Source organism: Manis javanica, chromosome 4, assembly GCF_040802235.1.
Source record: "Manis javanica isolate MJ-LG chromosome 4, MJ_LKY, whole genome shotgun sequence".
In the NCBI taxonomy this organism is placed as follows: domain Eukaryota; kingdom Metazoa; phylum Chordata; class Mammalia; order Pholidota; family Manidae; genus Manis; species Manis javanica.
This window is the reverse complement of record NC_133159.1, coordinates 44,275,299-44,338,811: the sequence shown is the minus strand read 5'-3', so window position 1 is coordinate 44,338,811 and position 63,513 is coordinate 44,275,299. Positions and strand designations below refer to the sequence as shown.

The window sequence follows — 63,513 nt, the reverse complement described above, 5'->3', positions numbered from 1 at the left end:
GGGCCTCTGCCCTTTCTGGCATCCCACTGGAAGCCTAAGGATTTATCTGCAGGTGCCTTTGGCTTATGCCTCGCTCAAACCATGCAAGGAGTGGTGGGAGCCATGTGTGGACTCTCCATGCCGGGAGCCTTTCACCCAGCAGCATCTAATGCAGACCACCTGCTCCCATTGGCCATGCTTACAACCTCCTGTCCCCATAGCAGCAGGACAGCAGGCTTGGGTGGGCTGGAAAGGCACCACTATTCTCCAGTCTGTTAGGAGGGTAGGAGCTACCTGTCCGAGCCTCAAGCTTCTGCTAGGGCACACCTCAGGCTCTTGCCAAGCTCAACTCAGATGTGACCTCACAGTGGTCACATCACCTCTCAGTCACCCAGAAACAGCTCCTGGAGCAGACAGTGGTCCTGGGTGCGGGTGGGCTGAGGAAGGACTCTCACCTGGGTTGACATGACAGCTTTCTGAGCTTTCTGCTCACCCACCTTGAGAAGCAGGACTGACGCTTGCCTGGCATGCTCTCGTGTAGATGCGTGTTCTGTATAAGAACACATCTATAGGGAGGAACAGCTCCCCTGCCATCGCCCTCTTGCATAGCTTTTATCCCACTGGCTGCCCATCTCCTTCCAGCCTGGAAATTCTGAGGGCAGACTTCAGGCCAATTCCGAGCATCTGTGACCCCAGCCCTGGGCCTCTGCTCAGAGCACAGTGGCCAGCATCCTTTGGCTTCTGGGTATCCTCAGGTCTGAGCTCGAGCCCTCCTAGCCCCATCACTTCCCAGCATGGCACCTGGCACATGGTAGGTGTCCACTGATGAATGATGACTACTAACACACTCAGAGGAGGGGTCTGAGCAACCAGACTCCTCCCATGTCCTGGGTATCTACCCAGCTTGATGGAGAAGTGATCGGAGTATTCATGGTACTGACCAGTGGAGGCTGCTGCCGAGACTGGAGGCCCTGGGGCAGGTGAGCATGACACAGAGCCAGGGGGCTGACGGCCTGGGTCAGACCCTGCTTTGGCTCTTTACCCGAGGTGGTGTGGTGCCGCGGGAAGACGGGCTAGGGCTGACCTGGCCTGATCTCTGAGCAGCCACTGAACTGCTCTGTGGGTGGCTGAGAGGTGGCCGCCACAGATGTCACCCAGAATCTGTACGTGTGTTGTCATTTGGTAAAAAGGCATCCCAGGTGTAATTAAGGATCCTGAGACAAGGGTCATCCTGGAATATCTGGTGGACTCCAAATCCAGTGGCAGCGTCCTTGTAAGCGAAAGGCAGAGGGAGGTTGAAGACACACACAGGGGAAGGCCGTGTTAAGACAGAGGCAGCTACATGCCCAGGATGCTGTGAGCTGCCAGAAGAGGAAGGAAGAATTCTCCCCCAGCGTCTTTGCACAGAGTGTGGCCCCCCTGACATCTGGATTTTAGACCCTGGGCCTCCAGAACTGCAAGGATGCATTTCTGTTGTTTTAAGCTACTTTGCACATGTGTGAGTAGATCTGTTTCATAAATTCCTAGAAGCAGAATTCTACATAAAAAGAATGGTAATGCCTTATATGGATAGAGTTCCACCAGCAAGGCTTGGGGAATCAGAACAGGCTAGGTTCTGCCTCAGTGCCACACAACCCTCAAATCTTAAAATGACAGAGGCTTATTCTCTCTTGTATGACACACGTCCACCATAGGCTGTGCTCCGCTGTGTGACCGCCTCACCCCAGAACCAGTCAGGAGAAGTAACTGCCACTGGGCACATTGCTGCGTACCTCGGCAGAAGGAAAGTGGAGGTGGGGAATCACTGGGGCTCCCACATAGAAGAGACCCACACCCTTTCCACTCCCATTTCAATCCCCAAAGAAAGTCACGTGGTCCCCCTAGGCCCCAGGGTGGGGATGTGTAATCACACCAGTGCCCAGAAGGAGGAAAATGGGAATGTCTGTGCGTACCACAAGCAGCTGCCACTCATAGTCACGCCCAGGCCAACACAGACAGTCATCAAACATTTTGATCTGTCCCATATTAAAACATTGTCTACATTTGTCTTGAACTGTATCTTCATGTCCTTTGACTAATTTTTCAATTTGGCTGTTGGCCTTTTGTTTAACGACTCATAGTCATTTTTTTAATGTGTTAATCAAAATTAGCCTGCTGTCTGTCATATATGTTGCAGATCCATTTTCCCTATTTGTCGATTGACTTTTGACCTTATGGTATTTTATTCCATAGAAAATTTTAATTTCTATGGAGTCAAATTTATCAGTCTTTTCTTTAATGACCTCTGGATTTTGTGCAGTGCTTTTGGAGGTCCTCCCCTTAGCACATCCATATAAAAATTCTCCTTTTTTAACATTTAAATCCTGACTTCAGCTAGAATTTGCATTTGTTTAAAGAGTGAGGCTGTCTTTTTCAGAATGCAAGCCCTTTGCTCCAGTACCATGTATTCAATAACCCACCATCTTTTGCCACTGTTGGAAATGACATCAACTAAATTCCCATATGGTTTTGCATCTATTTCCAGTCCTGTTTGGCTCCTTTATTACCAGCTCCTTTTAGCTGGTACCAAACTGTCAACATGTGCATGCATTCCAACCTAGCACGTTTATTTCTGGGAATTCATCCTAAGGAAGTAGGCAAGTGGCCAAGAGGTACTCTTGGTTCAAAAATACGAGTATAAAGTAGGAGTGGGGCCTGAGAGAAAGTGGAGACAAGGTCTTTGGAGGTGGAGGAGCCGAGAGCCCAGAGCACTCATTGGGCCATCTGTGTGCATGTTGGAACCGCCCCAGCAGGAGTGACCATGAGCCAGGTCTTAGGGACAAAGGGGTGTAATGTGATGACAGGAGCTTCCACACTGAGTATTATGGAGACAGGACAGTGATCTGGAAGAGTCAGTGAGGAGGCAGGAGGACCCCTACACACCTAATGCCCCAGGTTAAGGGCTGTGGGAGAAGAACATGAGGAAGCAGTGTCTTGGGGAGCAGGGGGACTTTAGGCAGAGCAAGAAGGAGAAGGATTGTTCTGAGAGGCATTTGAGGACGAGGGGGTTGTAGATGGTGGACCAGGATTTCAAGGGCACAGTGAAGGATTTCAGGAAGGGACGGAGGAAGGAAGGAAGAGGGAAGGGAAGGGATGGGCCCCGTGAACAAGGCCTCTGCCAGAAGTTCCTGGCTGATTTGGAACAGTGGCTGTGCCCATCTTGGCCAGCAGATGGCGCCCAGTACACAATATGAAACCTAGGTCCTTCTGCCACCATCACTGAGGGTCCACTCTGGCCCCTAAGATGATCAGACCCTGCCCTACCCTTCCTTGTCTCCCCTTTCAGGGAAGCAGGAAGGGTACAAGCCTCTGTAATGAGTGGCAAGGGGATACAGCCATACAAGGAAGGGATAGGCTAGGTGCTACAGGAGCCTAGTCGACAGGCATTGGATCAAGGCAGGCTTCCTGGAGGAGGCAACTTGGGGTTTGTGGTCCAGCTGTAATGGATGACACATCCAGGAAGCAGTGCATGGCACAGCTGTGGACACTGGGACACAAGGCCGGGTTTTATGAGGGTGGGGGGAGAGTATCCTGGGAGATTCTGAACAAAAGGTGGTGACCAGAGCACCAGTCTCAGTAATGCTTTAACCTCTTGCAAAGGCCCTCCTCTGGAGCTACTCCAGACCCACCACGCTCCAGCCACCCACCCCTCTCTTCCCGGGGCTCCCTTGCCGGCCACTTCATAGAGAAAGTGGAGGCCATGCACCCACCTCACACATCACCTCTCCCTGCCGCTTAGAGGGAGGTGTCTAGCTGGTTGAGGGCCCCATCCTTTTCCCCAGCCTCATCCAAACTGTTCTCTGACTTCTGTCTCCATCTGGTACACACCCAGGCTTGCTGTCCCCTTTTCCTGCCAGCCTCCAAGCATACTCAGGTCTCTTCACCCTAAAAATAAAAATAAGCAAATTGGAACAAAAGCCCCCACTGTTATCTTACACATGCCAGGTACTGTTCTAGATGCTGGGTTACTTCAGTGAACAAGACGGAGCTCCTGCCTCAAGCGGTTCTCACTCTTGTAGAGAAAAACATAATAAAGTCAAGTGTGTACATTGTGAGGTAGAGATAAGAGCTGTACAGGAAAAGAAAAGGGAAGGAGGAATGTCAATAGGGGGACGGATGGGAGCATTGGAAATGGGCTGGTCCAAACGGGTGGGCTCCTGCAGCCACCCGCCCTGGCTCTCTCCACGCCTGCCTCGCCCTCCACCCGGGCACACTGCTGCCCTCCTTCTCTCAGTCCTGCTGTTTCCCAGCCTTACATCAAACCGCAGGGTGGGGTCAGGAATCCAGCCATGGAGAAGTGCAGATTCCTCTGACTGACTTGGAATCTCAGAGCTGGGCCCAGGAATCTGCATTTCATGAGCCCTCTTGAGGGTTCTGAGTGAACCACAAATCCATTCCTTGAAAAATGAAAATGTGGCACTGCTTGGAGGGGCCCAAATTGCCCAAGGCCACTCTGCAACCCCCAGGCAGGTCCATGCCTTGGCACATGCTGCCCCCTACTAGGGTGCCCTTCCCAGCATTCTTCATCTGATAACTCTTACACATCCTTTGAGATCCACCTCAGAGTTGCCTCCTCCAGGCAGTACTCCTGGAACAGATAGGCCTGGGCAGCAGAAAAGATAAGACCCCAGGGTGGGTTCTAGGATACAGTTCTAATCCCAGCTCTGCCACTGAATCCATGGTGTGACCCTGGCCATGTCACTGCCTGTCTCCAAGCCTCCATTTACTCATTAATAAAATAAGCGACAATAATTCTGACCTCATTAAGGCCAAATGAGATGTCAGTTCTGAAAATGCTTTATGTTCTCATAGCACAAACAAAGGGGAGGGATTCATCATGTTAGACCCTCACTGGAGGGAGAGGAAGGACCACAGGGACTATAAAAGGTCGGCTGGGGGCTCTACCCCTCCACACAAGCACCCAACTGCATCACCAGGGACTAGCAACTGGCATCCAAAGACTCCAAGGGCATGCACCCAATTTGCATCAAGTGCCCTGAGGTCTAGGGTGAGAGGAAAGAATCCCTGGCAGCTCCAGGGCCCCAGGGCAAGTGAAGGCAGGGACCAAGAGGAATATGCCATTGCAGCTTCCGGCCACTAGCCCTCACCCCCAAGCGAAATATTTTCATCACCTCCCCTCCCGGTCAGGGTGTTAATGGTGCAGGAAAGGCAGCCATGGGAGCCTGGGCAGCCAAGCCTGAAATGCACTCTGCAATAACCACCTTTACCTCCCAGCCAGACCATGCATGGGCCCTGGGAGGCAGGTGGGCCACACTGCTACCCCATTAAGGGGTCAGGAGACTGAGGCTGGGGAAGATCCCACAGGCAATAAGGGGTGCAGTCTGGATCCTACACCCCAAGCAGGGAAGATCAAAGATCCTCCTTAGGAAGAGGTGGGGTGGCATTGACTGTTATTTCCATGGGAAAACTGAGGCTCAAGCAGATGGTTTGAGCATCATAATTCAGATGGTCAAGGAGCAGAAGGGAGGAGGAGGCAGGAAACGAGTCATTACTGACATCAAGCTGTTTCACGCTGTTTCAGGTCTACCCCATTCTAAAGGAAAAGGGGGCAGTCATAGCTAATATCTGCTAGGCAGGAAAATAGATATGAGCAGGGCGGAAAGAGAATAAGGCCAGTAAGCCCACTAGAAGGGACTCAAACTTTTTATTTTTAACCAGTTAAAAATAAAAAGCTCGAAGGCCAGGAGCAACTTGGCTTAGAAATTGGAATACTCCCCAGATAAAGAAAAGAATCTCAGCATAGCCTGTGTCTTCACTGTGTCAATTAGAACACACCAATGTAAGATTTACATTAGCCTGCTCAAAGGCCCAGCTTTAAGATAGAAAAAAAATCCATCTTAAAGCTAAGATTGCATTTTAATCAAAAGGACAGTGGCTCAGCCCACCTTGGAGGCAGGGCAGACAGTCTTGATCAATATGCTTCCTGGAAAGGCATCAAAGAAGTGTATTTCTTGTGCTAAGTTTAAAAAAAAAGAAAATATCTTATCAAAAATGAACATTTTAGGGCAATTTGGCTGGTCTGCACCTGGCCCTTTGTTGTTTTCTTGAAAATCTTCAACTGCCTATAAAACGCCAGACCCTAAACTTTTCAGTGTACTCCTCTCTCTGAGGTCACCCACACTTTCCAAGTGCGTAGACTTTCTCTCTTTCAATAAAACTTAAACCTTTCAAGGTGCCTCTCTTCCCTGAGATCACCCGCTGCACTTTTTCTCTCTTTAAGTACCTTTAAATAAAACTGCTACTCTGCTTCATTACTGTCTCTGCCCTTCAATTCTTTGTTGTGGTGGGGACAAGAACTGAGGGTAATACACAATGCTCCCCCAACAAATCCAGGCTCCTCGCAGGAATGAATGCTGGTAAAAACCATACTGATGGCCCAATCTTCCCTGACCCCAGGAAAAAACCTGCTGCCCTTAAGGGATCTTTCTCCCTTGTGCTGTATCTTCTGCTGCTAGGCAATTCCCTGATTCCTCTCTGGTGACACCACCTTCCGGGGAGAAGCCTAGGTTAGCTGAACTGTGCACCTGGCTAAGAACAGCACACAGGAGAATGCTGGCTGTTGTCAGCCCAGCTGTGTCCCCCTGCGGAACGGCGATGCCCCTGGAGGTGTTTGCTGAGGAGAGAACACCACTCCCTAAATGTGTTCTCCCTTCCTTCTCTGCTGGTGAGTTTTTTCCTCTTTCCTCTGCTTTCCCAGGGTCACTTTCACAGAGATAATCCCTGGCTTGTTGTGGGAAGAGACGGCAGTACTGCTTGGTATAAACCTGTGTTTATAGCCAATACAGATGCTGCTGACTCTCAGCCCCCCTGCAGATCCCACAGCCACGCCGTCCCCGAGGGGCCTCAGGCCTAGGTCCTGGCGTGGCCCTTCCTGCTGGTCATCCAGTCATAACCCCGCCCTTGCTGAGAACGGGCTTGGCAGATGGGCCAGCAGAGAAGGCCTGGGGGCCTAATCTCAGAGTGAGGGTGACACATCCTGTGGGGGCCAAGAGATGTGCTCAAAGCCCAGTAGGAGGGGGGCCCTCTGATCTGCAGATGGGGCAGGAGTGGGAGAGGACAGGAAGGAGCTGGAGAGTAACTCCCAGCCCCTCGCAGCCACACTGGGGCCCCTGCTCAGTTCACCCTTCCTCACAGAGCCTCAGGTTTCCTGCTTCCCTGGGACCATGACATCGACCTTCATCCCTCATAAGGCTGCTTTGGATGGGACCTTTGTAGGTCAAGTTCCGCCTCCCTCCACCTCCCACCCCACCGTGGGTGCCTGAATCCCTTCTCCAGCATGCCCACAGCAGGCGGCCACTGGGCTTCCCTCAACTTCACTGATCAGGTGCAAGTGAACTACTTTCTGAAAACTCAAATGTGTTTATTTTTTTTTATTAAAAATATTTTTTTTAATTATTGTGTATTTTCCGAATGTAGAAAAGTTATTTTCTGATCATTATTTACATGCTTATTATAAAACTTTCATAAAGGATCCCATCACCCAGAAATGTCTTTAATTTTTTTCTATTCATATTTGTGCAAAGATATACATGGGATCATAGCCTGTATCCGCTGGGAGCGAGTTCAGCTGCAAGCTCAGCAGCTTACACAAATAGGGGTCACGTTATCTCACATAGCTAGGAGACCAGTTGGGCATGTGATCCCTCCAAACAGTACCAAGGAAGCAGGGTTTTCTGCATTCTACTTTTTAATCTCTCTTTTATTAATTTTATATCATGAGCATCTTTCCACATCAAGAAATACAGACTCAGTGGGGAAGAGAGGGAGATTTAAAAAAAGATAGTAGAACAGTGGTTTCCAGGTGTGGAGGTGAGGGAGGAATGGGGAATTAGCATTAAGTCAGAGTTTCAGTTTGGGCAGATGAAAACGGTAATGGATGCACAAGACGTGAGTGTATTTAATGCTACTGAACTATGCACTTCGAATGGCTGAGATAGTTTAATGTGATGTGTATTTTACCACAATAAAAAAATAAATATACTCAGATTCAAAAAAACTTATGCACCCCTTTGTTTATCACAGCACTTTTTACAATAGCCAAGATATGGAAGCAACCTAAGTGTCCATCAGTAGATGAATGGATAAAGAAGATGTGGTACATATACACAATGGAATACTATTCAGGAGTAAGAAAGAAACAGATTCTACCATTTGCAACCACATGGAGGGAGGTGGAGGACATTATGCTCTGTGAAATAAACCAGGCGGAGAAAGACAAATGCCAAATGATTTCCCTCATTTGTGGAGTATAACAGTGAAGCAAAACTGAAGGAACAAAATAGCAGCAGAATCGGAGACTCCAAGAATGAACTATTGGTTAGCAAAGGGGAGGGGTGTGGGAGGGTGGGTGGGGAGGGAGGGAGAAGGGGACTGAGGGGTATTGTGTTTAGTACACATGGTGTGGGGGATCATGGGGAGAACAGTGTAGCACAGCGAAGGCACATAGTGGGTCTGTGGCTTCTTACTACACTGATGGACAGAGACTGCATTGGGGTATGGGTGGGGACTTGATAATATGGGTAAATGTAGTAACCACATTGTTTTTCATGTGAAACCTTCATAAGAGTGTATTTCAATCATACCTTAATAAAAATAAGTTGAAAAAAAAGAAAGAAATATAGACTCGGTCATTCATTTAACAGTTATTTATTGAAGGCCTACTGTGCTGCAGGAAGTTAGCTAGGCACCAAGGACGTGATAATGAACACAGTTGGGTCCTTGAGTCCTTGCCTTACTGGAGCTTAGAATTGAATGGGGAAGACAGAAAGTCTATCAAAGAGCTTCACAAAGTGAAGTATTGTGAAATTACAGCTATCCTGCTGCACTGTGAGAGCAGGTGGATGGAAGGAGATTTGATTCCATCAGAATGGTCACCATTTTTAATAGCCACATAACTATTCCCTTGCACAGTGTAGCATAATTACTAGCCATTCTCCTATTGCTCGATGTTTAGGTTCTTTCCACATTTGAACTGTGATGAACAATGCCACAATAAACACCCTTCTTTAAGTCCCTCTTGGTGTACCTGTGTAATTAGTGCCTTAGGATAAGTTCCTACTAGGGGAACCGTGGAATCAGGGGCAGCCCACCTGTGGAGGCATTTACCATGTGTTTGCCATTTGCCCTCTGCCAAAAGCTTGTGTCATTTCTACTCCCATTGGCAAAGTAAACAGCCCTGTCCTTCACAGTCAGCCAACACCCCCTGTTATTATCTTTCCAAAATACACCCATGTTATGGGCGAAACACGGTTTCTAGTGGTTTTAGTTGGCATCCCTTTGATTATTCCTGAGCTTGACCGAGTCTTCATTTCTTTCTTTCACACAGTCGCTGATGCTCCCTCTGGGTGAACGCCTCTCCTTCCCCTGTCTCATTTTTAGCACTTCTCTCCCCCTCTGTCTCTCTCTGTTAAGAATTATAACCTCTGTCTGCTTGATGTTGCCACCCATTCTTTGGGCAGCTCTGAGTGCTACAAAGTCCCCCTGTGGACGCTCTAGCCATGTCCTTGTCATTCAAATAGGCTGAGGCTTCCCCTGAGTGCTAGGGCAGGACCCACAGCCCATCCTGGATAGGACCCCACCCATCACCCTGTCCTGTGCAGCCACCATAGATAGCTACCCTAAGCCCTGCTCACACCTACCCCTGGGCCAATCCTTGAACATGGCAGGGTGACTCTGGGGTCCCAGCCTTTGTCCAAGCTGCCATTCCTCCATTTCTTCCCAAATGAGCCCTTCAGCACATAGCTCTGTGCAAGTCACCTCTGAGAGGCTCTTGACTCCCACTGTGCTTCCCTCTGCACTGACCGCCCTGGCCTGGCACTGTTCATTCTGCAGTTACCCCAAGGGAGCGGGGGTCTCCAAAGTCAGCTGCCCTCAGACAATGCCTGACATGGGGGGTGGCACCAAGCAGGTGCTTAGAGAGTACACATAGCCAGAATAAATGAATGGATTAATAAAGGAGTGACGGAATGAAATCTTCCCCTCCCTCTCCCTGCCCCAGGCTGGCTGAATCGGCACCCAGAGCTTGCTGTTGCCCACCAACCAGCCGCCCCAAGCTGCTCTTGTCTGGGTTCAACCCAAAGGATGTACAGGTGGCTTGGGAACATTCACCATCTGAAAATCACCTGTGGTGTCTGTTATCTGACCTGGGCATCTGTGGGTCACTCAGGCCCTGCCCCCCGGACTCTCTCTGAAAGGGGCAAGGCCTTGGCCGGGGCTCCAGTCTCTGCCACGGGGTCCGCTGCTCTGCTCAGTGGGGCTTGTGGCCAGCAATGAGGAATGTGGGACACTGGCTCCACCAAGCTTCAGTGCTGACCTGCCATCCACTCAGTGCCACCCTCACAGGTGGAGAAAACCTCTTACAGGCCAGACTGGGAACTGAATCCCTGCCACAAGCCACAAGCCAGCCTTCTTGCCACCAGTTTGTTCCCCTTCATTCCCTTTTACACCTGTTAACCAGAATATGCCCTAAACATTCTTCTCTTTGTGTCACTCCTCTGCTCAAGAGCCATCAGTGTCCCCACTTGCCCATTAGATGAAGTCTGAGCTCTGCAGCAGGAATTCAAGGAGCCCCACAACCAAGCTGCAACCCCAGTCTCCTGCTCTGACTCCGTCCTCCGTCTCTCCGGCTGGGTGAGTGCCTTCCAGCTTCCCAGGGCCGCCTCTTCCTCTCTCCTTCCTCTGGGGCTGTGCCTGAGATTCCCTTGTCCCTTCATTCCCTCTGGTTAAATCCTGACTTGCAAACCCCATCCTCTCTGGGTCACCTTCCAACTATTCCAATTCTTGGTAACCCCTTAAAAACAAGACTAAGCCTTTATGCACTCTAGAATAACCTAGTTCACTTATTCAAAATCCAGACCATCCCAGGCCTCTCTGGAAGTGGTTCTAGAACACTGGACTTTTAACGCTTCCCAGGAGAGTCTGATGCTACCAGCTCAGCCTGGTCTACTGACCTACATTTGGGAAGTGCTGGTAATACAGTGCTTGAATGCCAACAATTCCAAGTCTAAACTGGCTCCTGATGACTACACATTGTACACATTCCCCTCATCTCTGCAAATGATAGTAATAACGGCAACTACCACTTCCTGAGGGCTTGTCAGGCACCAGGCACACACTGAGCACACAATATACACAAAGTCATCTAATCTTCCCAACATGCTGTCAGGTAGATAATATTAGCCTCATTTCACTGATAATTAAAGACCAGAGAGGGTAAGTGTCTTGGTCAAAGTCACAGAGCTTGCCAGGAGGAAGCTCAGTCTCAAACACGGCTCCTTATGCCAAGGCCAGCACCCCTCATTCCTGTGTTGCTATGTAGTTTGTGTGCCTGGCCAGTGAGCCTTAAAAGTGGGCACCTGGTTCAGTTCAGTTCTGGTCAATTACATGCTGTTCCACCAACTCTACTGCCATTTGCTTTTGCCAAGTCCTGACACAGAAATACAGCTAGGAAGAGGCCCTGTCCTCTGAGGACCTCTCAGTCAAGGTGGCAAGACAGGCATGCACATAAAGAGGGCTGCACCTAGAGTGGGAAGGGCTCAGAGGAGAGAGTGGGATGGGAGGCAAGAGATGGCCAGTTCAGATGCCAGGGAACAGGTGGAATTTGGGCTGGGCCTTGAAGGACGATAGGAAAGGAGATGAAGGTTATCTGGGGGAGGGCACAGCCTGAGCAAAGGCAGGATAGCTTGAAGGGTCAGGTTTCTAGGGGCTGATGCACTGGGGGAAGGATGGACAAAGTGGCCTGAGAGGACAGTCCAGGCTTCTCAGATCATGAAGGGCCTCAAACCCCAGGCTGAGGAATCTGGCCTTATCCTGTGGGCAGTGGGGAGTCGTAGAAGGTATTGGAGCAGGGAGCGTCTGCCCCCAGCACTAACACAGGGAAAGGCACAGACAGCTGCTCAGGGAGCCCTGCTGCCTGGTCTGTTAATGTATGTCTCACTAGGGACAGAATGACCTGGGCTGCTGGATGATTCCTACCCTCCTCTCCTCCCTTTATCCCTTCTCTGGAAGGACAGGCAAATTATATAACCTTTCTGGGCCTCAGTTTCCTCATTTGTAAGATGGGAACAACACGGCAACCTCACAGGTTTGAGGATTAAATGAGATCAGGTGAACAGAGCAGAGTAGCTGCATTATTCAGTCATATTGTATGTGTGAACCAGGTGGCACGGCATAAAGAGCACGGGCTCAGAGGACCTGTCTGAATTCCAGCTCTGCCTCCAGGAATGCCTGTCTCTCTGGGACGGTAGCAGGATTAAATTCAGGGAGCTAACACACATGGGGCACCTGACAGCCAGCAGGTGCTCAGGAGCCTGTTGCTGCCTGGTCTGACCAGACATGAGCAGTCCTGTGCCTCCCACTTGCTCTCAGCACACTGTCCCCTCCTCCCCTCCTGCAGGAGGTATTTTATCTGTGCCTTAGCTCCAAGCTGCTTGCTGTCAGCTTTCGTGCCACTTAACACCTGGCACCCCATAGATGTTCTTTGCCCTTTGCAAAGAGCTTTCACACGCATCTTCTCCTGGGTGAATCCACTCACTTACTATCAATTTATAAGCAAGACAGAGTGGATCCCACTGTGCAGATGAGGAAACCAAGACCTGGAGAGGGAAGGAAGGCCACCAACACGGTCTGAACACCTATGATGTGCCAGAAACATTAAATCCATTAGTATTCCTTCACAACAGCCTAAGAGGTAGGTATTATCTTCCCCACTGCAAAAATGTGGACACTGAGGCTCAGAGAAGGGAAGTGACTTGCCCAAGGTCACACAGCAAAGACCTGTCAGAAGCTGAGTGCAAACTGAGGTCTTTCTGATTCCAGAGTCTGGGATTTAGAACAAATATTTATCATGTGGGGTTGACAGAACTGTCCCTAGGGCTGTTTTGAGGCAGATGGAGTAACAGGTGTGAGGGTGCCTAGTACAGTGGGTAAGGACTCAGAGCATGAGTGAACTCTTGTCCCCCTCCACCCAATCTGGAGAACAGGGACAGAAGTCCACGGAGGCTGTCATGTGCCCAAGGTCATGGTGAGCAGTGTGGAGTCCCAGCTCGCTGTCCCCAGGCCCACTCTCTTTCCCAGTTCAGGGCAGGGGCATTTTTCCTCTAAGGCTTTTTCCTCCCCAGAGAGTGGAAACTTCCAAAGTCTCTCTGACCTGACAGGAGTATGAGAAGACCAGGAATTCCTGCCATGGTCCATGAATCCAGAGCCTCAGGCTGAGAGCTGGGGGCCCAGGGTTTGCCAAGGCTGTGCCTGCAGACCCTTTTAACATCCCAGCTGCCCCCAGGACCTGCTTGAAGACCCTGTGCTGCTCTCAGTTAATTAGCCCAGAGGCCTGTACTCTTCGTGGGGACTCAGAGTTGACAAGGCCAAAGGAATGGAGCGCATGGTAGGACTTCAGTTGTAAAAAGCTGGTGAGGAAATCAGAGAGCTGGGGAAGGTCAGAGCCCACCAGGACAAGGGTCCTGCCCAGCCCTTCAAAGTTCTTCCTTTAAAGAACATCCACAGCACCTTCTACTCCCACCCTACATTGCTCTCCCACCCTCACCAGCGGCCCCAGAGGAGGACCCCTGGGCACTGAGACCCGAGGAGCGGCAGCCTGTGGCCAGGAGCCAGCCTGGCCTCACAGCTCAGCTAGGTGTTCTGCCGAACGATTTCCCAGAGCACCAGCATTCTGAGAGGCCACTCTGCGACCGTGATGGGCTAAGCCAAATAGAAACCACTAAGCAGCCATGGCTGAACACAGACAAAACAGGAACATTGTCTTAGCCACAGGAATAAGCAGACACCTACCCTCCTGGCTGGGGGTGCCTGCTCTTCTGCCAAGACAGCTTTAGCTTGGCTCTCATCTCCCCTCTACTAGACCAGATTGATGAAGACGCCCAGCCATAGAATTAGCCCTGCTTCCCAGCAGTAGCCAATTGGGAGCACAGCCCTACTTCCCTAGATGCTCCCCTAAATCACCCAACACCAGCCCAAACCCCATAGTAAGTCTGTACTCACCCTCTTACAGAGAGACCTCAGAGTTCCCATGCATCCATTCCCCTCAATATAATGAGTAATAAACCCAACTATTAACTACAGGGGATCTGCTGGTGTCTCCTCCTTCAGGGCACCAGCAGGTGGCTTCTATCGAATACCTACCCCGACCCCTGCAGAAGTTGAAGACGGAGGTCTATCATCTATCTCCCTCTTGCACATGAGGAAAGTGAGGTCCACAGAGGCAAATGAACTTACCCAAGGTCACAGAGTAGGTAAATGCATAATTTATTGTCCAAATGGAATATCTTTGAGAGTGGAAGGGTACTAATAACTAAGTGGGGACTGTGGCCATACCCAGGACTGTCCTGGGCAGACCAGGTGCAGGGGCTCCCTATCACGCAGCAGGGAGGGCGGTTGGGTGGGGCCGGAGCTGGAACCAAAACCCAAGTCTCACCACCTCTTCCCACTGCCCCGAGCCCCCTAGGCAGTCCTTGGAGCTCAGCGTCTGTTCACTGGCGGGCCTGGCAGCCAGAGGCTCTTGGTTCTCCCGTGAGGTCTGGGGCATGCGTGCAGCTGTGATTCAGGGACGGGGGCCCCTCCTGAGATTCCATGCCACCTGCTATCCCACTGTACTTGGTGGTCACTTTCCAGAGAGTGCCCAGAGGACTAGCCAGATGTGACGCCTCATTCCCCCTGCCTAGAGGGGGAATGAGTGCTTCCCATAAAAGAATTTGCACTTAAATGAAGGTGACCCCTTTAAACATTGAAACCTTTTTTATTTTAGCCATTTGTGCTGGTGCTCTTTCTGATACAGGTCACCTGCTCCTCCGCCTTAGTAGGCAGGACACAGGGCCATGTCTGGGGATCATGAGTGAGAACATGTGACAGCAGCAGGGATGTGCCCAGTGGAGGCTTTCCTGATGGAGGTAGCAATGGCCCAGAAAAAAGTGGAGGGGTGCTTTTCCAAGGGTATGCCCTTCTGGCTCAGACCTGGGGCATCTCATTCCAATCCTGACCTCCAACCCGGACCCAGAGGCCCAGCTCAGGTAAGTCTCCCACTCCCAGGTGGACCAGGATACAAGCCCTGTGTGTGGACCTGGTCTGAGGTGGTGCCACTGTCCCTTTCTCGGAACCTGCCTCCTGAGGCACAGAGGGGCTGTGCAAAGATTAGCCTAATAAAAGCATCACTCGGTGATGCCACAACACAGGGATATTTTCAGAGAATGCCCAGGCAGCCTGAGCTATTTGTCCCTGCAGTCCACAGCCCCAGGTGGATGTGCGGTTATCACTCTGTCAATTTTTAACTTCTCTGCTCCCACCTCAGCTTCTGCTCTGCTTTCTGCCCTTAACTTACAAGACCAAGCTCACTAGCTTGTGAGCTGTTTGAGGGCAAGAACAGTTATCAGTTCATGTCCCTTCCCCCTAAAGATCCGATACAGTGTCTGGCACACAGTAGATGCTCAGTAAATGCTATCTGAACCAAACTGGATGAAGCCAGGAAGCTTAATTTCACCTACAATCCTAAACCATTACAGATGTATTCTGCAGGAAGAGGGCAACCCCCAGGCACATTTGGGCTGGTTCTGTGACTCCTATGCAGGCAATATGGAGGTCTGAATGCCAGAGAGTAAAGGGGCTGAAGCCTAAGGCTTAGGGAAGTGAGGGAGAGCAGCATTATCCACAAAAGGTGCCTGGGTCCTGGCCAGTTCTGTACATCCTCAGTGACCACTGACTCTGGGCATGGGAGATGCTGAGGTGAGAAAAGCAAGGTAGAAGCCTTGAGCAGCTGTCATGCTCCAGCGATAAATGTGCAAGGCCCAAAGGTGGCCCAGAGGAGCCAGGACTGACTCATTTCAAGAGGCTATGACATCAGGAAAAGCTTTCAGAGGAGGGACGTCTGCACAGGAGTTTGAAGGATGAGCCCGAATTTGCCAGGCAGACAAGTTCAGCTGAGGTCAGTTGCAGATGGTTTTGGATCCTGAGGCACTGGGAACCCCAGGGGAGATGTGGGTGCTATCGATGTGGTTAACTCTGAGTAGAGATGGATCATAACATTTACCATGCGGACTAAAAGACTCAGCAGGAACAGGAGCCCTGAGAGGCCTTCACAGAGGATCAGGGACCCAGGGGTAGCACCAAGGCCAGCTTGGGGAAGCAGAAAAGGTTCCTGGGGGCCCCAGCTGCTGCATATCTTCTCAATGAATCGTAGTTTCCCTTCAAAGCTTCACCAGAGAAAATGGACAGTTGGAACAACCACGTCCCATTGATAGTAACCGCCCCTCCCTGTGTATTTCCCTGCATCGCTCATGCTCTCAGATCTGCTGGTGCATATGAACCTCCAAATAACCCCATTCTGCAGATAAGAAAATTGAGGCCTTGTGAGGTCACCTGTGGGTTAGTAGTGGTGCCAGGCTAGAACCCAGGGAGCAGCTCCATCTCAGCCCTGGGTGTCCGGCTCAAAGCCCAGTTCCTTGTCCGGAAGGGGGTCCCCGGGGCTGTCTGGCAGCCCATAGTACAAGTCTTCCTCTTCCTGCTCTGGCTCCTCCACACCTGTGTCCAAAGCTGCCTCCTCTCCCTCCTTTGCCCTGGGGGACTGCTTCCAGTAGCTGGACAGGGCTGCAGCCTGCTGTTGCCCCTCTGGAGGCACATCCTCCGACATGGGGGCGTCAATCATGGCAAAGTCATGGAAGCGGTCCAGCTGGCACGTGGAGGCCCAGGGCTCCCGTGGCATGGGGTGGGGCTCCTCCCCCTCAGGTGGCGATAGACGGGGGCTGCCATCTCCACTGGAGTACACGTCCAGGTCATCTTGGAAGGAAGCCAAGGGTGCAGGGCCCTGGGGACCGGCCAGGGGGCTGCAGGGGCAAAGGCTGAGAGAGCGAGGGTGGCCCTGAGTCAGACTGCCTGGGTCCACATCCAAGCCATTTGCTGCGAGGCCCCAGGTAGGTGAGTTCACCTATCTGGGCCTCAGTTTCCTCCCCTGGGAAGTGGGGGAATTAACAGTACAGTCGTACCCCCTTACCCACGGTTTCACTTTCAGCAGGTTCAGGTACCCGCAGTCAGCCACAGTCTGGAAGCAGACAATCCTCCTGACGTTAGTCAGAAGGTCAGCAGGAGCCTAAGGCTACATCACAGTGCCTGTGTCATTCACTTCCCTTCAGCTCATCACATAGGCATCACATCATCTCACAGCATCACAATGGTGTGTACAGAACCATAAGATATTTTGAGAGAGCCACATTCATGTAACTTTTATGACAATAAACTGTTGGAATCATTCCATTTTATCATTCATTATTGTTGTTCATCTCTTACTGTGTCTGAGATCTAAATTAAGCTTTATCATAGGTTTGTGTGGAATAAGAAAGACCAGTACATATGGGGCTCAGGACCCCAAGGTTTCAGGCACTGCTGGGGATCTCGGGAGTATCCCCCAAGGATGATGAGGAACTACTGTATACATTGCTGTGCTGTCTCCTAGGCCTACAGCACAGTGTGTACAGGGCACTTTGTACAATGTCTGGCACATGGTTGGTGCTCAAGGAATGGACCATTATAATGTTATTATCCAAACCTGGTCACTTCTCCCCTCCAGGGGTCTCCTCTGGACCCTCAGTCCCCATCACACTGGATGTCACCTCTGTTCCCTCATCTGCCCTCTTATTTTTGGCCTGGGAGCACCTGCAAGGTGGGGACGTCAAGGTGTGGCAGAGAGTGGGTGCCCAGTACTGTTGCTAGGACGAGTGTATAATATGAATCAACAGGTGAATGAGGAACCAGTTCATAAAAAGCCAAGGACATGTGGGGAATGACCTGCCTGAGGTCACGGTGCACAAGAGCAGCAGAGTCTGGATTTGCACTCAGGTCCTCTGACTCCCTGCCTCCAGCTACTCACAAAGCCAACTCAGAGAGCCCAGGGGCCTGCAGTGTGCCTGGCACTTAAATGCACTGTTCCAGTTCTCACATAACCCTCTGAGGTAGGAGTGATTATGCCCATGGGGAGAAACTGAGGGTCACGAGGGCAAGAAGCTTGACAAGGTTACACAGCAGAGGAGCTGGAATTTGAACTCAGGCCCACCTGACGAAGCCCAGACTCATGCATCTGCTACACCTGCTGCCTCTCTGGGCGTCTCCAGCCTCACTGCCCCCCTACTCCTAAAATGTCCCCAGCCAGCTCTCAGTGGCCCACGTGCCCTCCTCTTCAGCCCGGGACTGGGCAGCACCCCCACCCCTGCCCGCTGCACACTTACCCGGGCCTGCTCCGAACTGGGTTTCTTTGCCCCTCTTCCTCGTCTGAGCCCCTGTGGACAAGCACAGCAGCCACCTGCCCGGCCTGAGCGCCGTGAGGGCCACCTTCTCCTCCATGGCTGGCTCCCAACTGAGGCTGTCCTTTGGGGGCCAGCAGAGGGCTGGGGTCCTTTCTGCAGCCCATGTCCTTCATCCGGATGTGGCTGAAGTCAGGCAGACTCTGGTCATAGGCGGCTTCCTCCCACAGCCTGGTGTAGGGAGCCTGAGAGCTAGACGTGGCATGGCAGACAGTGGGAGAGAGGACAGGCGGGTGGGCGAAGGTCCACCCAACAGATGTGAGTGCTGTCCCCTAGGCTGCTGCTCTGGGCGTCTGCTCTCCCCTGCCCTCAAAGAAGACTTTGGGGGATGTAACTCTATCACATTCACGCCCGAGGAGGCTGAGGCCCAGTAAGAGAAGTTAAGCGGGAGAGTTCAGACACTCAGTCCACTGTTCCTTTCACTCCATGTCTCCAAAGTTAACCCAAAGGGGCAACTGCAAAATGAAGACTAGTTCGCATTGACTGAGAGTTTTCTGGGCTCCAGACAGCAGGCTAAGGGCATTACCCCATCCCTCCATTTATTCTGATCGACCCCTTGAAGCACAGTGATAGTTCTCATTGTTCAGAGGACATCTCAGCAGGGAAAGCCCAGCCGCTGATGCTCCTTGCCTGCCTGCCTGTGTCGGTTAGCTCTCATCTAACCCTCACCAGAACGCTGGGGGACACAGGAGGAAACCGAGGCACAGAGACTCCAGACGGCGTGCCTCAGTGGGGACCCAGACGTGAAGTGGTGGTGCTGGGGCTCCAGGCACTGCCTTCTCTCCTGCTCTCTACAGTCCCTCTGCACAGTGGGGCTCAGAAACTAGGTCCCTTGCCCAGGGTCACAGAGGGAGGAGCCCAGAACTCAGGGTCACACCTGAGGTCCAACTTTGTCACAGCAGCTCTTGCCATGTGACCCATCCTGAGATTGGCCCCTGTGCCCACCAGGGGTTTATCTGCCTCATTCCCCTGGGGACATTTCATCACTGTGTGCCAGGAACAGAAAATACCATCACTACTCTTTGCCCACGCAAAGTAAAGAGAGATTCAGAGCCCTGGCCACAGACCCTGGCCCTGCAGCCCAGCCTTCTGAGCATAACATCACAGCCTCCAGGGCTGGGGAGGGTGGCTGGTCCCACTGCCTCTCCAGGCTGGAGTGCTCTCTGCCATGCCATGTCCGTCTGAGCCAGGGCTTGCACCTCCAGGGAGGAAGGTAGGTCTGGCCTGATTCATTGTTGACTTCTTGTGAGGTTTAGGGCCTGTGACTACACTTCTTGAGCTTCATTTCTACGTCTGTATAAAGGGCTCATCACTCCCCTCTTCACAGGGTTTCTATGAGGACTGAAGGAAGAAATGGGTGCAAAACGCTTGATTTGGTCTCTGGAGCATAGGAAGCGCTTCTTGCTAATGATGAAAAACACTTACCAAGGGCCTACAATGCGCCAGGGTCTGTTCTTAGCACTTTGCTTGTACACTTAACCCTCCCTGGAGCCCTAGGAGGAAGGTACTATTAGTATCCCTATTAACAGATGGGGCAAAGAAAGGTAAGTTGCTCTCCCAGAACCACATAGTCAATGAGTGGCAGAGCCCAGGGCTATATCTCTAGTCACTTGCCATAGTAGTAGTCACAGCTTCTAGGGATTTAGGGGCACACCTCTTTTTGTTTTCTGACCCGCCATTAGTTCACTATAAACAGGACAACAGACGTGAGCCTCAGTTTCCTCATCTGTAAAATGGGAATAATAATGCCTGCCTCGTAGACTTGGGAGTTCAAAACCATGGGGTTTAATAGTATGTTCTCAGTTAAGTGGGAAAGCAAGGCCATACCTGGAGCCAGGGGAGGAGACAACACCCACCCCTCCCACCCCACTGCCTCACTCGCCCCTGAAAGGGAACACTGGCCTGAGGGGCTCACTGCCCCTTCCCTGTATCCCAGGCCCCAGGGGCCAGCACCTACCTCTTCATTTCATTAGTGAGCCCATTCTCCAGCAGTCCCAGCACCTTTGGGGACAGGATGCCTTGGAAATCAGAGTCAGCGGGTGTGAAACTGATCTGCAGGGCAAAGGAGAGAAGGCTTCTGTGCGGCTGCCTAGGTACATCCTTGGTGGCTGCTCACCCCAGAGCAGGGACCTGATCTCTCCATGTACCCTGGGAGGGAATCCCAGCCAGGGTGGCCTCCCCATCTGAAAGCAGAGGGGCCTTCTCAAGGCCCAGCACCAGTAGGTGGATGGATTTCTGGGCTCCTGCCAATTCATTCACCCAACATTTACTGAGCAATGCCAGGCATTCTTCTAGACACTAGGGGGCAGCAGTGAGGAAATGAGACCATCCCTGTCCTGCAGATCATATCTTGTCATTTCCCAGGGTCCTCATCCAGTGCCCAGAATGTGCCTGGCATGGAGCAGGTGCTCCATCAATATGTGGTGCAATAGTGGAAAGTGGATCATTGTCGTGTTTCAAGGCACAGAGACTGTGGTGGGGAACAGAGAAGTGGATGGCTGACGTTGTGTCCACCAATCCCTATCCCTGAACTTTCAGAGATAAATCTCTTTGAGTGCAGCACCATGGGGTGAGTACCGAGTGGCAGAGGTGAGGCAGGTTGTGAAGGAGGCAGTGGGATAAGACAGAAGGAACCCTGCCTTTGTAGCCTTGGAGACTGGATGAAAATCCTTGGGCAGGTCATCTCCCAAAAACCTTCTGTGCTTCTTTATAAAATAGGGCTAGCTTCAAAAAGACATTTGGAGCACTATTCCCAGTAGCCCAAAGGTGAAAGCAGCCCAACTACCCTTCAGTGGATGAGCAGATAAACAAAATGTGGTGTATGCATACAATAGAACAATATTTAGCCTCAAAAAGGAAAGACATTCTGATGAATCTTGAAGAAGTAAGCCAGTCACACACAAAAAAAATTCTGTAGGATTCCACCTATATGAGGTTCCTAGACTAGTCAAATTCATAGAACCAGAAACTAGAATGGTGGTTGCCATAGACAAGGTTGGGGGACGGGGAGTTGTTTAATGGGTACACCGTTTCAGTTTTGCAAGATGAAAAGAGTTCTGAAGATGGATGCACAATGTGAATGTAATTAGCACTACTGACCTATATACTTAAAAATGGATAAGATGGCAAATTTTATAGTATGTGTATTTTACTGAAATTAAAAAATAATAGGGCTAACGATGCCTGTTCCCTGGGTTGCTGCAAGGATTCCATGAGACTATATATAGGAATTGCCCAGCACCATGCCTGGTACATAGTAGGTGCTCAATCATAGTTTGATGCTATTGAAGATGAAATCAGATGACTTCTCTGAGTCTTGCTCTCTTCAAGTGAAAATTTAACAAATACTTGATGAGCCCCTATGGTGTTATATCAGGGTCATAAAAAGCAGCTCCTTTTCTCCTTTCCCATAGGATCCAGTGAGTAAAAGACACTTGTCTGTACCAGAAAAGCTCCTTCCTGCTGAGGAGAAGGGAATGATGGATGGAGAGATTCTAGCTTCCCCCAAATGTCTAGAAATAAGTTATGGGCCTGGGCATCTTCCATACCACGAAGGATGCTCTGCATCCTCTGTACTGTTGGCTCTCTACTTTCTAGAAGCTGCCCCTTCCTCTGCCTCATGACCTCATGGCCCAGTCACCATCCTCATCCTCATCATAACCACCATTACTTCTACCACCACCACCAACCTCACCACCACCATCACCATCACCATCACCACCACCATCACCACCACCATCATCACCATCACCATTACTATCACCATCACCATGACCCTCACCCTCACCATCATCAGCACCACCATCACCATCACCATCACCATCATCACTATCACCATCACCATCAACATCACCACCACCATCACCATAACCATCACCATCACCAACATCACTATCACCATTATAATCACCACCACTATCACCATCACCATCATCACAATCATCACCATCACCATCACCACCATCACCACCACCACCATCACCACCACCACCACCATCATAACCACTATCACCACCATCACCACCACCACCATTATAACCACTACCATCACCACCATCATAACCACCATCACCACCATCACCACCACCATCACCCTCACCATCATCACCATCACCACCACCATCACCATCACCATCACCACCACCACCATCGTAACCACCACCCTCACCACCACCACTATCATCCATCACCACCATAACCACCACCATCACCACCACCACCACCACCATCATCATAGCCACCACCATCACCATCACCATCACCATCATCATCACCACCCTCACCACCACCATCACCATTACCATCACCATCACCATCACCACCATCATCACCATCACCACCATCATTACCATCACCACCACCATCACCACCACCACCACCACCATCACCATCACCATCACCATCACCATCACTATATATCATCAACATCACTGTTGTGAAAAGCCTGGAGAAGAAGGAAAGGTCAAAGCATCTTACAAGTCCTTTTAAGAGTGGGGGGAACTAGCGGAGTTGAAGCTTAAGAGAGGAGATCAGACATGAAGCTGAGTTAAGCCTTATCCAGAAGCAATGGGAGCCCTGGAGTTCTCAGCAGGAGTGTACACAGGGAGAGGGAAGAGGGAAGGGGAGGGCCCCAGAGAAGACAGATCCATCAACCACCAGTCAGGGGGCTGGTCCTGGGCTCCAGAAGGGCTGGCAGGAGTGGGGGTTGCAGGAACTGTGGGCAGATGCAGAAGCTGGACAGCTCCCATGCCTCATTGTAGCCAACAGGGCAACATCCCTGATTGCTCCACCCACAGATCTGCCCCGATTCTGTCTCCCCTCTCATGCCTGAGGCCCAGATGACCACCAAATATGACCAAGTTGCTTCAGAAATTCAGAGTGATAAACCAGATAGAAGTGCTTGCTCCATGCCCAGCCACAGCAGGTAACATACATCTGATGAACAGGAAATGTCTTCTCAGTTCCTATAGTCCTATAGTTCAAATTCTTCCTTAGCCACCTTAGTCACCTGTCACCTGGACCAGAGAAGGAACCTCCTGCACTGGTCTGGCTGTCCCTGAACCTTCCTCTTCCAGATGTCAGCCTGATTACTTTCCTGAATTGCTGAGTTGGTCATGTCTCTCTCTTGTCTCATCTAAAGGGTGAGGTCCACATTCTTTAGCTTGGCGTCCCAGACCCTGCAGAGCTGAGCCTCACTCCCTCTGTACCTTCCTTCCTCCCCAAACTCCCCAGCAGCTGCGTTGACATGTTGGCCTTGCTCTTTCACCCTGTGCCTTTGATATGCTCTTCCTTCAGCCTGGAATGCCTTTCCCCATCTTCTCTGCCTGATGAACTTAACCTACAAATCCCAGCTCATCTTTGTGAAGCCTACTCCCTCCCCATCAGGCAGAAAATTGTCTCCCTCATGAGACCCCCAGCCCCTCAAAAACAGGGACAGCTTAATTCATGTTGGTATTTGCTGTTCTTTACCTCCAAATCTTAATTGGATGATTCTATTCCCTCATATTTATATTTCTTTAATCCAGGAAATTCCCATTCGTCAGGCACTGAGAGGCAGGGGAGGATGGGCCCCAGCATTTACTGAGGGCTCTGATGAGGCCCCAACAAGACCATGGACGACGTGGGGGCCTTCCCCCTCTAGCACACCTGCCTGGTTTACAACACACTTTCCTCCCTTCCCTTAGTGTGTGGCTCTAACGAACTACATGCCTTACCCACACAGACCCACACCAGTGCACACACCTAAACACACACACAGAGACCCACCCATGCCACAAACACCAGTCCAGAGAACAATGTGTGGTGCCCGGTCCCCACACATGAGACCCCACTGACTCCTCCCACAGGGCCATGCATGGCTCAAGGAAGCAGGGGACTCCCTCTGTCAAGGTCAGAGAACTGGAGCACGAGGGAGGAGGGATTCGAATCCTGACCTGGTAGACTCTAAAATGTGTGCTGTTTCCACCCTGCCATGCTGCCTCCACAGCACATGAACACGTGAGTCCATCAACAGTTATTCATTAATACCCAGCAATATGCCCTCTCCCCTCCCCTCTCCCTCAGCCCCCACGGACACCCCAGTCACTCAGCTCACTGCCCCAGAGCCACCTCTGGTAAAGGGGGAGAGGGCCCTGCTGTCCCCTTGCCAACTCCCAGACCCAGCCTCCTCCTGGGAGGAGGATGACGATAGAGTTGGTGACGTGGGTAGCTTGGGCCCCAAGGATCTCTTGTTTCAGTGACCTCTGCTCAGGGCATTACACAGACAGTGGTAAGTTGACTATAAACTGCTCAGTCAATGACTGCAAACCAGCCCAGACTGCCCCAGCACTGAACAGCGGACAGCCCAGGGCCGGCCTTGGAGGGGGCAGGGCTGGGGAGAGCTGAGCTCCGGTCCCCAGGAGCCTCCTCCTTCCTTCCTTCCTTCCTTCCTCTCTTAACCTCCTGAAACACCCAGGTGGGAGGTGAGGAGGGGCTGCAGGTGGTGGGCACTGCCTGGGGCCGGGAGCCCTAGACATTAGGACCAACAGGGCCCTTATATTCACCCCCTTTCCCACTCCGCTTCCTGACTCACACATTGTACAATTAAGGAAACTGAGGCTCAGAGAGGGAAGGACTTGTCCAAAATCTCCCAAGCAGTCAGAGACAGAGCTCAAGTTAGAATCCATGCTTCTTCCTTATTTCCCTGGGTCTATCTGGCCAGCTGTGTGACCTTGAAAAATTCACTCACCCTTTCTGGACACTGAAGGATTATAGCTCCCAACATGCCCATTTCACAGGGCTGCTGGGAGGGTCAATAATAGTAAGACTGGAAGTCCTCCTAAATATAACACTGTGCAGTTAATAAAACATGCCTATGTCCCATCTCTTCTCTGCTCTTCATAATTACTCTGTAAGGCTTGGAGAACAGGACCTTAGGGTCCCGTTTTGCAGATGAAAAAAATTGAACCTTAAAAAGACAGAAGTCACACAAGCTTGGGAACAAAGGTGGAACCAAAACTCAGGACTCCCAAACCTATGCTCTTCCTATCAGTAACACTCACAAGGCTGGCAGTGCACTAAAACTGAAGGACAGAGCACTGCCCAACCCAGGCCATCAGTGTCACACCTGACCTGCCCCAGAATGCTCAGCAGCCCGGGACCCAGGGACAGCCCTCCTGAGCTGCAGAGCTGTGGTTTGAGTCACACACCTCTAAGCTCCAGTCCCAACTCTGACATCTAGGAGCTGAGACCTTACCTTTCTGAGCCTTGTGTTTCTGCATTATAAAACTGAACTACAGAAAGTGCCAAAAAGCTCAGGATGAGGATGAACTGTACCATGGAGGCAGGCGTGCCTGGCAGGTGGCACACACTTTTTAAGTTTGGTTTCAAGCACATGGATTGTGTTTCAGGTTTTGCTGTGTCTCCCCTGCGGTGCCTAGGTCAGGGCTGCACATCCAGGGTGCTTCTGATTAAGCCTTAAGATAAGCGAGGAAGGAGGGAGGGAGGGATGGAAGAAAGCTCAAGAGAGCAGAGAAGAAAAGAGAGTAGAAAGGGGAAGATGAAAACAGCATTGAAGGATGGGGGATCGTGCCTGGGATAGAGGCACAGCCGCCTAACCCTCCTGGGCCCTGGCCCACAGCCAACCTGTCCCTACCATCACCTACCTTGGGGTAGCACTGGCACATGCTCCAGATGACACCCCCGATCACCATGATGCAGCCCATGGCGTAGAAGGTGCCATAGACCTGGGGCCGGTCGTGGCTCATGAGGAACGTGCCAAGGGCCAGCAGGAAGAGCCCCAGCACAATGAAGCCAATGCGGAAGGTCTTCTCATCAGCCATGGCTGTCTGGCCAGGCCCTGGCCTGTGCACCACCTGCAGAGGGGTGCCAGCAAACCAGTGTAGACACTCAAACACGCTCACACTGAGAAAGACGATATACCAGGGTCACTGCAAATTGTGGCTTAAAGTTAAAGGGAGGGCAGGCTCCCTTCAGGCCCAGCTGCAGTCCCTGGGTGCACTAGTTCAGTTCCCCAAGCTGCAGGAGCTACGCTTCAATGGCCCCATGCTCCCCCCAACACCCACCCACCTTCACTCCCTCTCACCTTCCCTCTGGGCCTGGCTGGAGTGTGTGTGTGTGAACCTGAGTGAAGGAGAGCAAAAGGGAGGGCGGGGGTGGGTACAGGGGCTGGGCCCCAGCCAAGGCTTGACATCACCTCATTTGCCTATGTGGGGCTGAGCTGTGTGGACGGGCAGCCTCAGGCCGTCCAGCGAGAAGCAGGGCACAATGCTACAGCCAAAGACACCAGCATGCCGCTGGAGGATTCCAAGCTGGCGTTTTAGAATCCTGAAGAATTCTAGACTCTCAAAGTCACATGTCCACCTGGGGTCCAGGAATAATCGATTTACCGGATGGTGACTGCTTGCATGGCACTGTTCTAAATGTGTTATAGGTACTAACTCGATTAAGGGGAACCCCATGAGGCAGGTGCCACTATCCCCACTTTACAAATGAGGACACAGACAAGTAAATTCCCCAAGGTCCTAATGTTGGAATTTCAGTCTTTCAGACAGGCTGATGGGAAAAACCAGATTCCCATATAGTATAAGAGGAAAATGAGGACCTCTGGTATCTAAAGAGAAAACACTACCTTGTAGTTTTTACAGGGTTAAATTGCTGCTGGGGGATGAAAGGTTTTCACTGGCATCCTGACAGAAGACTTGGGGATTTTCCTGTTTATCATCATCACCTTTTCTCTCCCCCCAGCACGGGTTGTGCTTATTCCCAACACCACACTTAGTGCTCACACTATACCCTCTGCCTGGTGCTCCTGCCGCTAACACTTTTTCCAGGAGCGATTTCTCTTTCACTAATGCTACCAGCCGGGCTCCACCCCACAATTTGGAGCTATTGCTGGGGGTCAGCGAAAGGGCTGAGTCACCAGCCCACATCCAGGTCGGATTCCGCCGGTGAACTTGAGACGGTAGTCCATTCTGGCCTTGAATTTTCACCTGTGAATTGAGGGAGGTATCAGGCCCACCTCCCAGGTATTGTGCAGGGAACTGACCTAATGGAGGAAAAAGCGCTTTGTGATCTGTGATTATTGACACAGCGACACAGCGCGACCCTCCAGGGAAACACTGTTACCACACCTCACAGAGGCTCAGAGAAGGGAAGTGATGAGTGCCCCTCCCCAAAAGGAGCCGGAGGCCCAGAGGGGCCTGCACCGGCCCAGTCTGGTCCTGGCGCCTAAGTCGCCCCTGGGAATGGATCTCTTAGGTTGTAGTCCAGCAGGAGCCTGTTGCGCCCCCTGGTGGCTGTCGTAGCAAGCGCTCACACCCTTTCTGTCAGGCCTCTGTCCCTCAGCCCTTCATGCCCATTTCACACGCAGAAAAACAGCCTGCGGAGTGACAAAAATTGGCCAAGTTCTCCCCAAACTGAATCTGTGACTAAACAGAGACATAACCCACGCAGGCCCAGCCCCAGTGTAAATGGATCTGGTCCTTAGCCCTTCCTGAGAGCCCACACCCCCACCCTTCATCCAAGCACTTTCCTCCTCAACCCACCTTTTACTTCCTTTCCATGACTAGCCTCCTTCGCCTTATTCTCTTCTCTTAAAAAAAAAGGGGGGGGGGGGAGTGAAAACAATTAAGAAGCTCTGGGACAAGTAGGTGCTCAGGAGAATGGGTCCAATCTGACCTCTTGCGCAGAGCTGTGGGGAGGGGGTTAACTGGGAACGTGCGTGGGAGTGCTGCGTCATCCGCGGTTTCTGCCCCCCCCCTCCTGCCTGCCTGACTTTTGCCTTCCTCCAGAGCAAAGCAGGGACAGCAGGAGGAGTGGTTAAGGACCTTGTCATCTTCCAACAGAGGACACGCTAACCACTGTTTCTCACTGTCAGACCGATTCAGGATCCTTGAGAGATCCTCAGAGGCGGGGAAGGGAACCATCACAACCATTGGACAGATGCAGAAACTGAGGCTCATGGAGGCAAGGTGAGCATTTCAAGGTCGCAGAACCTGTAAACAGCAGAGCCAGGATTCAACCCAGTCATTGGGTGTATATGCTTGGCTGAGGTGCCAATAGGATGAAGCCATCATCTGTGGGATTATGACTGATCACCTCTAAATCAGAATTCCACCCAGCAGGAGGAACAATACTGCAGCTCCACGGAGTCTCACCTCCCTCTGCCTCGGATAGCTGCCCTCCCCCAATGATACCAGCCCCCAGTGGTGGGATGGTCTGGTGCAGAGAGACTCTCCTCCTGGGAAAAGGGCGTGGCCATAAAGGGGGTCACCCGCTTGCCCCCCCATCACTGATGTTCATGGGGAGCCTGGCACTAAACCATTCATAATGACCTGCTCTGGGTCAAGGTTTCCCGGGTAGCAGAGCAGCTCTCTCGCTGCAATCTATTGAAAGTCAGCCTGTTGTTGAGCACCTACTATGTGCAGGACTCAGGTGTGAGGCACTCTGATAAACACAGAGTTTCAGAGAGTAATGGCACTAGGTCCTACCCTCTGGGGCACAATATGGCAAAGGCTCTGAGATATGGGTGAGGTCCATAGCTCCACAAAACAGAGAGAGGAATAGACTGGGAAGAAGGGAAAGGAATGAGGGGACATTCACAGGAGGGAGCCTTGAGAAGTCAGGTGGTTTATCAGGGTAGGAAAAGCAGTTCAGACAAAGACCAGCATGAGCAAAGGTCTAGGGACAAGTAAGCAGGGACACATGGCTGGAGATAAAACTCAAAATGCCATGTGCACTCTTGCCCCTACATTGCCCTACCCTGTATAGTCCTCCCTACACCCCCAGACCTCCATGTCAACTCCGCCCTTGCAGGGTTATCCAGGTCATCACCAGGATACCTCATCTCCTCTCTTAGCCCACACCCTGGTGGCTCTACCTCCAAGACGTGAGAACCCAGTCCCTTCTCGCCCCCAACTATTGCCCATCACTCTGGTCTGAGCCTCCATGACCTCTGTCTTCCTAAGTTGTCTCTGCTTCCACCCTTGCCCGCTGAAGTCTCTTTTCTACCTAAATGCCAGGTAAGACCATGTCACTCCTCTGCTCAGAACACTGGAATGGTTCCTGTCTTAACAGAGTAAAAGCCAAAGTCCTCAAAATGGTCTACAAGGCCCTAGATGATTTTGCCACCCATCCCATCACCCCTCTGAGCTCATCTCCTGCCATGCCTCTCCTCACTCACTCTATTCCAGCCATGCTGGCTCCTCGGAACACACAGACACCCCAAGACCTTTGCACCTGCTGTTCCTTCTGCCTGGAAAGCTCTTCCTCCCTTACCTCCTGGAGTCTTTGCCAAGTGTCAGTTTCACCATGAGGCTTTCCCTGGTGTGATATCTAAAACTGTACACCCCTCCCCCAGGTATTTCCTGTCCTCCTTTCCCAATTAACTTTTCTCCATAATATACTCACCATCTGTCATAGTACATACATTGTTGTCTTGTCTTGTCTTGACTGATTTGAGATGGTCGCTCCAGGGGGTGGGGTTACCAGCCAACCCTGAAGAATACAGAAGCCTGGGAGGGGCCCAGGGAAAGTGAGGGAGGGGTCCAGGGAAAACAAGAGAGAGGCCTGAGCTCCAAGGATCCTTCACATCCCAGACCTGGTGGCAGGCACCAGAGGTGGGGTCTGAATGGTGGGTGAGGAAATCAGATAGCCAGGTCTAGGAGGAAGGAGACCAGGAAGCAAGCCAATGCCTCCTGGGGCTTCAGAGTGGCAGACCAAGCCTCATGGAGCTCCTTCATCCCACGCCTGGCCGGTGGGCATGAGGGCCCCCAGTTCACAGCAAGGGCACTGCAGCCCAGAAGGGGACAGTGGCTTGCCTCATCAGGAGACTGGCTCCATGGCCCTGGCTGGGCCTCCAAGGCGCTGGTGACCTTGTGCAAGTTACTGCCCTTCATAGGGGCTTTCACAGATGAGAAAGAAAAGCAGAAAAAGTTTTTCCAGCCCTCCAGCCCTCCCAGTCCTGCCCCTGCTAGCTCCTGCCCTCAAAGGTGGTGCCTCCAAGTCACACCTGCAGCTCATTAACTCACCTGCCTGGGGGAAATTCCTCTCAGTCGGGAGTAGGAGGGAAGCTGGGCTCTGCTTCTCAGACTGGGACCCCATCAACCCTTTAGAAACGGCGGAAGGCCTGATGGCACCCGCTCCCCATCCTTGTGACACAGGTGGGAAACGAGTGTGTGCGTTTCTGTGTGTGTGACCAGCAAGGAAACCTCCATCTCCCTAATAGCCAGTAAGGTAAGGCACAGATCGCGAGAAGTCAAGGAGGGAAGGAAGCCAGCATGGGGTCGGGGCTTGATTATGGGGGAGGGGGAGGATTTCAGAAAACCCACAAGGTCTGGCTCACATGGCTGAGAGACGGCCCAATGATAAGAATAGCTGACATTTATCTATTCACTCAGCCAGCCAGCAAGTATCCCCTGAGCATCTTCCATTCACAGGCACTCTTTCCAGGCTTAATGGATACAAATGTAAGGCAAAGAACCACAAATTCCCTGCTCTAGTAGAGCTTACTGCTGGTGAGAAACATGCAATAAGCAAGCAAACAAATCTTTTAAAAGGGAAAATGTTAAATGATGACAGTTGTTATTTTGAAAAATAGAGCAGGCAGGAGGCTGGGAATGCAGGGGCCTGGGTGGGATTAGGTTTTAACAGCGGTCAAGGAACTCTCTATGAGAGGGACAGAGGGGAGATGTAAGAGAGGTGAGAAGCAGGCTGAGGAAGGGCTTCTGGAGAGAAGGGCAAGTACAAAGGCCCACAGTGGGCCGGATTGGCACCCAGCAAGCGGGGGAGGGCAGGATGTGGGTCAGACCCTCCCCCCTCCCCCTGGCACCACCCAGCCTGCTGTAAGGGCTTTCCCTTTATTGGATGTGAGCTGGGAACCGGCAGAGTTTTGAGCCCAGCAGGGACATCAACCTGGTTTGATCAGGCTCATTCTGGCCACTGAGTTTTGAGGAGATAGTGGGGGATGCTGGCAGAAGCAGGAAGACTGAATAGGCAGCCACTGAGCCAGTCCAGACATGTGGGAGGATCCCAGGCCTGGAGCTCAGCCAGACCGGAATGAAAACACTACCTGGAGCAGAGTGGCATTGAGGATGTGAAACAGTGGCAGAAGCCCTGGCCCAGCACAAAGTAGGCCCTCAGGAATGCCACCCTTATCCAGCTGACTGAGCCCTAGGACTTTGAACCTCTGCTTATTGTGTGACCCTGAGAAGGTTACTTAACCTCTTGGAGCTGACCTTCTCATCTGTGAATGGGATGGGTGAGGTAGAGATGTAGGGATGCAGAATGCAGCTGGACAGAAAGCAGTCATTTCTGCTATATCTGGAAAGGAAAGGTAGTGAGCTCCCTGTCACAGGAGGTATGGGAGATGAGGCCAACTTGGCACTTAGTGGAGGGGAGTTAGCTCTACTAGCAAAATATGACAGTCAATTAATAGGAATAGACACCTGCAACAGAGTTAAGAAATCTGCATTTATTATTTGATGCATTAGCACGGAGCCTGCAGGATCATTGTGAGCTCACAATGTCAGCTGTCATCTCATTTCATCCTCGCACTCAGCTCTCTAAGGTAGGGGATTGTGCCACTGTAATTCCCAATTCCTATTTTACAAATGCAGAAACTAAGGCAAAGAGAGGTAAAGTCACTTGTCTCAGATCACTCAGCTGGTACCTATAAGATGGAACCCAAGCACAGATTGTCTGAATTTGGAGTCCACATTCTTTTGATTATAAACTTAGTGTGGGACCTCATGCCAGTCCTGACTCTGCCTCTGGGCCCCAACTGTCTCACCTGCACAAACAAAATCTCTCAGTTGGCAGCCAGCACTAACTGCCAGCCACATGGATGAGCCGCCTTGGACACTCTGGCCTAGCTGGGCCCCTGATGACTGTAGCCCCATCAAACATCAGGTGAGGCAGAGAAACCACTCGGCTGGGCCCGGGCAACCCACAGAATCATGAGAGATTATATAAAATGGATATATTTTAAGCCTTTTGTTACACAGCAATAGGTAAATAAAACAGCATTCATTAAATATTTTTTGAGTGCCTTCTGTGTACTAGACACTAGAAGCAGCTCCGCATTTGTCTCCAACCCTGGGGCCTGCTAGGAGCCTTCAGCTTCATCCCTCTGCAGTCTGAGCTGTGCTGGGCAGAAGCACGCAGTGCCCCATGTTGTCTCACCAGAGAGGCCATCAGGGACAGGGATGATGCTCTCGTAGCTGGGTGGCAGCAGCGGGGGCCAGGGCCCGAGCAGGTCATCTTCAGAGGTGCTGCACCTCAGGCCTTCCTCCACGCGGTAGGAAGGTGGTTTCAGGGGCCCCTCGGCCAGAGGGCAGCACACAGCCTCCTCATAAGTGGGAATGAAGCCCACCTTTGGGATCCTACAAGAAGAGAGGCTGTTGGCAGGGACGAGGGCAAGGCCTCCTGCATGCCGGGGACAGAGTGAGGAAGGCTGGGCTGAGAGTCCTCATGCCCTGGCCCAAGCCCTTTGCTGCCCCTCATGTGAGCATCCACTGCCCCTTGGGGACATGGCCCTTCTCTGGGCAACATGTCTTCTGAGCCCCAGCCCACTGCAGCCCTCAGAGTGGCTGGCTGGGGACATAGGCTCACTGCCCAACTCTATGACAGGGTCATGAAGCAGGCTGATGGGGAACCTGGAGCTGCCCTCCAGCCTGGGTGCCAGTCTGATGGAGGGCACTGCCAGGAGCCAAATCTGGGACTCCCCCTCCAGTGCTCTTGCACTCTTCTCTCATTAGACTCTCCTCCAGAAGACCGCCCAGAAGCCCTGCAGCTGAGGAAGCTGATAAGGGACCTCAACTCCCCTAAGCACCCAGCATCCTTTGCAGGTAAGGGCAGGCAGAGAATATTGCCTCTGCAGGTAGCAAGCCAGCTTCTACTGCTGTGTGACCTAGGCTGTGCTCACTTCCTCCCTGCGCCTCCTCCTCGTCTATAAAATAGGGATTCCCATTTTACAGATTCAGGGGAAGGGAAATGGAAAACGCTTAGACAACACTCATTAGAAAAATGTGGGTAATAAGGCTCCCAGAGCGCCACATCTCCTCTCCTGCTTACCTCCCAGCCACACCTCTACCACTCCCCAGTTCTCCAAGTGCTGTAGACATGAGACAGGCTCTGGGTATGCCGGAGGCCACCCCAGAGGAGGCAGCTGGCAGGGCAGGGCAGGGCACAGGTGACAGGTGAGCCCTACCTACAGCAGGAAGTTTGCTTAGAGGGCAGATGTGGAATGGCCTCTTGCTGCCACCTGTTGTCACCTTAGTAGCCAGCTTGGCCCAACCAGCTCCAAGTTGGTTATGGCCCAAAAGGCTGGGAACTTGGGGAACACAAGGCCCCATGTAGGGCAGCCATGTCACATGCTTTAGGACAGAGGCTCCACTCATGTTCTCTTGATGTGGTACCCCGCAGGTGTGTGGGGCAGGCCTGCCACTGCAGTCCCTGTGCACAGGAAACCCCAGTGAGGCTAGTGTTTGCCCCACTCTCTGGAGCCTGGTGGTGACAGGAGACCTGGGCCTGGCACTGGCATCTCTGCCCTTCAGCTGAATCAGGCAAACACAATAGGTTAAAGGGAAAGGGACAAGGAATGAAATACTATTTGCACAGGACTTAAATCCTCTAATCTGTTTCACATTTGTGCCAACTCTGGCAGGTGGCAGCTCTCAGCCGTTGTACAGGTGAGTGAAGGCTGTGCATCAACAGCTAAAGGGCAAAGCCCCAGCTCTGTCTGATTGCAAAGCTCAAGCCAGCTCCTTCTGTCCCCACCTCAGCCCCTCATCTCTCCACACCTTAGCTTTCTCATCTGTAAAATGGGTCTAATCCTTCCACTTTACCTCATAAGCAGTTGAGGCTAAAATCAGTTAGTGAGCATGAAAGTGCACTGTGAACTCAAAGCACCTGAACAGCAGCAAAAGCTAATGTGTGCACGGACTTCGCAGTACACATACTTCCTCACCTATCATCTCATCTGAGCTTGACAGCAATCCTAGGGAAAAATTCTGTCACCCCCAGCTGAAAGACGAGGAATTAGACATGGCTCAGACAGTCTAAGTAACATGCTCAAGGACACACAGCTTATAAGAGAAAGAGCAGAGACTGAAACCCTCATGTCTGAAGAGGCCCATCCCTGTTCTGCTATACCCACCAAGGGTGGGGCCCCTGGGAAGACCAGCCACCTCGTCTAAGGGTTCACACTTCAGATGGGGGCTCCCTGAGGGTAGGGGTTTTGTCTGTCTTGTCTACTACTACTTCGTCAGTGCTCTGCCTAGGACCCAGCACACAGTAGGTGCTCAACAAATACTGGGTCAGTGTATGAAAGAATAAGTAGATGAATAAATAGGGAAACTGAGGTCCCAAATGGGGAGGGACCTGCCCTAGCCATCAGTCTAGAAAGACTTTGTCTCTGTCCTGAATTTACCCACAACTGGACCCCCCCAAAGAGCAAGATTCCCGGGACAGAAGAGTGGCCTCCCATGGAGGCCAGATGCTAGGCTGTGCAGACAGCAAGCAGGGCTGGGCTGTGTTGGCCCCAGTGATGGGCAGAGCCATTAGCACCAGTAGCCTCCCCAACACCCAGCCACCCCAGTTCTGAATCTAAGACTTGGGTCTCTCAGCCTGATGGGCCAGGAGCACCCTGCAGCCTCCTTAGTGGGCCTCCTCCCTGGCCTCACTGGGCATGAAGGCCAGGTGGGGCCATCTGATACACACAGCTGTAGCTGTTGGGTCAACCTGGCTGTGTGTACACAGACAACACCCACCCAGGCTGCTGGGGAGGGAGGCTCCCGTCCAGAGTGCCCTGAGGCCCAGCCTGGATCCAACTGGACACTGAATTGCTGGGTGACAGGCAGGTCACTGGTCTCCCTGAGAGCCAGCCTTCTCATCTGAGTGCAGTGTGAAGGAGTGGCTAGGAAGTCCCTAAGGCCCTGCCCTTCCCTCTAACTCAGGAAAGAAGGGTCCCCAGGTCCCAGGTCAGCCCGTGGATGTCTGATCTAGCCCCTAACACATCCACGTCCAGCACCCACTGAGCGGTGTGGGAGAAGGCAAGCTTCACAGCCAGAGGCCTCCACTTCCCAGCTGTGTAGCCCTTGTCTTCTCCTGTAAATGGCAACAGTAATTCTTACCTTGTACAAAGACAGAAGGACTGGAGAAGATGTATGCAGGCCCCTGATATGTAGGCATACCTGATACTTGGTTGAATGAATAAGTGCATAGTAAGTGCATAATGTATGCATCCTCACCAGGGCAAAAATCGGTTCTTGGTATCTTGGTTATACTTTGTTCATGTATAAAACACAGATATACACACAGAACATAAACCAATGTACAGTATATCTGTGGCATTTTCATTAAAAGTTCATAAAATTAAGAAAAAGTACCTACAAAAGCTCCTTAGAGGAAGTGATGGTGAAAAACAGATTGAAAATCATTGTCTTAATACAAGATTTTGTCACCCCTCAACCGGTCCCATCCCACCCTTGAGCCTTTGCACATGTTCTTCTGCCTGCCTAGAAGACAGGCACCTCTGGGACACTGCTGAGCTCTCCACATATCCACTGGAGGAAAAGTTGACATTGCTGTGCACCTACTGTGTGCCAGGCCCTGGGCTCAGTTCTGTACACATGTCATCTCATTTAGTTCTCCATGTCCCTTGAGCTAGGGAGTGGGTGACAGCAGACTCTGGGTTCAAGTCCAGACTCTGACACACACCAGCTGGGTGCCCCTGGGCAAGTTACTTAACATTTCCTCATCTATAAATGGCGTTAGTAACAGTATTTACTTCAGAGGGCTACTGTAAGGAATGAGTAAATATGAAAAGCACTAGAACAGTGTCAGGCATAACAGTGTTATGATTATTGCTGTTTTTATTATTCTTGTTTTATTTCTGATGAGCAAGCTGAGGCTCAGTAGGGTTGCATGATCTTCTTGAAGTCCTACCACTGGACTTCATGAAACCAGGAGAGGATCCCAGTGGATCTGACTCCTATGTCTGGGTTCTGAACCTCTGTGCTCCTCTGCCCCATACTATGACTCAGCTGAGTGCAACTGCCACCTCCCCCAGGAAGCCTTCCTGGATTTCACCATGTCTCCACAGGACCATGTCTGCTCTTCTCACACAGTTCTAACTACTCTGGTTTGTCAATATTTGCCAGTGCTATGGGGCTTTACACTCCTCCAGGAATGTGCTGATCAGCCTCCAAGTCCCCAGGGCATAGACAAGGCCTGGTCTCAGGGAGGAATCCCTTGAGAGTTTGCTGAACAAGTGCCTGATGGTGTGGTAACATCCCACCCACTGCCCCTACCCACCACCCCGACCCTGACTCACTGACCTGCAGCTCCCCTCCTCTGAGGGCTCCACAGTGAGGTAGTACAGGTCTCTGGAGAGGTGATATGGGTCCCATCCGGGTGGCCCTCGGGTGTTGGCCTTGACAGACCACAGTAGGCCAAAGAGCAGCAGCAGACCGCCTGAGCCGCAGAAGAAAAAGCTGACTGGCCGGAGCAGGGGGCTGGGGGTGCCAGGTGCCAGGTGCCCGGTGTGAGGGGCCGGCTGGGCTTGGGCATCCCCTTCACTCCACCAAGCAAAGCACAGTGTCCCGGCCACCAGAACCACGGTGCCACTGACCATCATGCAGTAGCGGAGGGTGGAGGCCACTCGGCCCCCATCACACGTCTGGACATAAAAGAGAGAGAAGATGTGGACCACATAAGAGGCCTGCTGAGCCCTAGAAACCTGAGTTTCAGTCCTCCTCTGCCTGAGGTCACTGTGGAACCTCGGCAAGGTCATCTGGCTCCTCTGTGCTTTAGTGTCCTCCTCTGTGAAAATGCTCCAAACTCTGTAGGGCTGTTTTGAAGGTCACGGATAATGTGTCTTAGGTTCCTAGCACCATGCCTGGGTCCAGCAGGAGCTCCGTAAGTGTGCGTAGGTTCACTTTGGGCCTCACTCCAGGCCTCAGAGGCCTCAACTGCCTGGAGGGGATGACTCCCCAAGGTGTCTAGCACAGGCTGGGAGGAAGGGGAATAAACATTTCTGGAGTCCACCAGGCCGGCCAGGACTGGCGCTTGCTGGTCCCACATTGCCTCACTTCACCCTGGTCATAATCCCGAGAGATCAGTGCTGCTATCTCCATTTGACAGAGGAAGACACCAAACCCAGAGCGGGTAAAGGAGCAAGTGCGAACAAAGCAGCCGGAAGGTGAATTCACAACATGAAGCAAAACTTTGTGCAAATTGATGTTCCCCAGGGCCTTATTTATAATGGTCCTAACCTGGAGCCTAAATGTCTGGCTACAGGGAAATGGAGAGTATACTCTTGATGGCATATTAATGACTCATTTAAAAAACTCAAGCTCAGCATGAATGTTTAACAACAGGGGAGAAATGCTTATCATATCTTACTTTTCTCAGCTTAGTATGCCAAATTATGCATACAGTGTTCTCTCAATTAGGTAAAGAAAAAATGCACAGGAAAAAAACCTGGGAGGAAACCTGGCCCCAGATCATATAGACAGGACAGAGCTGAAAGCCCACGTCTGGGCTGTCCCCATAGCTAATCTCTAGGCTGCTGTACGTGCTGTTCCCTCTGCTTGGTAACCTGCCATTACCTTTCAAGGCTCAGTTTGGCCCTCACCCTACAACCTTTGCTGGTGACACTTTAAACACCAAGTCTCCTGGGCCTTCTTGGACCACAGGACTTCTGTGTTTGATTTCTCCTTTACTTGTCCTCCCACCAGACAGTGAGCTTCCTGAGGGCAGGGTCCTTATTGGTGGTATTCACTGCTTTATCCACACTGTCTAACACATAGTAGCTACTCAATAAACATTTGTTTAAGAAGGTCTCTTAAATGAGGGGAACTGTTGCTGGGTAATGGTTGTGTAAAAAGCCTCATAGCTGGGAGGGTCTAGAAGAGGAGAGGGAACACAGGATTCCAGATGCCACAGCACTGAGCCATGGAGTAGAGGCCTGGCATCGGGCCTCACCCTGCACCTCACCACCCTGTGGTTTACTCCTGGGGTAAGCTTCTCAACTGCTCTGGGCCTGTTTCCTCATCCTAAAAGGGCACCCTATATAATTACAGATTGTTCAGAGATTTTAAGGAGGCACTGTCTCCTCTTCCAAAAGCTAAGCCAGTGAAGCAGGGGACTTAGGGAGACTTCAGTGACCAGAAATGGGGGCTTGCCCAGCCAAATGCAACCATGGTGCACCTGAATGATGCCCAACTGCACAGCTGCTCAAAGGCTTGTTCCTAGGGGAGCTGAGGGGCACTGCAAAACATTCAAGATATATTAGGTGACACTAGGTTTCAGAAGGGCATGTTCCCAAATGTGCTTAAACACATATGTCTGTATGCATGTATGAGAGAGAGTGCATACATGTAACAGGGGCACTCTAGGAGTAGACCCCTATCTTTCTGAGTCTCCAGACCACTGGAAGCATACATAAAAATGCCATATGTAAATCACCTGCAGTTCTCTTCCTGTGAATCTGTCTGTGGAGCAAGTTCTCCTGTCTCCAGGTCAAGGCATTTTCATGGTGGGAGGAAAAGGCCCTGACTATTCCCTCTTCAAAGTTAGACAGCGATGAGAGGCTGTCAAAAGGAAAAGCTGGAGAAATCAGTGTGGGGAGAAAAACAACACAGCAATCAATTAACAGTAAGCCGTTGCCTATATATCACAGCACTTGACAGTTCCCCTTCACACCCAGCATCTCATTTGACTTCCCATAACTGAGGTGGGTGGTGAGGGCAGGGAAAGAAATTCCTGTTTGGCAAATGAGGAGACGGAACCCAGAAAAGTGAAGGACTTTGCCCAAAGCCAGATACAGAAGAGTTTCTCAACACTTCAAGAACTCACTGCTACATAAGGTAACTTAGGATGCTTCTCAATTTATATAAAAGCAATAGTTACTCATTGTGGGAAAAGGAGAAAACCATAGAAGAGAATAAAAATGAAAAATATGAATCACCATTAATCCTGCCCATCAGAGATAAGTATGATCAGCAAGTGAATGTTCCCATTTCATTTCTTCCTTGGCCTACATACATGATGATGTTTGCCATCTTGTGCAAAGATCATGTTTGCCATCTTGCCATCTCATCATCACACCTTGCTCCTCTCTGGGAGGCAGGAATTTGACCCAGTCAGAGATGCTGAGCAGCCTGATCAACTCACAGAGCCAACAGATAGAATGATCATAGTCAGAGGGGGTGATAAATCTGATGCAAGGCCTCCCGTGGCTGGTGGGAGGTGGGGTAGTGACAGCAGATGTGTACTGGTCATTTACATGGGCTGAGCACCGATACCAAGCACTTTACAGGAGTCCCCTGACTTAATCCTCACAATAACATAATGTCCCAAGGACACTGGAGCTGTGAGGGTGACGGTGACAGCTTGTTTGAGGTCAGTGCTGAATTTGAACCCAGGTCTAGTCTGACTCAAACCCTTGTGTGTGTGCCCAGTTAGATCTATCTAGATTGTGTAGTATATAAAGTTGGGAACGTGCTGTGAATAGATGTAGCTGTAAGTCTTTGGCACAGGTAGTTCTTGCTTTCTAGAACACACGGCCCTCCTTCCTGGCTCAACAACTCCAGACCTCAGGCTCGCCTCTGCAATTGCCCTTAGCATGTTCTCACCGGATGTGATGGTCATCTCCTGTGTGGGTCTCTCTCCATGTGGACCGTCCCCCACCCTCCCCCAGGCAGGCAGAGCACATGATAACCTGCTGTCCCCAGGAAGTGGAGGGTGAGGCTGTCCACTGGATGGAGGACAACCTGTTCTGTGGCTGTGGGGTGGTTTTTATTATTATTATAGATCAAGGCTCTGGTACATTCTTAGCAGGGCCACCTGTCCCAAGACTCCCTGGAGCCATTTGAGAGAGGTGGTCTTCAGGCAGCTCACTCACTTCTCATGCTGGTGTACCCTATACCCTGATGGGGGAGGAACAAAGGGCTCCCTGCCCTGGAGGGCATAAGTCCAGCCCTGGGGCAGAAAGGAAACCTCTCCGATCCCAGAGTGCCAATCCTGGCACTCAGTCAGGGCCTGCCACACTGGCTCCCTCATACCCCACTACCCAAACTCCTGCCGCCTGGGAGCCCTCTGTCCCCATCCAGGGCCCTCATTTCAAACATCCCCCCAACTTGAAGCCCCAGAGCAATAAAGAGGCACAAAATCTCAACCATAATATAGGTTGGTCATGAGGATAGAAGTGCAGGATGGAAAATATGGCCAATGGTTCTGTAACATCTTTCTAATGTTTACAGACAGTAACTGGACTAGTTGGGGTGGGGATTTAATCATGTGTTTAACTGTCGAATCACTGTTGTATACTTGAAACCAACATAATGTTTTATATCAACCATACTCAATTAAAAAAAGACCCAGCCCAAACACCAGCTCCTTCCAGAAGCATTTCTGCTGTGGCTACCCTACCTCCTGAGGGGAGGCCTTTCACCATATCAGATTTATCACCCCCTCTGACTATGGCCATTCTACCTGTTGGCTCTGTGACGCTAATCAAGCTGCTCAACATCTCTGACTGGGGTCAAATTTCTGCCTCCCAGAGAGGAACAAGTTGTGACAATGAGATGGCAAGACAGCAAACTGTAAATGAAACCTGTTGACACAGAGATGGACAGAAGACGGACCTGGCTCTGACACTGGGCAAGTTTCCTACCTTTTCTATGCCCCAGGTCTCTTCTCTGTAAAGTGGGCACAACAACACTGTATCACCTGTGTTACCAACAAGGGAACTTTAGGTGCCAGTTTTCTGTAAAAACCTAAACCGTCTGAGCAAGAATTGGACCTCAACCATCCCCAGCTAACCACTGGGTACACCGAGGCCTTGAGCGCCATGGCACAAGCGAGTCAGAACAGTTAGGAGAAGACCTGAGTGTCCAGACTTTGCCAGGACTTCACGGTGGTCAAGGGTACGGAAAGGGATGCAGGAATCTGCTTTAGGAGAAGCCCAGATTGCTTCCGAAAGGGGGCGAAAAGGAAGCTTATACTCACCTGGGGCGCAGGCATAACGCGGCAGGCGGTCAGGCGTGGTCCAGGCGCAGGGAGCCAGGCGTGGGTAAAGGCATGATGGCTGTGGACCGGAGGGCAGCGCGCACTTGGGGACCTCGGTAAGGTTCCCTTGGCCCTGTAGGGGGCGCCTGGCGTGAGGGGGCGGCCCTGGCTGTAGTCCCCCAGAACCCGCTTTCCGCGCCGCACGAAAGGGCCAGGGTCCGGCTCCCGACCGGGTCCGGGGGTCTCACCCGCCCCCAACTCGCCAGCCGCCGTCCGTCCCTCCGCTCCCGCCGCCTGCGTTCCCGTCCCCGCCCGCTGAGGACAGGTGCGGAACCGGACTTCCCGCGGGCTCCCGCCGGGGTGCTGCGCGCCCCCCTTAGGGGCTCTGCAACCCGCGGGGGTGCTAACGGGGGCTTGCGGAGCTCGGACTTCGTCCTCGACTTGCGTGGTGACCATCCCCGCCCCTGGCCATCCCTTGTACCCCTCCCGACCTTGGCCGACTGCGGCGGGGCACCCTGGGCTGGGGCTCAGGGATGCGGCCCGCCCCACCTCTCTCGGATCCGCGTCCTGGAGGGCGCCGGTCCAGCGGAGACTCCGGGGTGGCCTGGCTCCGGGCGACTCCAGGTGCCGCACCACTGCCCGGCCAACCCCGCCCGCCCTTAAAGCGACAGCGCGACCCGTGCTGGCCGGTGTTTGGGGTTCCCGGCGCGGAGCGGGCGGCAGGACCGCTGTGAACCGGTATCTCCCTGGAACTGTTGGGAGCTAGCTGTCCTGGGGGCCGGTCTACCCCTGTACCCCAGAGGCCGGCTTGGGAACGAGAGCCACCAACGCCCAGATAGGGCCCTAGGAGGCCAGAGCCTGTGCCTCCACACTCCCATTTTACGGAAAGGGAAACTGAGGCCCAAAGAGGGAAAGTCACTCGTCTTAAGTGTTCACCACACACTTCATTACATAATTGCCTTTTCTTCTCACAGCAGTCAATCTGAGAGCAACACCCTCCCGCAGGGCTCTGAGACCTCACGTCCTGAGGAGATGTTTGTACACCTCAGAAACATTGGTGGGCATGTAAGTGCTCCTCCAGTCCGTACAAGAGGTCACTGCCCCAACCAGTGAGATGCTGGGAGCAGGGGCCTGAGGGCAGGGCCTTTCACCTGCTGTGTGCCCTAGCTTTTCCCAACCTTCCTCCTTTGTCAAAGGAAGGCTGACCATCCCAGCTCACAGGTCTTGGAGCACTAAACAGTTATGCAATGCGGGGTAAGTGCTAAGCCATCTGACAAGTGCAGGCTAAAGGCAGTTTTTGTAGATAGGTGATTTAGGAATCTGGTGGAAGGGCCTGCTGTGTGTGAGTGTGACTTCTTCTATGGCAGGACACCCAGTTGTCTGAGGCAGAGGGACAGCATGTGCAAGGGCTGGACAAAGTCACAGTTTGGTTAAAACTTGACAAATTCATGTGCATCAAAGGGAGCCAGTTCCTGGACCATCTGAAGTCTTCATTTTACTTTTGTCTTTCCCTGCTGCTCCAACAAGCTAGAGGTCTAGACCAGATTCCCCTCAGCCATGGCTGAGGATTCCCCACTGAGAGTTGGAGAGGGGTGACCAACTCTTCCGCCAGCCCAGGGACACAGAAGGCTGCTTATCCAGTGGAGATCTGAAACTCAGAGAGGGGAAACCACTGTCAGAGTCAAAGAGCAGGTCAGCGGCAGGGCCCAGGCCCCCAATTCCTAAACTCCTTGTCTTAGAGGAAATAGGTCACCCAAGAGCATTCGTGTTCTCTGAGCATGGGATCCTCTGACCTCTGATGTCCTCTTACACATTATCTCTTTTCATCTGCACTGTGTGTGTGGTCTGTATAAATGTTTCCATTTTACAGACAGGAAACTAAGGCTCAGAAAGGGCCAAAGACCTGCATAAGTCCACGGAGCTTAGAAGTGGCTGAACTGAGGCAGATTCCAGACAGACCTCAAACCAGGACCTCCAGCTCTGCTCTGCTCAGGGGACCAAAGGCCACCAGCAGCTCTTTGGGTACTCTTGGTGGCTTGCTCAGAGTAGACAGGAGCGGGAAGCTAGGGGCTGTGAAGCTGTCAGCCTCACTAATTTCCGAAGGGGCAGAATCCATGCAGGGCATAGGTCCCTCACTGATCAAGACTCACCCTCCCCTCCCTGCCTGTAGGCTCAGGGGTAAGTCACAGGTTGGTGAGGTTAAGGTCCAGGTCTGGGCACACCCCTGACCCTGCTTAAACCTGAGTCCCCTGGCCTTAGAGGCTAGACACTCAGGCACTAGAGCTGGACGGGCTGGGACTCCTGTCCTGAGTCAGCCGCTTCCAGGAAGCAAGACTCTGGCCACATTCTTTTCTTTAAGCCACAGTTTCCTTACCCTTTTTCTAAATGGAGACTGTGGCATCTCCTTCCCAGGGTAGCTATGGGTTTAATAAGACTTTATCCAAAAGGAACTGCCCTGGGTACACCCCCACATTACACACTGGCTCTATTCGTGAGTCTCACCTGGTTGATGCTGACCTTCCTAAAGCGAGACAGCATGTGGCTTGGCTCAGGGCCCATCCAGACCCAGCACAGCTGGGACCAGAGGGGGCTAGAACTGAATGCTGAGTGGAGCCCAGTTCTGCCTTGGATGTCCTCCTCCCCAACTTTGGGAGCTCTAGTCCCAGCGCTGCATCTGCCATGATGCCCTGACATAGTGCTGGGTCCCACAGGCTCAGATGTACTTGCAGACCCTCTCTGAACAAGCAGTCTCGGCCTTTCCCTGGCCAGCTGGCTGTCTCAAGGGACAACATTGTTCACCAGCTTCTGCCACAAGGGCATGGAGAAGGAGGCTACCACTTGCACCTGTTTATTACATATCACCTGCCAGCCATTTTTCACATTTAGTTGTCACCTAAGCTACTTCACTGTGGCTGAGAGAGAAGTGTCACACCATTAGTGAGTGGGGAGTGTGGGTGGGGAGAGGTAGTGCTGAAACCCACCTTAGCCTGAGTCTTGCAGACCAGACACACTTTTCCATTCCGGCCACATGGTCCCCTCCTCAGTTACTGCCCTGGGCTGCTGCTGCCTTTTTTCCCTGGCTTCTCTGCCCCAGGCTGTCTGCCCTTTGTGATGCACCAGATTGAGCTTCCAAATCTGCCCCCTTCGGTCCCTCACCTGCCTACTCCTTTATGTGCTTCCCGCTGCCCTCAGAATAAGAATGCCAGCTTCTGTGTGTGCTCATCTCCTGTGCTCCCCCAGGCCACTCCTGGACTCCTGGACTCACGGTCCACTGTGTCCACAGTGCAATGCCATGCCTTTGCTCCAGTGGTGCTTCTTTCTCACCAGTTTTACCTGGTGAGTTCATATACTTCCTTTCAGACTCAAATCACAGGGTGACTTCTCCTCAGTGTCCCAAAGCAGAATTATCTGGTCCCTCTGCCAAGCTCCCATAGGACTTTCCATTGGGCAGAGCCCAGAGTATGCCTATAAAAATAAAACCACCTGCCTCCCCTCTCTCCTTTGCAATAAAAAGAAATAGCTGGATATTGCAGAAAATTAAAAAATATCAGTAAGTTAAAAGAAACCAGAATATCCCCCTTCACAGATAAAAACGTCTCCAAGCCTGTAAAGGAAGAAACCATTCCACTCAACGCAGCCTCAGCTGCACAGGCTCTGCCCACTCTCTCACGCCTACCCTCCCACACTCTTAGGCAGGTTATGCTATGGCCTATGGTCCCAGGCTGCATGTGGAGAAGCAACAAGATATAAGCACTGGGATCAGACAGGCCTCTTAGCGTTATTATGGGGACTGAATGAGTTATTATATAATGTGCTTAGCAACAGTGTTTGGCTCACAGTAAGTGTTTAGTAATTGCTGGAGTCCAGCTCCAGCAGGGGGGTGTGAAGCCCGAAAGGATGAGATGGAGTCGGTGCACAGAGAGACAGGACACAGAGTCAGATGGAAGTTGTCTCTCAACAAAGTGCCAATAGCAGCTTTATTTATACCATTTTGCACAAGGATATGATTATTTTTTATTGTTCTGTTGATTAATTGGTATAGGCGGTTGATTAATAGATATAGGCAAGCTTTTTTCTTTTTGTTTTCTTCCAAACTATACATGGTTAGCCAAGTGTTAGACAGGTGATCTTTTTCTGTTCCTTGACGGAAACTTTTCCTAGCAACATGTACTCTATTGTGTCTCCTGTTTCTATGCAAAGTGGTTTCTAAGTAATGCATGTGACCACAGAAACATGCAGCATGTAATAGTAACTATGGAGTCTACCAGCTCAGGGTGAAATACGGGTCACTCATTGCTACAGTTAGCTAGGCAGGTATCATCATCTATATTTCTAATGCTATGGGTACATTTTATCTCCTCATATTTATTCTATCGTAGGTAGATGCAAGATAAAGATAGAAAGTATGATTTAGAACTGTACGAAGGCAAGTGTAGATGATTAGGTTTGTACCTATAGACTAGGTATTAATCCAAGCCAGACAAGGGCAACAAAACATCCACGGGTGTAGACAATTTCTCTCAAAACTGGGGGGATGAGGTTCTAAGCCTCACCTCTGTTGGCCCCCATTTTCTCACCTGATGGCCCCCCTGTGACTGTGCCTGTCTTAGGTTGTTCCTCCCTTGAGGAATCTTACCCATCTCTGGCTAACCAGCCATCTTCTGGGGCCATACAGGGAGATGTAAAGCTGGTAAGTGAGAGAGAAGTAATATTCTTTGGAAAGGTTAGCTTTTCACTTCTTTGCAGATTTATGTCCTGTGGCTTCCAGTCCCAGCATTTGTCTTGAGGTATCTTTACCACTTGGAAGAATTATGGTACTTGGTAATTTCACATATGAGGCACAGGTTCTAGTAGAGGGCTGTAATTAGGAAGGAAGAGGAGACACCACAGAAGTAGCTGGTAGAAGAAAACATGAGAAGATTGATTAAGTGTCAGACAGGGTTATTCTATTCAATATTCCCTCATAACTCTATTTCTCTAATTTTCTTATAAAACTCTTCATCACTAATTTCACTAGCATTGCAAACAAGGGGGGCATTTCCACTTAGGTGGAGATGGGGTAGTCCATGTTTGACTAACTGACTGCAGGTTTTGGTATTCTAGGCCAAGATTGCCATCTGGCCCCTGCATGTTCTATTCTTCAGGAGCACTGTCCTGAAAAGCTTCTAGGAAGTTTATGTTCTCCTCCTTTCCGTGCTGCTTAGCAAAGATTAGCTTAGCCCTTGGCAACAATGCAAGCAAAAACAAAGCCAATAGTATAATTGAGAAAAACAAAATCCAGGGGGGTAATAGGGGGAGTCAGCTGCGAAGGCCCCTGCTTTGTGAGGGTCTTCCTCCAGCCTGAGCTTTGCTACACAGCTTGAGTAGCATGGCTCCCAGCAAGTAATATTGGCCATTATTATTTTATCTGTAAGTACAAGAGAGGCAATAAGAGAATTCATGATCTTTCTGGAAAAGTGCCCTTCCCTCCACCCCCACTTGGCGCCTCCAGGACAGGGATCCAGGAATCACCACCTAGAAACAACTAACCACTGTAGCATTTTGATATAACTCTTTACGAGTGTGCACATTTTACAAAAATCTTATCATGCATTGCATACCATTTTTAACAGGCTTTTATTTTCATTTAACACTATCTGTCTTGAACATCATTCCATATCTCTTGGCACTCTAATTATTTGTTAACATATCTGTCTCCTCCACTGACAGCACCTGTGGGCAGATATGGACACCTGTGCCCTGTCCTCACCCTGTGCCATCTGAATGCTGGGATACAGTAAGTCCCCCATAAACACAAGTTGTGAACAGCATGGGATGTGCTATGGTGAGCTGTCTGTCCCCTGCCTAGGAGCACAGCACTTTCCATAGGGAGGGAAGAGGCCTCGGGGAGGGGGACACCCCAAGGTCTGCCAGCAGTACAGCCAAGGCCAGTCAAGGTCAAGCAGTGGGAATATTTTAAAGAATGATCTCAGTACATTCCGTAATGGCAAACAGCAACAAGAGTCTGAGGTTTGGCTTCATGGAAGAAGGGCCCCAGGCCAGGGTTCTCTGACCATTCCCAGAGAGGATTTGGCAAAGTATGGAGATCTTTCTGTTTTCACAACTGTGTTGGGTGGGGAGATGCTATCTATCTGAATCTAGTGTGTATAGTCAAGGGATGCTGCTTAACAACTTTTGATGCACAGGACAGCCCCCATCACAAAGAATTATTCAGCCCCAGATGTCAAGCGCCAAGGTTGAGAAACCCTAGTTTAGACTAACTTAGGCTTTGAAGACTGGCTGATTCAAAGGATTTCAGACTGTGTTCCTCAGAAAGAAGAGAGAATAAATAAAGACGAGTATATAATGTAAAGAAATGTAAGGAAAAGTAAACCTGAGATTCTAGGAATTCAGCCCAGTCCTCCCATATGCCATAGAAAAGTCTCAGAAATTCTGATATGTCACTTCTAAAGTGCACTTCCCAGAGTGTCTCTTGTACATAAAAAGTAGAGAGGGTGGAGCAGGCAGGAGTAGGCAGGCACCCTGACCCCTTCCCAGCCAGGCAGCACAGGTGCGCTGTGTTCGTTTTTGATACTAGGGTTCTGTGCTAGCTTTTTTGGGGGGAAAAGACCTGGGGGGTTGGGAATGTGTAGAGAAAAGGTTTGCAAACCACTAATCTGCTTTGATCTCTGTTCTGTAGGCCCAGAAAAGGAGAGTGAGTGAAGTCACACAGGAAATCTGATGTAAAATGGACCTAGACACAGACTTCTGAAGTCCAGAGCCCTTTTAACAGTGTAGGGACCAAGCGCAGGAGGTTTATCGGGGTTGCTCCTCTGGGAAGGCCGCTGTGCAGTCCCTTCCTTCTGACTGCCCAGATTGTGTCATCAGGCTGGTGATTTGGACTGGCTCCCAATATTCCCCAGCACCAGCCTCTTAACCACTATATGGAATCACTGATTCTTTGGGCTTGGAGTCAGGCACCTGGAGGGTGAACGGGGGAGAAGCTGGCAAACTATATCCAACAGACCAAATCTGGCTCACAGCCTGTTTTGTATGGCCTATAAACAAAGAATAGTTTTTTTATGTTTTTTAATGCTTGAAGAAAATCAAAAGAAGAACAGTATTTCTTGATAAGTGAAACTTCCATGAAATTAAAATTTTAATGTCCATAAATAAGGTTTTAATAGAACACAGCCATACTCATTCTCTAGCTATTGCTTTTGTGGTACAGCATTAGATAGAATTAAGTGGTTGTGACATAAACCATATGGCCCCTAAAGATTCAAATATTAATTGTCTGGACCTTTACAGAAACTGTTTGCTGGCCCCTGCCCTAGCTTCTGGCTCAGCCCTCCACTACTGTGCTCTGTAAACCTAGGCAAGGAGCCACACCTCTCTGGGCTCATCACTTATCAAATGGGGAGAAAAATGTCTCTCCACAGGTGGATGCTATATTCACTTTCTATTGTTGATAACCAGTAACCACAAACTTGGCAATCACAAATAACACCTATTTGTTACCTCACAGATCTGTAGGTCAGAAGTCCAGGTGGGTGCACCAGAGTTCTCTGCTTGGGGTTTCATAAAGTCAAGTCCAGGTGTGTTTATCTGGGGGTTCCGGGGAAGAACCCTGCTTCCAAGCTCATTCAGGTTGTTGGCAGAATCCCATTTCTTATCACTGGAGGACAAGGCCCTGTTTTTTCTCTGGATGTCAGCCAGGGGCCACCCTCAGCCCCCAGAAGCCACTCCCAGGTCCTACTCTGTGGTCCCTTCCATCTCAGCAGCGGAGACTCCCTTGAGTTAAATCAGCCTCAGTGTTTGAATCTCTCTGTCTGCCTTTTGGGCTACCAGCAGAAGGAAACTACTTTGAAAGGGCTTCTGTGATTAGGTTAGGCCCACCCATCTCTTTATCCTAAGGTCAGCTGATTAGTAATTTTAATTACAGCTACAAAATTCCTTTTGCAATGTAACCAGAAGGCAAAGGACGTGAGGTCCACCTGAGAATTCTGCCCACTACAGGTGCTGTGCCAAGGGAGACTGAGCATCTGAATTGTAAACACTTTTGTTACAGGATCTTGCCCTCTGTGCCAGGTGCTGGACACAAGGCAGGACACAAGGAGAGTGTGTTCACAGAGAATTCGGGAACAAGCCAGACTGTGCTGAGGGCTTGCCTCAGAATGCCCAAGGATTTCTAGGTGGACCAACAGGGAGGCTTTGCACAGGTGGCATCTGAGCTGGGCTGTGATAAGGGAGGATTCAATGAAGAGAGGTCTGGGGTGGGCGTGCAGGAAAAGAAGGGCCACCTGCTTAAAGCACTGATTACCAAGGATTATGCCATTCTTATACTGACAATGGACACACTTTTAAGTTTTTAATAAACCAGTCTGTTAAGGATTATCAACAAAATGAAAGGTAGCATACGCTGACTATACCAATGCCAGACACTATGTTAGGTACATTGTATACTTAGGTCATTTACTGCTCCAAAGAGCCCTAAATGATAGGAATTATTTTTATAGCTTTATTGAGCTATAGTTTACACACCATAAAACTCACCTATTTAAAGTATACAATTCAGTGGTGTTTGGTATATTCACAGAGCTGTGTATCCATCACCATAATCAATTTTAGAACATTTTTATTACTCCAGAAAGAAACCCCACACCCTTTACCCATCACACTCTAATTCCTCAATGAGCTCCAGTCCTAAGCAATAATTAATCTACTTTCTATCTCCATGGATTTGTCTATTCTGGACATTTCCTATAAATGGAAACACATAGTATGTGTTCTCTTGTGTCTGGCTTCTTTCAGTTACATACTATTCTCAAGGTTCTTCCCTGTTGTAGCAGGTATCAGTATTTTCTTCCTTTCTGTTGCCGAATAATATTCCATTGCATGAACATATCACATATTGTTTATCCATTCATCTACTGATGGATGTTTGAGTTATTTCTACTTTTTGGCTATGCAACTGTGAATATTCATGCACAAGTTTTTCTGTGGACATATGTTTACATTTCCCTTGGGTATATAACCTAGCAGCAGACTTGCTGGATCACATGGTAACTATTTAACCAACTGAGGATAAGGGAGGAATCTTCCTTTCCCTTTAGCATTGAGGAAACTGAGGCTTAGAGCAGTCAAAGCAGCCACCCGAGATCAGAGAACAGAGAAGGTTTAAACACAGATGCAGCCAACAGCCGGCAGCAAAGCTCTGTACCTCCTACCTATGGAGGAATACATAAAATAGTACAGAGATGTCTTTTAACCATCCCCCTCTTAGAGCAGTAATTTCTTGAGAGCAGAGATCTTTATCTGTTTTAGCTGATTGTAAGTCTGGGGAGAGGAAATCTCAGGGCAAAATACCTGTAAAAACCAAAATCAAAGGGAGAGATAAAGTTTAAAACCCATTTATTGCTTACAAACTGCAGTCCCAACCAACTCTCTCTCCTGCTCCAGCAGAAGCAAAAACAGCCCGCCCCCTCACCTCTCAGGTACAGATAAGCCTTCCGATGCCCACGTAATTACCCACTGATATGGAGATAAACTTCTCTCCAACCCTGAGGAATGATGCAAATGCACTAAAGCCATACTTCTTTCCACCTCTGAACGCCTATTGATACACAAATGTACTAAACCCCAGGCAAGATATTCTGGAAATACTACAATTTTACCCACACTGATATATCCAGAAAGGTCTTGTGCCTAGAAAAGGCTTGACACATAGTAAGTGCTCCTTAAAAACTTGTGGAATGAAGGGAGCATGAGTCAGTGTGGGCGATTTGTGGTTGGACAAGTGGGACATCCTGTTGGGTCCAGAACTGAAATGGACTTGGTGCCAGGATGAATTGTTCAGACTCTTGGAACTGGCACCCTGCAGGGGACATGCTCTTCCTCTGCAGTCAACCTTGAAAGGCCCATCGTCTCCTATGGCCCTGTGGGTTCCTGGAATTCTGTGCCTGGGGGACAGTCTGTTTGTGGAGAGACAGAGAGTTGCCTTCTCTGAGTTTATGTTCTATAAAAAGAAACTGCTTTCCATGAGTAAGAAAAGGATTTGAACTTCAAGGCCTTGACTTCCTTGGAAGGCATTTTCTGCCCTAGGGAGACAGCCCTGGGCTATTTTGGAGCCTCTCTTCTAGGAGTGCTGAGACTGGGCTTGCAGCTCTGGAGAGTGGGGGAGATTCCTGCCAGTAGAGGAGGAAATCTCATCTGGGAGCCAAAACAAAGGGCTGAGAGGTGGGAGGGACTGTGGATGGAGGGCTGGCCACAACCTTGACTCCAGAGATGACCTCAGGGAATTCGGGTGGGCAGACACATAAAAGGCCTCCCATTCTGGGGAACAGCCAGAAGTTCCCTCTGCTTCCAGAGATCCTGAGAAAGATACAGCATGGCCGCCTGTCTATGGAGACCTAGTCTCAATACGCTGAAATGGCTGGGAGGGAAGAGAACTGTCTTAGCTGACCAGAGGGCTGGTTTGGGTCAGAACTGTGACTTGTCGCCTTAGCCAAGTCTTTGTCCTCTCTCAGCCTCAATTAACCTGTCTAGAAAGTGGACGGTCCTTTTAAGTTCTAGATCTCTATTCTGTTGCTTAATTCTCTGTCTTCCTCTCCTCTTTCCTCTTCTGAATTTTACTCAGGAATCTTCAAGTTCCCATCCAAGTCTAACAGAAATCCTGGACTCTGACTATTCAGAGTCAGCACCTTCTTTACAGGTGTAAGTTCAGGGAGAGGAAATCCTGGGGCAAAATACTTCTAAAAACCGAAATCAGTCAAAGGGAAAAATAAAGTTTAAAACCTGTTTACTGCTTACAAACTGCAGTCCAGGGCCGTCTCTCTCCTCTGCTGAAGAAGCAAGCAAGCCAGCCAGCCCCTCCCTTTAAACTGTCAGGTTCAGACACACCCTCAGTTGCCCAGGTAATTACCCATTGATATGGAGTTGAACTTCTGTCCACCCCTGGGGATATGCAAATGAACTAAAACCAGGCAAGATATTCTGGAAATGTTACAATTTTACCCACAACAGGTATCTGGGGCTCTTCTCAAATCACCTACCTTTAACCCAGGATTTCCAAGAGCCCATTTTCTGCCCCAATTCCTGATTCCTATGCCCATCCACTCCTACCCCCAGCCCTTCTCACCTAAGAACCTCCCCCTCAGCCTGTCCAAAGCAGACTCAAAGAGTGAGGCTGATAAGACTGGAGGGAGCTTCTCCCTTACTGAGATGGAGGGGGCCCTGGGGCAGGACCTGGGCATGGCCTCTGAGAGCCTTCGCTGACTGACAGCCCAAGAGAAAACAGGGCCTGGGTCCTACAGTCACAAGGAACAGGATTCCGCCAGCAAACCACACCTGCTGATTTTTCCTGGAAATGGGTTTCATACTGCTCTGTTGCCTTTCGAGACAGATATCACTATCCCTGCTCCAGGCCTTCTCATCTCTGCCTGAGACCACCGCAACAACCTTTCCCCAGGGCTGCCTCCTGCACCCAGTTCACCCCCTTAGTGACAGCTTGACCATTTACCCTGAACTCTGCTCTCATCATGCCATTGGCTTCTGCTTAAGATCCTCTAGTTTATCAGAAACCAACCTGATTAAGGTTGGGCAAAAATAAATTTAACATTAAGACACTGTAACCATGCAAAGGTCAGGAATGAAGGCCAGGGTACCTTGACTCAGATTTCACCAGGATTCTCACCTGAGGTTTCTAATTTTCCCAGTGTATTAGATTCATTCTCTCCTAATTCATACCAGTTCCTCCATGAGATGCAACATTGCCACTTGTCACTCCCAAGCCATATATTCCCTGTGTTCCTCTATCCATCACCACCACAACCACCTACCATGCTTGGTTTTAAAAAATTCCAGGGATTATCACTTGAGTGAGGTTCCCACTCCTGGACCAATCAGCTGTGGCTAGGCAGTGAGGTCATATAGCAAGGAAATGACCACACAGGGCCCATCGCTGGGTACCAGGGTGTTCCTAGAGATGAGGGAAAATGAGACAGGCAGCCATCTTGATTGATGGTGTGTACAGCAAATGGCTTCACACTCATTTTAGAGCTGGTCTTATTTTTTTGTTGGGCTCATGTGCCCTTTGATCAAAGGCATACACCTCCCTAGGAAAATAACCTCACATAATCTTGCATACAACTTCAAGAGATTTTTAGGCCTTCTGAAGCCTAATCTATGGACCTCAAGGGAAGAACTCCCACCTTGGAATAAAAGCCTTCTGCCAGGTTTCCAGGTCTGGCACGATCTGGTATCACCCCTTTACAGTGCACCCATGCCCCAGCACCTATTCTTTAGCTGTGCCTGACTCCTCACATGTACAGGGGTGCTTCACATTTTAGTTTGTACTCCCACATCTCCACACTACACTTCCCATTCATCCTGCAAGACTCAACTCACAAGTCATCTCCTCCAGGAAAACATCCCTGATGCCAGCTACCCAGGCTGAATTTCTAGATTCAAATTGCCTCTAGATACCCTCAAACATCCTTAAAAGTAATTCCTAGTAAATCTTGAAAAAAGTCTGGAAACTTTCCAGATAGGAGAAGAGCATAAAATAAGAACATTTTTGAAAGGCAGTTTTTGATTGTCTCCTAACAGATATTATTGAGGTCTGGGTGCAGTTGGAGCCAATCTAGCCTGCCTCCTGTTTTTGTAGAGCTAAGAATAACTTTTGTGAACTAAGAATAGTTTTTACATTTGTAAATGGTTGGGGAAAAAAATCAAAATAAGAATATTTTCAGCACATGAAAATTACATGAAATTCAAAGGCAGCATCCATGCATAATGTTTTACTGGACACAACCATGCTACTTATTTCCATATACACAGGTGATTTGCCTGGCAATGGTGGAGTTGAGAAGTTGTGACAGAGACTGTATGGCCCACAAAGCCTAAAATATTTACTGTCTGGTCTTTTACAGAAAAGTTTGCTGACTTCTATTCTAAATAGTTCAAAGAACCACCACATTTCCCTTACAGTAAGATGTCATCAGTCATAAGACACCATTAGTTTATGTACCACCAAGAAAGAAATGGTGCTGCCAAGTAGACTTTTGTTATGAATCCCAACATCTGAGATACTGAAGTTTCAGGGGAAAATATCTCTTTGGAAATGATTAAATAAATTGTTCTTGAATGTTTATTATGTGCCAGATAATATGCTAGTTATTTTATATTTATTTTCCTAATTAATAATTTCTAGTTATTCATTATCCTTAATGAAACATTTCCCAAGGAGAAAGAACTAGTACCTCTATGTTATGGAAGAGGAAACAGCTTAAAGATTAAGTTACTCACCCAAGGCCACACAGAGGAGTCAGCTATCTGACTCAAAGCTCTTCCACTCCACCAAGCTGCTCTCTAACTCAGTGCCTGTCAGGATCCTTCCTCTTTCACCCCTGAAGTCTAGGCTTCAGCCATAACCAAGAGGAAACTGAAGGCCCTCCTGTCCCCAAGGCCTTGCACTTGCTGCTCCCTCTGTTGGCATACCCCTTGCCCTTCCCATCCTTCCTGTTCCAGCCCATGTATCACTTTCCTGAGGAAGCCTTCCCAGATTGGACGAGGGCTCCTCTTTTGGGCTCTCAGTGAAGTGGCCCTTATCTTGCTGTTTCTCTATAACTACACCATGTTTCTAAGAGGTGGGAACTTTTCATCCCTATAACCTCTAAAACCCAGTCTCTTTAAGCAGAGTATATATCCAGTGCCTATGGACTACATGAGGAAATGAGGACTGCATAGGTGTTTACACCAAGCACAAGAGGATAAGCATTTTTAAGCTATTCCACAATTGTCCACGTGGTCCCTGGCTCTTAAAGCCAGCCTCACCCTCTATGCCTCCCATAATGGGCAGACCCTAAGTGGGAGCACTGAACATGCTGCTACTTGAGGCAATCGCTTGGAGACATTCTTTCTCCCTGAACCATCCCACTTGAACATCATCTCCTCAGTACTGCTCCCCTGGTCACTGGGACCCAACTTTCTTCTTGTAGAGGCTCTCCTGTGTATTCTAGAATGTTTAACAACACTTAGCTTCTACCCACTGGATACTAGTCAGACACATACACACACACACTGTGACTGAGTCTATAAAAAATGCCTCTAGACATTGTCAAATGTCTCCTAAGGAGCAAAGTTGCTCTGAGTTGAAAATCACTTATAAAATCATTTTATTAATAGAATAAAGTAGAAAATCTATAAGATTATCTCAATACATGTAGAAAAATATTTGATAAAAATCAATATCAATTTGATTTTTGGAGGATTCAAGATGGCAGCATGAGAGGTGAGACAGAGAACTCCTTCTAAAACCACATATACTATGAAAATATAGTTAATACAACTAACCCTAAAACAGAAACAGGAAAGAAGGCTGTACCAGACTGCATACAGACCTCATGAACAGAGCAGACCTCACAAAACAGGGTAACCTACGAAAGCCCTGATCCAGTGGGACCCAAGCCCTTCCCCTAACCCAGCTCACCTGCGGGAGGTAGAGAAACAGAGCAGGGAGGGGTTGGAAGACTACAATTCCTGAACACCCAGCCCTGGAGGCCTGCTTTGGAACACAAACCTACATTGTGTGGTGCTCTGAATGTAGCTGAGGAGGGGGAGGTGGGACAGAGTGCTTGAGAGAATGAGATTCCAGCCATTTGTGGAGGATGGTATCCACATCCAGCTGCTCTAGGACAAAGGAAAGGCAGGTGGTCTGAGAGGCTTCCTAACAGTGAGAGGGCTGCTGAAGGGGTGGGGTTTGCATGGAGCTTGCTGCACGGGAGAAGGGAGAGCTGTCCAAGGTTGCCTGGGTGCATTCTGCCCAGCAGATTGGAAACTTTCAGGAGCTTCAGGCACTCCATCCCCCTGGCTGCCTACTCAGCTCCGAGGCCCCTCACTGTGACATGCAACCTGCTGTGTCTTCCTCCTGGCCTGCCAGTACCAGTTCACAAACCAGCAGTCACTGCACTGGCATCAGGCCAGCCGGAGGGAGGCCCCACTTACAACAGCTGGAGATACAAAGCACAGAGGCTTACACCTGTGTGCTGGGCCCACTGGCTCTGATACTGGAGACGGGCGCTGCAGCTGGGAATCAGGAAACAGCTCTTTCCTCAACCCAGGCACCAGTGCCACTCGCCTATAACCCCCAACCACACTCTGGGGGCTGAGCAGCTCCAGAGACTAGAGCTTCTGGGCACTAGAGGTGCCACATAGAAATATGAAATGTCAAAGGAAACTGGTTCAGACCAAAATCTCACAAACCCCATAAAAAGGGCCAAATGAAACTGAACTCACCAATCTTCCTGAAAGAGAGTTCAAAATAAAAATCATAAACATGTTTATGGAGGTACAGAAAAATATTCAAGAACTCAGGAAGAAAATTGAGGAGGTAATTACTGAAAACTTCCCCAATCTGCAGAAGGAGATAGTCTCTCAAGCCTTGGAGGTGCACAGATCTCCCAACACAAGGGACCCAAGGAAGACAACATCAAGACATATAATAATTAAAATGGCAAAGATCAAGGATAAAGACAGACTTTTAAAAGCAGCTAGAGAGAGAGAAAGATCACATACAAAGGAAAACCCATCAGGCTATCATCAGATTTCTCAACAGAAAATTTACAGGCCAGAAGGGAGTGGCATGATATATTGAATGCAATGAAGCAGAAGGGCCTTGAACCCCGATTACTCTACCAGGCAAGGTTATCAATTAAATTTGAAGGAGGGATTAAACAATTTTCAGATAAGCAAATCCTGAGAGAATGTAACTCCCACAAATCCACAGTGCATTTTGGAGGGACTCCTATTGATGGAAATATTCCTAAGGCTAAATAGATGTCACCAAGGGAAATAAAACCACAGCAAAGTAGAACAATTCATTACTAAGTGGATGCACAATCAAATCAACTACCTCCAAAGTCAATCAAGGGATAGATAAAGAGTACAGAATATGATACCTAACATATAAAGAATGGAGGAGGAAGAAAAATGAGGAAAAAGAAAACCCTTTAAGGTTGTGTTTGTAATAGCATATGAAGTGAGTTAAATTAGACTGATAAATAGTAAGCAAATTACCCTTGAACCTTTGGTAACCACAAATCTAAAGCCTGCAATAGCAATAAGTACATACCTATCAATAATCACCTAAATGTAAATGGTCTGGATGCACCAATCAAAAGACATAGAGTCACTGAATGGATAAAAAAACAAGACCCATCTATACGCTGCCTACAAGAGACTCACTTCAAACCCAAAGACATACACAGACTGAAAGAAAAGGGATGGAAAAAGATATTTCATGCAACTAAAAGGGAGAAAAAAGCAGGAGTTGCAGTACTTGTACCACATAAAATAGACTTCAAAACAAAGAAAGTAACAAGAGACAAAGAAGGACATTCCATATGATAAAGGGGTCAGTCAAACAAGAGAATATAACTATTATAAATATCTATACACCTAACACAGGATCAACTACACATGTGAAACAAATACTAACTGAATTAAAGGGGGAAATAGAATGAAATCCATTCATTTTAGGAGACTTCAACACATCACTCACTCCAAAGGACAGATCAACCAGACAGAAAATAAGCAGAGACAGAGGCATTCAACAACATATTAGAACCTGTGGAACTAACGGACATTTACAGAACATGCCATCCAAAAGCAACAGGATACACATTCTTCTCAAGTGCACATGGAACATTTTCAAGAATAGACAATATACTAGGACACAAAAAGAGCCTCAGTAAATTCAAAATGATTGAACTTGTACCAACCAGCTTCTCAGATCAAAAAGGTATGAAACTAGAAATAAATTACGCAAAGAAAATGAAAAAGCCCACAAATATATGAAGGCTTAATAACATGCTCCTAAATAATCAATGGATAACTGACCAAATAAAAACAAAGATCAAGCAATATAGGGAGACAAATGACAACAATAATTCAACACCACAAAAATCTGTGGGACACAGTAAAGGCCGTGCTAAGAGGGAAGTATATTGCAATAGAAGCCTACCTCAGGAAAGAAGAACAATCCCAAATGAACAGTCTAAAATGCACAATTAATGAAACTAGAAAAGGAAGAACAAATGAGGCCCAAAGTCAGTTGAAGGAGGGATATAATGAAGATTAGAGTAGAAATAAATAAAATCGAGAAGAATAAAGCAATAGAATCAATGAAAGGAGGAGCTAGTTTTTAAGGAAAATAAACAAAATAGATAAAACCCTAGCCAGAATTATCAAAAAAAAGAGAGTCTACACACATAAACAGAATCAGAAATGAGAAAGGAAAATCACTACAAAAACCACAGACGTACAAAGAATTATGAGAGAATACTATGAAAAATTATATGGTAACAAACGGATAACCTAGAAGGAATGGACAACTTTCTAGAAAAATAAATGCTGACCTAGGAAGAAACAGAAAATCTGAATAGACTAATTACTTGCAAAGAAATTGAAATGGTAATCAAAAAAGTACCTAAGAACAAAAGCACTGGACCAGATGGTTTCACTACTGAATTTTATTAAACATTTAGTGAAGATCTAATAGCCATCCTCCTTAAAGTTTTCCAAAAAGTAGAAGAGGAGGGAATACTTCCAAACTCATTCTACAAGGCCAACATCACTCTAATACCAAAACTAAGCAAAGGCACCACAAAAGAAGAAAATTACAGACCAATATCTCTGATGAACATGCATGCAAAAATACTCAACAAAAATTAGCATACAGAATTCAAAAATACATTGAAAAGATCATCCATCAAGATCAAGTGGCATTCATCCCAGGGATGCAAGGATGGGACAGCATTTGAAAATCCATCAACATCATCTACTACATCAACAAAAAGAAGGACAAAAACTACATGATCATATCCACAGATGCTGAAAAAGCATTCGACAAAATTCAACATCCATTCATGATAAAAACTCTCAACAAAATGACTTTAGAGGGCAAGTACCTCAACATAATAAAGGCCATATATTACAAACCCACAGCCAACATTATACATAACAGCTAGAAGCTGAAAGCCTTTCCTTTAAGATAGGGTAAAAGACAAGGATGCCCACTCTCCCCACTTTTATTCAATGTAGTTCTGGAGGTCCTAGCCATGGCAATCACACAACACAAGGAAATAAAAGGCATCCAAATTGGAAAGGAAAAAGTTAAACTGTCCCTATATGCAGATGACATGATATTGTACATAAAAAACCCTAAAGAATCCACTCCAAAACTACTAGATCTAATATCTGCATTCAGAAAAGTGGTGGAATGCAAAATTAATACACAGAAATCTGTTGCATTGCTACACATTAATGATGAACTAGCAGAAAGAGAAATCAGGAAAACAATTCCATTCACAATTGCATCAAAATGAATAAAATACCTAGGAATAAAACTAACCAAGGAAGTGAAAGACCTATACCCTTAAAACTACAAGACACTCTTAAGAGAAATTAAAGAGGACACTAATAAATGGAAATTCATCCCATGCCCTTAGCTAGGAAAAATCAATATTGTCAAAATTGCCATCATGCCTAAAGCAATCTACAGATTCAATGCAATCCATATGAAAATACCAACAGCACTCTTCAATGAACTAGACCAAATAGTTCTGAAATTCATATGGAAAGACAAAAAACTCTGAATAGCCGAAGCATGGGGGGTATTACACTCCCTGATTTCAAGCTCTACCACAAAGCCACAGTAATCAAACCAATTTGGTACTGGCACAATAACAGACCCATAAACCAGTGAAACAGACTAGAGAGCCCAGATATAAACCCAAGCATATATGGTCAATTAATATACAATAAAGGAGCCATGGATATACAATGGGGAGCCATGGATATACACCTCTTCAACAGCTGGTGTTCGCAACACTGGACAGCTACATGTAAGAGAATGAAACTGGATTATTGTCTAATGCCATACACAAAAGTAAACTCAGAATGTATCAAAGACCTGAATGCATGTCATAAAACCATCAAACTCTTAGAAAAAAACATAGGCAAAAATCTGTTGGACATAAACATGAGCAACTTCTTCATGGACATATCTCCCGGGGCAAGGGAAACAAAAGTGAAAATGAATAGGTGGGACTATATCAAATTAAACAGCTTCTCTACAGGAAAGGACACCATCAGTAGAACAGACATCCTACAGTATGGGAGAATATATTCATAAATGACATATCCAATAAGGGTTTGGCATCCAAATTATATAAAGAACTCACACACCTCAACAAACAAAAAGCAAGTAAGCCAATTAAAAAATGGGCAGAGGAGCTGAACAGACACTTCTACAAAGAAGAAATTCAGATGGCCAACAGGCACATGAAAAGATGCTCCACATCCCTAATCATCAGAGAAATGTAAATTAAAATCACAATGAGATATTACCTCACACCAGTTAGGATGGCCAACATCCAAAAGACAAACAACAACAAATGTTGGCGAGGATGTGAAGAAAGGGGAACCCTCCTACACTGCTGGCGGGAATGTAAACTAGTTCAACCATTGTGGAAAGCAGTATTGAGGTTCCTCAAAAAACTCAAATAGAAATACCATTTAACCCAAGAATTCCACTCGTAGCAATTTATGCTAAGAACGCAGGAGCCCAGTTTCAAAAAGACATATGCACTCCTATGTTTATCGCAGCACTATTTACAATAGCGAAGGAATGGAAGCAACCTAAGGGTCCATCAGTAGATGAATGGATAAAGAAGATGTGGTACATATACACAATGGAATATTATTCAGCCATAGAAGAAAACAAATCTTACCATTTTCAACAACATGGATCGGGCTAGAGGGTATTATGCTCAGTGAAATAAGCCAGGCAGAAAAAGACAAGTATCAAATGATTTCACTCATCTGTGGAGTATAAGAACAAAGAAATAATTGAAGGAACAAAACATCAATAGACTCACAGACCCAATAATGGACTAATAGTTAACAAAGGGAAAGGGACTGGGGAGGATGGGTGGGAAGGGAGGCATAAGGGGAGTAAAGGGGCATTATGATTAGCACACATAATGTAGCCGGGGGGACACGCGGAAGGCTGTCTAGCTCAGAGAAGACAAGTAGTGCTTCTATAGCATCTTACTACACTGATGGACAGTGAGTGTATTGGGGTATGTGTTGGGGACTTGATCATAGGGGGAGTCTAGTGACCATAATGTTGCTCTTGTAATTGTACATGAATACTACCAAAATAAAAAAATTCAACATCAATTCATGATTTTTTAAAAAAGTTTAGCAAACTAGAATGGAGGGAAACTTACTTGATGTGAGAAAAGGTATCTACCAAAAAAGAAAATCTACAGTAAGCACTGTACTTTCTATGGATAGAATTGTGTATGCCCCTCTCCCACAAATTCTATCTGAGGATAGAGCCTCTAGAAGATCATTAAGGTTAAATGAGATCATAAAGGTGGAGGACTGATCCTATCAAGGCTTGGTGGCCTTATGAGAAGAGGTAAAGACACCAGAGATCTTTCTAGTCACATGAAAACAGCAAGATGGCAGCTACCTACAAGCCAAATAAGAGTCCTCAGAATGAAACCTACCTTGCCAAGATCAGTACTTTGATCTTAGACTTCTCAGCCTCTAGAACTTTGAGAAGTGAATTTCTATTGTTTAAATCACCCAGTCTTTAATATTCTGTTATGGCAGCTGAAGCTGACTAATATAATACTTAATGGTGAAATATTAGAAGCTTTCCCTCTGAGATCAGGAAAGCAGTTAGGATGTCTGCTATCATTGCTTTAATTCCATTTTATCGGTGGCTCTAACAAGTACAATAAGGGGGAAATCTGTAGGGGAATTATACAGGAAGAAATAAAATTCATTATTTGCCCATGATGTGATTGCATAGCAAATCCAAAGGAATCTAGAGGTGGATTTAGCAAGTTCACCAAATACAAGTTCAAGAAGCAAATGTCAACTATTCTTTTAACCAGCAATAAAAAATTAGACAATAAAAGTAATGGAGACCATAATTATACATACTGTTCCCACTGACTAGACTGCTGTGAAGATCAGGTTGAATCATTCCAGTCTAAAATGGCCTGAACATCAGTGACTCCAAGGACAGAGAGAGACTCCCCACATCCTTGAGTCATGGAAAGATGGCCTGTGCTTGCACTTGAAGGATAGAAACAGTGAGGAACAAGAACCTTCAAACTCATCCTGGTTACCTCTTCAACCTCTACTCCACTCCACCCATCTTCCACCTTATCACTCTGCCCCATTGGCCCCTTACCTTTCTTGTTCATGTGGTCTGTGTGTCTTTGCACATGATGTTCCCCCTGCCCAGAATGCCCTTCCCTTCTACCTTATCCAGGGAACTTCTATGCATCTTTCAAAACCCATCTCAGTTGTTCCCTTTTTGGTGAACACTTCCCTACCTTTCCTGGACAGAAGTAGGTGTCCTCCAAATTCCCCATGATGCACTCCTTAGTTAAGCAAACATGTATTTCATGTGTCCTGTGCAGGTTGAGATTCAGATGAAGCAGAGTTTCTACCCATAAAGCTCTTTACACATTCCCCATGCTCTCTTGCTTTCTTTGTAGATTGGCTAAATGCAGAGGCTCTCCAGAGGGTTCCATGTACCTGGAGAGTAGCAAGATTATTCGATAAAAGGACTGGTAGGTAGCTGAGGACATAGGGGTCAGAAGATAAGGATATTAGAGAATGCTCCAACCTGGGAGCTGATAACTTGGTCACTTTCTACAGCAGAGAAGACCTGGCCCCATTCACTTCTCCACAATGAACCTCTGTATCCTCATCAGTCAGATGAACATAGGAATTCTTACCTTGCATGGATTTTCCTTGCTCTGTATCTAATTTTTAGTTGCTATCATTAATGTACAATTACATAAACAATATTATGGTTACTAGACTCCCCCTATTATCAAGTCCCCACCACATACCCCATTACAGTCACTGTCCATCAGCATAGTAAGATGTTATAGAATCACTACTTGTCTTCTCTGTGTTATACTGCCTTTCCCATGTACCCCACACACATTATATGTGCTAATTGTAATGATCCTTTTTCCCCTTTATCCCTCCCTTCCCACCCATCCTCCCAAAGCCCTTTCCCTTTGGTAACTCTTAGTCCATTATTGAGTCTGCTGATGTTTTGTTCCTTCAGTTTTTCCTTCGTTCTTAT

At 49.0% G+C, this 63,513-nt stretch overlaps 2 protein-coding genes across 3 annotated transcripts; both read right to left on the bottom strand.

The window, feature by feature from the left end:
• Nucleotides 1-14,281: 14,281 nt before the first annotated feature.
• BSND (barttin CLCNK type accessory subunit beta) lies at nt 14,282-41,444 on the bottom strand. Of its 2 annotated transcripts, none has more exons than XM_017646369.3 (5): nt 41,349-41,444; nt 25,979-26,188; nt 20,293-20,387; nt 18,261-18,527; nt 14,282-16,880 (listed from the first exon to the last, which is right to left on the bottom strand). In XM_017646369.3, the coding sequence occupies exons 1-5, from the start codon at nt 41,361-41,363 to the stop codon at nt 16,451-16,453; spliced, it is 1,017 nt and encodes a 338-aa protein (XP_017501858.2). In that variant the 5' UTR covers nt 41,364-41,444; the 3' UTR covers nt 14,282-16,450. The 2 variants fall into 2 exon arrangements, with proteins under 2 accessions (XP_017501858.2, XP_073090086.1); XM_073233985.1 differs by lacking the exon at nt 41,349-41,444 and adding an exon at nt 29,745-29,825.
• TMEM61 (transmembrane protein 61) lies at nt 31,804-41,475 on the bottom strand. Its single transcript, XM_037021889.2, has 3 exons — nt 41,349-41,475; nt 36,674-37,014; nt 31,804-32,716 (listed from the first exon to the last, which is right to left on the bottom strand). Exons 1-3 carry the CDS (start codon nt 41,361-41,363, stop codon nt 32,440-32,442), a joined length of 633 nt encoding a protein of 210 aa, XP_036877784.2. The 5' UTR covers nt 41,364-41,475; the 3' UTR covers nt 31,804-32,439.
• Between the last annotated feature and the right edge of the window lie 22,038 nt (nt 41,476-63,513).

What these genes read in the sequence shown, in the direction of transcription:
- BSND (XM_017646369.3), bottom strand. An exon ending in TGTGCCAGTGCTACCCCAAG is followed by an intron (nt 20,388 to 25,978) that starts GTAGGTGATGGT and finishes TTTGCCCTGCAG; the next exon opens with ATCAGTTTCACACCCGCTGA. An exon ending in CCAGTTCGGAGCAGGCCCGG is followed by an intron (nt 16,881 to 18,260) that starts GTAAGTGTGCAG and finishes TCGCTCTCTCAG; the next exon opens with CCTTTGCCCCTGCAGCCCCC.
- TMEM61 (XM_037021889.2), bottom strand. An exon ending in TCAGAGGAGGGGAGCTGCAG is followed by an intron (nt 32,717 to 36,673) that starts GTCAGTGAGTCA and finishes CTCTTCTTGTAG; the next exon opens with GATCCCAAAGGTGGGCTTCA.